The 57,496-nt window shown below is 40.6% G+C and overlaps 4 protein-coding genes and 1 non-coding gene across 6 annotated transcripts; 3 read left to right on the top strand and 2 right to left on the bottom strand.

The window, feature by feature from the left end:
- Positions 1 to 1,707: 1,707 nt before the first annotated feature.
- On the bottom strand, positions 1,708 to 14,038 carry mxra8a (matrix-remodelling associated 8a). Its single transcript, XM_033626154.2, has 12 exons — positions 13,787 to 14,038; positions 13,137 to 13,163; positions 12,730 to 13,035; positions 10,749 to 10,850; positions 10,527 to 10,660; positions 10,213 to 10,392; positions 7,496 to 7,637; positions 2,899 to 3,057; positions 2,785 to 2,809; positions 2,602 to 2,687; positions 2,447 to 2,518; positions 1,708 to 2,351 (listed from the first exon to the last, which is right to left on the bottom strand). The coding sequence occupies exons 1-12, from the start codon at positions 13,836 to 13,838 to the stop codon at positions 2,329 to 2,331; spliced, it is 1,308 nt and encodes a 435-aa protein (XP_033482045.1). The 5' UTR covers positions 13,839 to 14,038; the 3' UTR covers positions 1,708 to 2,328.
- Positions 14,039 to 16,625: 2,587 nt separating this feature from the next.
- Positions 16,626 to 16,697, bottom strand: trnae-uuc (transfer RNA glutamic acid (anticodon UUC)). The gene has a single exon. It is a non-coding gene; the product is annotated as a tRNA-Glu (tRNA).
- A 576-nt stretch (positions 16,698 to 17,273) lies between these two features.
- psma5 (proteasome 20S subunit alpha 5) lies at positions 17,274 to 22,129 on the top strand. The gene is made up of 10 exons (XM_033625898.2): positions 17,274 to 17,379; positions 17,688 to 17,738; positions 18,250 to 18,316; positions 18,439 to 18,565; positions 20,556 to 20,623; positions 20,706 to 20,813; positions 20,968 to 21,026; positions 21,139 to 21,241; positions 21,426 to 21,512; positions 21,737 to 22,129. The coding sequence occupies exons 2-10, from the start codon at positions 17,710 to 17,712 to the stop codon at positions 21,812 to 21,814; spliced, it is 726 nt and encodes a 241-aa protein (XP_033481789.1). The 5' UTR covers positions 17,274 to 17,379; positions 17,688 to 17,709; the 3' UTR covers positions 21,815 to 22,129.
- A 2,065-nt stretch (positions 22,130 to 24,194) lies between these two features.
- Positions 24,195 to 47,104, top strand: LOC117256413 (sortilin-like). The gene is made up of 20 exons (XM_033625821.2): positions 24,195 to 24,525; positions 33,158 to 33,220; positions 33,321 to 33,394; positions 33,510 to 33,612; positions 33,775 to 33,936; positions 34,143 to 34,216; positions 36,499 to 36,548; positions 36,623 to 36,750; positions 38,351 to 38,495; positions 38,769 to 38,924; positions 39,550 to 39,662; positions 39,892 to 39,994; positions 40,083 to 40,251; positions 40,398 to 40,582; positions 40,669 to 40,858; positions 40,975 to 41,091; positions 42,052 to 42,160; positions 43,429 to 43,541; positions 43,642 to 43,768; positions 43,849 to 47,104. The coding sequence occupies exons 1-20, from the start codon at positions 24,220 to 24,222 to the stop codon at positions 43,861 to 43,863; spliced, it is 2,502 nt and encodes an 833-aa protein (XP_033481712.1). The 5' UTR covers positions 24,195 to 24,219; the 3' UTR covers positions 43,864 to 47,104.
- Positions 47,105 to 48,846: 1,742 nt separating this feature from the next.
- On the top strand, positions 48,847 to 56,791 carry mdm4 (MDM4 regulator of p53). Of its 2 annotated transcripts, none has more exons than XM_033626576.2 (11): positions 48,847 to 48,986; positions 49,612 to 49,699; positions 50,418 to 50,492; positions 50,677 to 50,810; positions 50,918 to 50,967; positions 51,445 to 51,509; positions 52,753 to 52,849; positions 52,939 to 53,099; positions 53,257 to 53,439; positions 53,588 to 53,656; positions 54,254 to 56,791. In XM_033626576.2, the coding sequence occupies exons 2-11, from the start codon at positions 49,628 to 49,630 to the stop codon at positions 54,821 to 54,823; spliced, it is 1,476 nt and encodes a 491-aa protein (XP_033482467.1). In that variant the 5' UTR covers positions 48,847 to 48,986; positions 49,612 to 49,627; the 3' UTR covers positions 54,824 to 56,791. The 2 variants fall into 2 exon arrangements, with proteins under 2 accessions (XP_033482467.1, XP_033482466.1); XM_033626575.2 differs by having other exon boundaries at positions 53,242 to 53,439.
- Positions 56,792 to 57,496: the final 705 nt, after the last annotated feature.

Raw genomic sequence — 57,496 nt, 5'->3', positions numbered from 1 at the left:
GGCCCCCCCACCCTTGGTTTGAACCAGAAACCCTCTTGCTGTGAGGCGACAGTGCTTACCACTGCACCACCGTGCAACACAAGGTGAATAACTTAAATAAAAATGGTCAAATTGTAGGTAAAGTATCCCTGTAAGCACAATACACAAACATAAGTAATAGCCATGCTGATACCTACTATTATGGAGAAAATCATACACTCATCAGTGCTACCGGTAGATGCAGGCTCAACACAAGACATTCAAAAAAGCTCTAAGCTGACACACTTAAGGTGATAAAGCCGACAGCCTATCTGTCAAACACAGGTGCAGCCAACATTATAGACCGCTGTGTTAAATTGGCTTAATTGCTGTAACACAGCCTTTGGTAATCTTATTTGGGCCACCTGTGGTTTTCCTGTGAATTGAAAATATTCATTGTGGAAAAAGTTTGTGTCATGCTCATTTGGCAATGATTAAGGCCCTGTTTAGACAACACAGGGCCTAAGAGACATGTCAGTCAAATCCAAAACATGAAGCTTATCTCTCTTATCTCTATCCTCTCAATGTACAAATAACTGATTTTTTTTTTTTTTTTAAGTTTGGGCACTACTAAGGGCCTATGTTTGGCCTGTCACAGTAGGAAAAACACATGGTAACAGTAAAATTAATGCTGGCCGAATTCCATCTAGCTGCTTTGTTTTCAAGGTCCTAGGCCCATATTCACAAAGCTTCCTAGTATTAAGAGTTGCTCATAGTGATGAAATTCTAACAAAATTTTTAGAGTTGTGATGTTTTCTTAGAATTTCCCCTTAAAGTTAAGACTAGGTCCTTGTTAAGATAAAAGTTATTTACAGAGCACCTTAGCCCTTAGAAAAGCTCCTAAGGTTAAAAACCTTAGGAATGTAAGGAGCAGAGAGGAGGACTTTTAAGAGGCTTAAGAGTTTCTTAATCAGAGGAGAAAATGGTGGAAACACAAAGAGGTTGGAGAAATATTCTCCAAATGCTGGATGACAGTGAGTAAATGACATTTCACAGATTAGATAATACAGGGATAATATGTGTGGCTGATGTCATTAGGGATATGTACATATTTCCCACGTAATGCTGTAACACCAGAAATAAAATGCTCACCACACTAAGATATTTGGAAAACTGGGAAAATGCAGCAGTGCAGCTGTGATGACTTGAGTCTGTCTCAACCTTGCGTCAGCAGAGTGATCACACTAACAATGACAACACTTTCACAGTCAGCAGTTCATTTCATTTCCACTGGGTGTCCACACCTTGCAGGCTCACATAAGGGCGTGTCTGTGACAACCCATCACATATGTGAAAACAATGCTTCATACTTAGCAACAGAGTCAACCACACCTCCTCACTAAGGTCAAAGTTTCTTTCCTTTCCTTGCTCTGAGTTGCTCTGAGAACTTTCCTAAATCACTCCCAAACTAGGACTCCTTACTAAAAAAGTTTAGGCTAAGTTAGGAGCTCTCTGAGAGTATTCTTAAAATGTTTGCGGTACTGTTCATGCTGACTCACTGTCACACTGCTATGGCTTACTGGGACACTTGAACAGAGTAGAGCCATCATAGATGTTATTAGTAACGTGCTTTTCCTGACCTACGACAAAACATTTCTTTTGTCCACATTTAGTTTACAGTTAATACTATTTAAATTGATTGAATACAAAAAGACGTTATCTCCTTTAACCAGTCACAAATAACTTCAGTTCAGCGTCAACATTGAATTTTAATACAGTCCACAAAAAAATACAGTCTGAGCATCAAATAAATCATTTGTACATATACAGCGTGATGGGTCAGTTAGCATACAGTTAATCATAGCCTTGAGGAAGCAGTACACACTGACAGTAGCACTTCAGTCCAGTCAGTTAAGCCAAGATGGATATGTGAGTAAAACAGAGAAGAACAAAGTGAAAGTATTCTTTAAACTTGAGGAATAATGATCAAAGCTGTAATAACTGATAATTCAAATTCACTCAATCACAACTTTATTCTATTTGTGCACACATTACTCCGTCATTTAACAGTCAAGGCACGGTTTAGACTCCCCTCTGGGTGGCACTGTGGTGCCGTGCACAGTAGTCCAAGTCCAGTCTGTTTAGTTTGATCAAGTACAATTACAGAAAACAAAACCAGTTTTTCTTTGTCTCTAATACTGACAATTTGAAAACACAAGGCCTCAATGTGAGCTGTTTGTACTGGTGTTCTGCATTTCACAACAGTTTGTCTGTCGCCGTCTCTCCCACCGGGACAGAAGGCAGTGTGGAGGTGTTTAGTTTGGAGCGCAGCCTCTGGACCAGCCAGTGACTCCAGAATTTGTCTTTTCCTCACTTAGAAAATTTCTCCATCTCTGCAAGAAGAAAAGAAAAGTTGAGGTGAGAGAGGATGGAAACGAGGCAGTTCTTGATCTCTGACATTGCACGTGTGTGTGTGTGTGTGTGTTACCTTTGTCAAGATCAATGACTTTAGGCTGAGTGCTCATGTGGACCTTCTCTTTCAGCAGGTTGTTCTTGTAGTCTAAAATCACAGAGGGGGAAGTCAAAACACATAAACACACAGTCGAGACCAAAGCTACTTTATTTGTCTTTTCTCTGACTCACCGAATCTCCTCTCCTCCTGAGTGCACTCATTCACTTCAGTAACGTCCATCTCAAACTCTTCGGAGCTGCTCTGACTCCTGCTGGACCTATCATGAAAAGACAGTAATGCCTGAGCGTGTGTTTAAGGGTAGGACAGGGATTGTGTGTGTGTGTGTGTGTGTGTGTGTGTGTGTGTGTTCTCACCTCATGGATGCCTGTGGATAATACTCTGAAAACACAAGAAAATTAGATGAGTTTCACTCAGAAATGTAAATTCAATGTAAATGTAGAGTCAGACTGAGGCACTGCAGGTCAGACCTTTGCTCTTCCGTCTGCGTGTGATGAGGATGATGATGAGGATAATGAATGCCAGCAGCAGGAAGGAGGTGAGGACGTAGCCCAGTGGCAGGAGAAAGTGATGTCTCTGGTCTGGCAGGATAACATTGATGACTCGCGGTGATTCAGCCTTAGTGGTGTCTGAGTAACACAGAAATCACAACAGTCAGCACCTAGTGTTCCTCTGTTCTTCATCCTTTCTCTCAAAAACAAACCAATGTGTCATCCTGAGGTTTACAAATGTAATAATCAAGACCAGATTTACATTGAACACATTACGCACCTCATGAGTAACATAGACAAAAACATTTTAGCTGCACTAGCAGTGCTGGTTGGTACATCTCAACAATAAGACACCAGTTAGATGAATTGCAATGAAATGTGGTGCCTGTGAATCTGTCTGACTTTGGTGATATTCTGACTTTTACTTTAGCGCCACCAGCAGGCCAAACTTTAAGATCCTGTTAAATATTGCAACATCTAATCTCTATAAACAGATATCTGCATATGAAAGCAGAATCTGTAGGAAATTGTACAAAATTTTAGTAATGGAAGTGTGTGTAATAGTCTGAGGAGTGTTAACCAATCATGTTTGAGTGGGCTTTGGTTGCCTACAGGTGAACAGTTCCTGTGGAGAGCAAAAGAGGAGGAGCACATCGGCCAAACTGCAATTTCAGAACCCATCGGCTAGCATCTGACGACAATTTAGCTTTTTATTAGCTCATTTTTTAAAATCTGTAATTCAATGCAGATATTTGTAGAGATTAGCCAAAAGTCTATTCTCATATGTAGGCTACTTGTTAACTGGACACTAACCAATTACTGGCACACGAAAGAAGAAGTCTTGGCTGAGATATCTGTGATGGTAAATGTTAAATGGACTTGCATGTAACCAGTGTTTTTCTAGTCTTCCAACCACTCAAAGTGATTTTACACTACTTTCCACTTTCACCTATTCACACACACATCTGTATAATCGTGGCCATACAAGGTCATCAATTCAATATTCACACACAATCACAAGTTGGGCAATTTGGGTTCAGTATCTTGCCTAAACATGCGGACTGGAGAAGCCAGGAATCAAACCACCAATGTTTCAATTAGTGGACGACACACTCTATCTCCTGAGCTACAGCTGCCCGGGATGTCTGCAGACTACACCCATAGACTGTACAAATAATGGACGTAGCTACTGCGCTGTTACCCATTGTTTGTGGACTGTTATTTTTGAAGCCTCAAGAGTGAAGCCTCATCTTGGCTTTTTGGAGCCAGAAGTGACCATATTTGGGCGAGAGGCTGGCACTTTGGAGGAGCGAGGGGTGGATCGGCAGACAGTATGTCACTCAAAGCATCCCGCCCTTAATTATGCATAACTTTAAGCCTTATAAAATGTTAACAGGTGAGTTATATAAAAAATTCACCTCTTGTACAGTTGTTATGAAAGGGGAAATTAGCCTTGAGAACAAAATCTTTTTTTGGACCAGGCTGTAAACATGTTTATTTCAGCTGTATAGTTGGGCATTTTAACATAGGGGTCTATGAGAACTGACTGGCTTCTGGAGCCAGCCTCAAGTGGCCATTAAAAGAACTTCAATTTTCTGCGCTTCCATGTTGGCTTCCTTTTTCAGTCCTGGAGGTTGCTGCTTGGCTACACCAGCACCCCCGAAATATTGGCTGTTGTCCCCAGAGGCTAAATTGTCATGCGATAGCTGTTGGGTCCAGGCATTCATGTTCCCTGATGATAAATCTGAGCGAAATGTCTCAACAACTCTGCGAGGGATTGCCGTAAAACATGGTATATATCCCCCTTTGGATTAATCGTAATAACATTAGTCATCCCTTTATCTAACACATTTTTTAAGTTGTCAAATAGTTCAATATATGACCCTCAACATTTTCATTAACCTCAGCTTACCTTTATATTTAGTGCTAATAAGCAAATGTTAGCATGCAAACATGGTGAAGATAAAAAACAGTGTAAACATCACTGTCCAACCATCAGCATGTGCTTGCTTAGCTTAAGTGCTGAATACAGCCATACACGGAAGCTAGCATGGTTGCTAATACTGGTTTGTAAGTTTCTATGATATAGTGACTAGGTTACTACTTTACTACATGATTGTTTCTGCAGTAAACAATGAAATCATTTCATGAAGGAAAATATTCTCCCTTTTAAAGTATGATTAATGTATCTGTTATGTAATCATCAAAGGCCTTTACTTTGTATTTCATAATCTTATTTTTGTTACCAATTTGTTTTGGACACTGAAACACTAAAGGGACTGAACTATCAAACTTAATTCCTGTTCAAATCAATCTTGTCCCTGTTCCCAGAGCATTCTGTGGTCTGTGTGTTTGCAGTGGCACCCCACACTCATTTTCAGTCTGTACATGTGGCTGCATATGCGTATTTGTTGTTACATGTGTGGGTGATGCCACGTAAGCTCTAACACCTTGCAAATTGTTTTTTTTTCTACATCCAATGACATTTCCTAGCTGTAAAAAAAATGCTGAACACATTTCCAGGGCGGAGAGCAATAATTAAGCATTAGGTGATAAGTGCAGTTCTGTGTGAGTGTTGAAAAGCAGACGGGGGGAAAGCCTGGTTTCATTTTGCCTCGTTAAAAAAGTGCAAGGCAAGAAGCAGCTGTGGACCTCAGACTCAACGTATTTGAGCCAAAATGAGATCCAGACAGAAAGTCATGCTGTGATTTACTTTTCCTGGCAGCAAAACACAGAAAAGCAAGGAGAGGAAGAGGAGTGGAGGAAGGACGGAGCGGGGTGGAACAGAGGAGGAGAGCCAAAACGGTGAGATGTTTCTCCAGAGGTTCACCTCGCAAAATGAAGCTAGAAAAGACCTTGATCCCAAACACAAACTCATGCCACATACACAGCTGCTTGTCTGTGCAGTACAGGAAAACAACATGCTGATTAACATGACAAATCCTCTGATCCTTTCATTTTGTTTAAAGCCACTTTCTGCTGACTTGTGCCCAGATGGGAACAGATGTGTTTGTGTTTAGACTGGTTGCCCCGTCCTTTCCCTGCTCAAACTGCACTGAGAAATAACTCTGATGGGAGGAGGGATGGAGGGAGGGAGAGAGGGAAGGGTGACCTACATCTCCTCTCCCCTATTTCATCAACAGACTCCTCGCCCCCGTCCCTCCATCTCTCTTTGTGTATCCCCCTCTCAAAAACCCCATCCCTCTCTGTCTCTCTGTGTTGCCAGCTGCCGCGCAGATGAAGCAAACCCATTGAAAACAGTTCTCTTTCTTCAAAAGAAAAGGCAAAAAGAAAATGACGGAAAAGAGCAAGTAAAAGGAGCGTGATGAAAATAAACAAACCTGAGCATGTGGGATCCTCAAAGGGGGAAAATAACAGAAAGAAGTCTGGACAGAGGGAAGAGTGAAACTTTTCCAGAATGTGAGGAGAGAGCCAAAGTCAACAGGGCAGCAGACAGTCACAGAGGGCAAAACAGGAGCAGATAAGACGATAAAATACAGTGGACTTCTAATGTCTGAGAGGAGGAAACTGTACAAACTCACACACGCTGGAGAAAAATCATTTATGCATCTTGTTTTCTAACCCCTAAAATTCCCATGGTGCAATCCTACTGTATTATTACAGCTCCGGGAGTGAAGGATTAATTGTGTGGGCAGAGCTGGAATTGAGTCCAAAGACTGTATCCGAGAGATTCCACCGAAATGAGATCGTAGTTGGCACGCTCTTAGACACACACACACACACACACACACACACACAGAGGGAGAGAGAGGGAGAGAGAGATGGGCTTGACCACAGGCATTTCTCATTTCTAAACCTCTGTGAATGATTTTCCTACATTGATACATCTGCCATTATCGGCTTTGCTTCAGTTACCTACTGGAAACACAGACACAGGCACCAAAAACACTCTCATTCTGCAAGAATGTGAGGTAGGCACATGCCAGTCCTCTTTCTTCTTTCCGTCCTTCTAATATTTAGCACACAGGGAAAGAATTTCTCTGGCAGGTCAAAGCACTGAGAAATGGGAACAAAGCAATAACGACAAAAGTGTGTTGAGCAGTGGCATTATGATGAAACAGTGAAACGCGATGGATGAGAGGAAGGTGAGAAGTGATGAGGGTGAGGTTTAGAGGACCGGGGCGTAAGGGAGCGTGTGTGTGTGGTTTCCAGGGTCTGGCGTCAGACAAGCTGACGGTGCAAGAAAGAAATCTCTCATGAAACAAACAGAAAAAGTTGAGAAATAAGAGCTTTTCTCCCGCTCCCCTCCTCCTCTCATCCCTTCTTCCTCTGCTCGGAGAGTCTGAGGCAGGGATGAAACATGGCGAGGATGAATGAGGACAAAACGAGAAGGCACAGAGGGGAGAGTGAGGGAAATAACAGATGTGTGTTTTTTATATTAATTGTACACATGATAGTTTAAATCCACTAATCCATAAAACATCCTCTCTGCTAAGGCACTTATGCTCACCATAACTAGAGCCCAGAAGAGAGATTGTGTGTGTTTGTGTGTGTGGGTTGGGGGTATGTATTTGTGTATTTGTGTATTTGTGTGAGCATGGTAAGTGTGTGTTACCTTTGTCCTCACTGGGCAGTGCTTTGGCTGGCAGGGTGGTCTGAATCACTGGTGCTTCTACTGTGACCTGAAACTCTCTTCTCTCATGTAGGCCACAGTAATGGTGGTGGAGGTGGCAGGAATACATCCCCTGGTCTGTGGGCTGTGTGTACACAAACACACATTCATTATACCGTATCTGTATTCAGATGAAAGAATCTGTGACAAATGTAAACAGCAACACTGAAGAAAAAACTGAACACCAGGGCTGATTGATTTAAATGTGCACAGTAACACAAGAAAGTAATTAAATCTACGTTGGTAAATGTTTCTGAAACACCCAACACCTTTCAGGGTTCCCATACAAATTGAATGGAAAAAATTTCAAAACTTTTCCATGACTTTTCAAGGACCCATAACTTTTTTTTTCTTGCCCCACTTGCTCGGCATTTTTCCAACGTATCATCAGAGATATTGGATAAAGGAGATACCCCACTGTAGGCTTATCCAATGTTAAGAAAACAGTTACTCTTCCTGTCTCCTAAGAGGGCGTGGTTAGCTCTCCCTCCAATCAGAGCCTGTTCTCCCTCAAACCTCAAAATGTGATGAATTCACGCATATTACGTTACATCAACAGCTACAAATTTGCCATTATGTTGCATTACATGTAAGATTATCCATGGAAGATTACTGTACCAAAATCACTACACACAACAAAATTCCATGATTTTACCCGAACTTTCAATGATTTTTACTGATTCCAAGACTTTTCCAGGGTTGGAAACCATGATTATGAGTTCCATGACTTTCCCAGGTTTTCCATGACCGTGGGAACGCTGCCTTTTTCCATGACTGTGGGAAGGCTGCCTTAGTCTGCCTAAATTAAATCATTTTTGACAGTTTGATGGTTACAGTTGGGATTAATGTTGCCATAAACATTTCCATGCCTGACAAAGACTGCAAAACAGCTTTGAAAGTAGGAAAATAGCTTACTTTTAGGGTTTTGGACTATAATGTTATATTTTTTAAAAGTGGGTATTCTCTAGTAAGACCACACCAGCAGCTTTGTGACCTTGAAACGTTACTGTACTTAGGTACCTGTTAGGTACAGAGCTACTTAAAGCTAAATGCTAACACCAACATGCTACCATGCTCACAGTCACAATTACAGCTGACATACAGCTATTTTTCGCAGCTAACTGTCTACTATGTTCACTATCTGTGTTTAGCATGAAAACAGTAACGTTAGCACCTGGTCACTATCACAAAGGCTTAACTTACATATTTGCATCCATAGCTTCTCTTTGTGACTATTTAGCACTTGAGCTATCCATGACATCACAATGACTGTTGTACGTTAGCATACTAATTTTTAGAAGGTAATGTTTCCACTGTTTATGTAAGCACGTTAGCATGCTTACATTTGCTAGCACACCGAAAGCATAGCTGGGGCGAATGGGAATCAAAGTGTTGGAGCGACAGTTTAATGTATTGATATTACACGCTTATATTTTTATTTAACATTTTATCTACCAGCAGCCTGAAATGTTCTACATGGTGCCAGAGTCCCACAGGTAACTGAGTAAGACAAGCTTGTATTGTTCACTTAAGAAACGTGAAATTTGCTAATTCTCATCATTGAGTTAAAACAGCTACAGAGAACTTTCATTTCTATTGATTTTAGCGAACTCTGGGGACACAAACGGTAGTGTTTCCATGAGCACCATTGCCTTGTGTTGCAAAGATCTTGATGTGACCGCATTTGTTTTGTTAGCAAGTGACTAACCATGGTTGACTAGTGTTTTCTCCTGTGCTCTATCACTGTGTCTCTTAGTTTTTTTCTGTGGTCAGTTCCTTTTCTCTTTGCCAAAACTTTGCCTGAGAAAATGTAAACAGAAGCTCTTCCAGTCTGCCTGCTGGAGGCCGTTTCATCTGATTTAGGAGGAAATCTGACCCGCTGACAGGCATAAACAATAACTTTTCAGAGATAACCAATCTTCTTGCTCATGGCCTTGTTTGCTCATGTAGGTCATATAAAGGTATGAGTATTAAATTGAGACTTTATAACAAGTTAAAACCCCCTTGTAGCTGCTTTAAGTAATCACTATTTCAGTTTGAGAAATCACCTACTTCACTGTCTTGCCTGGATGATAGATTTAGTGTTATGTTAGAGCTAATTAATTCTACTTCTATATTCTCAAACATAAAACAAGAACAGAACTGGTGTGACAGTCAGCTGAGTGTTGCCTGTAGCTGACTGGAAAATTGGCCCCGTTCCACAGTGTGGTCGTTAAGCCCCGGGGCCCGCTGAGCCTGTATGTAACCTAAATGTTCTGATTTATGAGCTCTATCTATAAACACAAGGACTGTCGAGATTCCTAAAACATGACCGTAAACTTCTCTCCGTTTGCTATCACTACAAATTCCCATGAGGGGGCTGGTAGGAAGTGCTTTTGGACAGATCTTGTATTGTTTGTTATGCTACTGTGACTGCCAACTGTATTTTCTCAACAGGATGATAGAGAGCTGCGTTACTAATGAAGGTTCCATGTGTTCTGGAAGCACTGTATACATGTACACACACACACACACACACACACACACACACACACACACACACACAGCTCTGACTTCAGTCAGAGGGAAGTAACCTCTTGCCATATATATTTACTATGTGTACTGAAACATCAAGCTCCTGTGGTGTTTTCTGTTAAGTTACTCTCATTTTACACACACACCTGCAGATCAGATATGGAAAGTGAAAAGTCTCCCTCTGAGAAGGCCTGGTTGCTGATGTTCATCTTCCTCTGGAGGAACAGCGGTCCATAGCTACGCTGCTCCCCAGAAGCATACAGGTCCACCAGCCGGTCAGCACGATCGTGGCGGACTCCAGGGGACTGACGGTCCCAGTGGACCACCTGGAAGCAACCAACACAGGAAAGAGTTACATTTTTCAGTAAGTACCACATAATTCCTTTAAATGAAAAGTAGATCTAGCCTGAGACTAGCTCTCTGAAGAAAACCCACAAAAAATCTTAGGCACTCCACACACCTGCTGGTCCTCCTCCTCGTTGCTCCAGTCTGTCCACACATTACGGCGGTTGACGCACGGTAGCACCACAGTACTACCAAGCAGCACCACGTACACCGCCTTTTGCCCATCCCAGAAGCGCTGCTCTTTACGACCTTTTTGTGCAAAAAAATCCCAAACTGAGTCATCTTTAAACCTGCTATGTGTTTAAGATGCTGATAGTTGGTGCAGTGTTATACATACGTGATTTTGTGACGTTGAGCTGCACTCTGATTGTCTCGTACAGGTGGCAGTAGAGATGGTGGAGGTTACAAGAGTACAGACCTCTGTCATTCATCGTCACATCTGTCATCATATGCAGAAACACAAAAAAATCAATCAGACTCAGGTCAATTTTTGAACCACATTGTTGCTGCTTTAGTCAACGCTCAGTGGTTTTGTTGTTTGAATGTTGCAAGTTTACCACAAGCACTTGAACAAACCCTCACTGAACCGTTTATTTTTTAAATACTAGGTTTTCCTGCACATTTTTTCCTAATAGTTTTTCACCTACAGTCCCACTCTGCTGTGCTGTGATTGACTTACACTACTGCGCCGTGAGTGGTTAGTACTTGCCATGTGTGCACGTTAGACGCAATTAGGGTTAGGGCAAAGAGGTCATGGTTATGGTTGGAACCAAGCATTGATGTATAACAGTAACTAAATACCAGACGAGAGATGGTGCCTATTTAGTCCAATGAGAACAACTTGTCTGGCGCATACGCCGAAAAAAGTTTTTAGTCTCTGGGTAACTTTTGAGGTAGGCGTTCAACTGACTAGGCACATAAGTGTTTCTCCTGCTGGCTCCGCCTGTGAGTTACCGCTTGGCTCATAGACTTAACATTGATGATGTCACAGATTTCTAAATCACTTTTCTCGGCTTGGGTAAAGTTTAACAAATACTAAACCTCCATGCATCAAAAATTGATAATAGAAAGAGTTATAATTGACCTCGTTTGCAGTGCAAGGTGTGGGATCAACAGTTTTACAGATGTGTTCTTATAATGGTGGACTAAGGGCAAAATGCTTTGGGTTGCAGGGGATTTTTTTCACAGCAATACTGTGAGTGGCCACTGGGAAATTTTAGAAGCAAGGCTGAGCAATGTTTCTGGCAGCCTAGTACCAACCCCCCAGACAGAACCTAGGCTTTGAAGCCAATTTGACAAAATGGCCTAATCGTTTATGCCATTGGGCCCATAAGACTTAATTTTACAGACTTACATTGTGACAGTTATGTCTGTAAGTCAGTGGACGATTATATTTTTTGAGGTACACCACCTTCCTAGTATGAATACTTAAGGAGCCCTTATAAAAAATCATTATATCCTTAAAGTTGTAAAATTCACTAATAGCAGAATTCTGAATAATTTTCCTACTTACATTCATGTTAACCAACCTCGAGACCAAGCAGTTAGGAGGTGGGGTTAAACAAAATGCTAGTGTGCTTTCTCTATGGGCTCATGGATGCTGAAGATCCAGGTAATTCTATACCTGGAAGTCGAACTTTTTTTTGTCTTTTTGTACCATTGAGAAACTTTCACAGAATTGAACGGGGCCACACTTTCAACACTGTATGCAGTTCTCTTTATCATACATGTTTAGCACTAGCCAATCACAGCATGGTAGGGGAACAAGGCAAAACACTCTTTGGGACAAGGGCTCATGCGCAATGCGAAATATAAATATTGATGGCATCCTTCTTGGCTGAGCTGTGACATTTACTAGCTCGGTGGTGCTAGGTGAGCTAGCAGTAGATGCACGCTTCCTTCTGTATGGTGATATGGTTGGCGGATGTAGTTTGGCAGAGAGAAAATAGTTCCTACATGAAACTGCTCACAGCAAGGTCTGTGGATTATCTTGAGTGACTGGGTCATGATTTCTGGAAAGAGATGTTGCTGTTGAGTTTTTCAAAGCACGAGCACCACAAGCCGAATGCCATCTAGTTCCATTATACTGGAGAGAAGGCAGACATCTCTACAGCCTATATCTCCAACAATTGGCAACTCACACCAAAACAATCTAGACTGATAAACAGCACTACGGGTATGAGGAAAACTATATGTACATTTGATTTTCGAATGAACTGGCACTTTAATATGTACAAGTATAAGCAGTTTGGACCTGTTAAAACGATTGGTTGTGAAAATGACATAAAGGCATAACGGTCAAAGACAATGGGCGTAACCTTTGATGATCAGAGAGAAGTTCCCATCCTTGAAGGCTCTTGGGCTGAGGCTGACCCTGCCCAGGTTGTAGGAGTTGTAGATCCTCTGATCCCCTGCAGAGTACATGTCCAACACCCTCTCCATGGCGTAGTCAGGACGGGCCCGGTACATGTCCCAGTGGACCACCCTCTGCCTGTCCCTCACCCTGTCCCTGGTCCACACCATGCGTCCGCTCACACACTGCAGCAGCACCCTCGACCCAGCGGGGGCGCTCACATTGTAACCTGCCACCACCACACTGCTGCTGCTGTCAGACTGAGCTGACACTGAGGGACAGGGAGGGTGTAGAGTTTACACAATGAGACAATCAGCATTTACCAAATCCCTGAATAGAAGTGAATTATAACTAAACCCAAATATAACATACCTGCAGCAAAGAGGCAGGCCACAGGGACTGAAAGAGAAACATTAGGGAAAGTGAACAGGATAATCACTTAAACACACTCTGTCAGACTGCCAGTGTATGCTGTCTGCATGTTGGAAAGCTCTCTAGATTCAGATTAAACTACAGCTGAAGTTGTTCCAATCAACATATGTAATGCAGCTGTTTAGAAATAGAAACATGCCTAATTGAAAACAATAGTGGAAAGTCTACTCTTTGACTAATGTTCATAATGTGCAGTTATGTGAATGACTGTCCTACATTTTTGATGCGTTGGACACTGAGTCAGTAAAACTCATCTGACAGGAATGTGTGTGTGAGTGTGAAGCATGAGGTGAACAGCAGGACAGCATCCAATCTGGCTTTAATGTTAGTCTGAAAATACTCAGATTAATCATTTCTTTCTTTACATATTGGCAAAGTAATAAACACATTCATTTCAGCATTTTACATATTAAGCTGAATCTATTCAAGAGGGGGAAATTAGGAAAAAGACTGTACACTGTAATCTAATTTATGCCAGGGCAAATTTTTAGCACTAATATGCAGTTGTTTTAAAACAAAACTAATAAGGTATGCACACTCTGCACACACCTCAATGTAAAACAATACTGCACTGACTGCAGCCTACTCACTGTGGATCAAGAGGAGAGCCTGAAGAATGCTGTCCTCCCTCTTGGTCTTCATGTTGAAAATTGTAATGGCACTGATACTTGTTAAGGCTGTGCACCTGGCAGAGGGTCTTGATGGTAAGAAAACACGTATTGTTTATCCATCCGCAGCAGCAGCAGGACTTGATTGGGTCAGATTCCACAGGTTGGAGGAGCAACAGGCAGCGCCACGTTAGGGCTTCAACATACTGTAGAACCAAAACAGGACCGGGCTGAGCTGATCCCACCCGGGAAATGAAACCTGACTCCACCGGTCTGCATGCACACCCCTCCTCTTCAAAACTTTAACTATAACAGTACTATGCCTCAAGAGACATCTGCGAACACAGGCTGTGAATATTGCCAGAATATACCATATGTTCTCTTACGCTTCTACTTCACTGCATTTTAGAGGGCAAATACTTTACTCCACTAAACTTGTACCACAGCTACATTTAATCTACTTTTCACTTTTTATATTGCAAGTTGAATCAAAAGCGTATTTAAATGTCAAAGTACAGGCCTATGCATTCTTACAGATAACTCTGCCAAACAGAATATAAAGTACTGTAAAACTTCAATGAATAGCCTGGGCTATTATTTGCTTAAACCACCAAAATCAACAGGCCTATATTTTGGACAGGCCTTTAATTCCTTTCACACCAAACTGCTGCTCAGCAAAGATCAGGAAATATAATCAAATTGTTTATTTAAACCTGTATGAATATTACTTACTTAAAAATTAGGCTTCACATACACTGATCAGCCAAAACATTAAAACCACTGACTGGTGAAGTAGCGTTGATCATTTTGTTACAATGCAATTTTCTTTTGAGGAACCTTGGGTCCTGGCATTCATGTAGATACCACTTGACATGCTACACCCATCCAAACGACATGACAGACCAAGTACACCCCCCTATTGGCAACTGCACTCCCTGATGGCAGTGTGCCCCCCAGGCGGGACAATGCACCATGCCACACCACAAAAACAGCTCAGGAATGACCCAAGGGATGTGACGAAGAGCTCAAGGCGTCAACCTGGCCTCCAAATTCCCCGAATCCCAATCCGATCAAACATCAATCGGGCATGACACAACCCACAGGACTCAAAGGATCTCTCGACAGCGCCCTGATCCCAGACAACACAGGACACCCCCAGAGGTCCTGTCTCCAGGACTCGACAGGTCAGAGGATCCACTGTAAATCGGACTTGGCTCTGACCTGTCGGGGGTCGTACAAAGGACCTCTGGGGTATCGGTTTGTCCCACAGATGCTTGATCAGATTGGGATCTGGGGAAATTAAAAGCTAGATCAATGCATTGAGCTCTTTGTCATGTTCCTTGGGTCATTCCTAAGCAGTTTTTGTGGTGTGGCATGGTGCACTGCCTTGCTGGGGGGCTACTGCCATCGGGGGTACTGTTGCAAACAGTGAGGGTACTTGGTCTATAACAATGTTTAGGTGGGTGGAGTGCGTAAAGGGGCATCCACATGAATGCGAGGACCAAAGGTTCCCCTGCAGAACATTGCATTATAATGAAATGATCAATGTTATTCAATTCACCTGCCAGCTGGTTTTAATGTTTTGGCTGATCGGTGTATATATCAGTTAAGAATCATTCACTTGATCTACAGAGAGAGAGTTATGGCACTTGAGGATTACAGCACCTGGCACAGAGAAACAACACCACTTTGTCCAGCTAAAACAATACTGACAACTTCAATTAATTTTAATGAAAAACCCTTCTGATTCTTTTGATCTGAGGCTCCTTACTCACTCAAGGAATTTGAATAACTTAAAGGTTAATTGAGGAATGGACACATAATTTGAGGTAGCCAACAACTCACTTATATACATCTGAAGAACTTCTATTAAAAAGATAAATAAAATGAAGTGCTTGGCCACCAGACCAGGCCTCTAATAGAGACAGGTCTTTATTTGTCTAAACGGGTACCCACACCAAGCTAGTAAAGGGACTAGGCTTTTAATTGAAGTTTTTTATGGTAACAAAATTGGCTCCCCCTTGAGCAGCCAGAGGACTAAGATGCTGCTTGTACAGAGCATCAGTAACAATGATAAGAATGATAATAATAATAATGATAATAATAATTAGTAGTAGTAGTAGTGGTATTGTTGTTGTTGTCGTCATTATTATACGTTACTGAAACTTTACCAAAGGGAATAAAATAAAATGTATAATATGAACATGTGTACAAACATGATATAATAATATAACACAGAATGAAGACTGAATCTGAATGCATATATGCAAAACAAGGAATGTTTTGTAAATTAGGGTATTAAAGTATTTGCATACTTTTTTTCTCCACCACTTGATCTCTACATGTAATATTATTAATAAAGCAGGGGAAAGGGATCATATCAGACTGTTGGTCTGGAGACTCACACAAGGCTACAATTTGTCCTTAATCATCGTCTGTTTTAAAGTTTAACTTCATAAATGAATCCACACATTTAAGCAATTTTGTAAAAGTGCATATTACATTGAACTGCAATTTAAGTAGCTTAGTAGTCACAGCTTTCCACTGCTCCTGCTGCTACCACTACTTTTTTAGCTCAAAGACGACACCAAGTGGTTGTTTCCTGCTATGACATGCACAATCATGATCTTGTCATCAGTGATGTGTGATATCAGTATTGTAAGATCTATCTCTTCCTCTGTACACTGTCACAGTGTTTTCGTTATGAGTACCGTGCAACAGCAGAGATAGCGTCGATGTCTTTCAATCGGGATTTTTCTTCCTCCGTTTTGTAGGTTGGTCATGATTCTCAACTCCACAGTTCTCTTACCTTAAAAGCTAGTTCCCATACCGGGAGTCGAACCCGGGCCGCCTGGGTGAAAACCAGGAATCCTAACCGCTAGACCATATGGGACTGGTGTCTCATAAGGGCCACCTACCGGTAGAAATGTACCCTATCACCGCATTGATGGCATTATATCATCCTAGTTATAATTGGATCTTGGTACTATCCATGCTTTTTCAAATAAGATAAATCATGCTCCCTCAGACTGCGAGTGCATAATGATTTATCTGTACTGATGTCGTGATGTGTTTGGTAGCATTCAGACAAGTGTAAATCCTGTAAAAGTGAATGGCATGTTCCCTTGTAATTGAGTCTTCTCTAATCTTATTTGCATGATTGGGTCTATTCTTGATATAGAATAATTCATGTGAAAAAAATAGTTCAATAGCATAAGTTTATATTATATTAAACCCCACCTAATGTTTCTAACCTGCCCTACTACCTAAAATGTTGATCACATTTTATTTCATATTTGTGAAGTCATTTGATACACCAGACAGCATACCTTGTCCTGGTTGCTAACAAACTGCTATCTTTGTTTTTTTTTGTGGTGATCCCACTGACTGTATATAAATATATATTTCTTATGTATGTTAATATCTTTATTATACGGTCTTTGAGTGATACCAGGAACTGCTCGGCACACGGGGAACCTTCGTTTCCGATTTGTTGTCAACCGGCCCGTTTAGATGTTACACCTCAGACTCTTCCCCTGAAACAAGCGAACTCATTCAAGGGTTTGTGACTGGAGGTAATTGAGTCTAAGAAGTACAATTATTTTGGATAATGTCGCGGAATTATCGATATATATTCTTTTGAACATGAGTATAATGTTCGAGTTTTGAAGTTTGACTTCTGTGAACATTTTCCATCCGGTTTCAGTGATTGGCTGCGTCAGTTAGCTAGCATGCTTGCTCGGTACCGCAGCTAACTTTAGCTAGCTAATCACCTGGTGTCACGGCTAACTCGAAGCAAAGAATCGCCCTCACTTTGTATAATTGGTTTAACTAATGCTTGTAGTGCATGAGTCTAACATGAGACAATCTTCTCTCTTTGCAGGTCCTGTGTTAAACGTTAAAAGATGTTTTTGACCAGATCGGAATATGACAGGTAGGTGCAACACAAACTGCTTTGTCATTTTTTGAGCGCTTCTCACGGTAAACGAGCAAAGTTAACAGAGTTCAATTACATTAAGTCGTTTGAAGAGATAATTTTTTACTTTTGGCAGCTCAAGGAAATCTTGAAGTACTTTTGTGTTCGACTGTTGTTGTAACTTTGCAGCTGTTTGTTGCAGGTGATCAGCTAGCAGCTAGCTAGTCACACCGCAACAAGTTCGTTTGCTTTCACTTTCGGTATCGCTATTATATTTCTAAATCTTTTTTATTTAACCAGTAAAACCTTAGTTAGATTAAAATGCTGGGTTTAAGAGTGTTCTACTCAAGATGGGTAGATAAACACTGCTTTCAAATTGTATTTTAAAGTGGTGACTCATAAACAAATCAACGCAACTCCAACATATTTCACATATATGTATTTGTTGGCAGCACACATTGCTTTCCACCAGTGTTGCACTGATAAACATTATTTATAACACTTATTATTATTCACATTTATCTTGTAGAGGTGTGAACACATTCTCTCCTGAAGGAAGATTGTTCCAGGTTGAATATGCCATAGAGGCCATCAAAGTGAGTATTACTTACTAAAATAGGCTCTACTTCTCCCATGTGACATTGTATAATGAACTTGGAAGAAAAGTGTACACCTTAAAGTTAATAAGTTTTTCCTTGTGGATGCTTTGCTCTCCTAGTTGGGCTCCACAGCCATCGGCATCCAGACATCAGAGGGCGTGTGTCTGGCTGTGGAGAAGAGGATCACCTCTCCGCTGATGGAGCCCAACAGCATTGAAAAGATCGTGGAGATTGACAGTCACATCGGTAAGTGGCAAGACAGTCAGACACAGATTTACTGAACCTCACACTTGGACGTGGACAGAAGACAAGTACCTGAGTATTTCACTTGAGAATGTCATTTGCTGGCCTCTGGAATCATGAAGTAGATACCCAGTCAGATTGGGTAAACAGTCCCTTTTTCAATTAAACTGTACTTGTATTGGGTGTTTCACACATTTGAAATGCAATGCATGTTACACTTGCTGAAGAACAGGTGAAAGTAAGGTAAAATTAAAATGGTCCACAATAGAGCAACACATAGGGATATTTTAAAAGAAAAATGCAACGAAGTGCAAAGTAATAAAAGATTGAAAAAATGGTAGGAATACAATGGAAAGAAAGTATTAACAGTATTCAAGGATGATACCATTGAGTAACTGCCTAAATATTTTGTGAACCATTGGATTCCCCCCCCCCCCCAGAAAAACACCCAACCTTGTCATGTTGTTTAGTTGATGGGATGCTGTTTCAGTCCCTCACATGTGACTTCAGAGTTTGATCAGGGGCAACTATTACACCCCTTTATGTTACATACTAATGTTCCCTCAGTTAACATGGAATGACATCACATTTCTCCCAGTTTGACCGTGCTGATTGCTTTAGACTATTCACCTTATTCCTAGCCCCCATGATACCTTGCATGAATTATGGGTGCATCTTCTGGCACTGAACTGAAACCGCCATTTTCCAGTGGCATCTGTACCTAACTTTATGCTAATCCTCTTTCCCAAAGCAACTGTGAAATAAAACATGTGGAACTTACTACCTATTACAACTCAGACGGGATACTGTGATCAAACATACTGCCATGTCTGAGCCATCTCAAAGCATTGTTTGCTCTTTATCCAAGCACATTAGCAATTAGCTTGCCTTGCTGTGTTAAGATATTGTCGAATTTAATGGAGCCTGAAGTAGCTTATGGTAAACATCTACTCCTTTTTAAAAGGTTATGTATCATTCCTTACGACTCATTAACAGACACTTATCTGCCCTAATAACATAGTTTACACATTTTTATAGCTACTGATTTAATAAATCTTGAGCTGTACTGAGTGAAGCATAATGCCAATTTCAGCAGCACACTTCAGTAATACCAGTTATAAAATGCAGTAGTAATCATCCAATCATTCATTTTATATGACTATAAAAGAAGTATGGCAAATCAACAACACATTCTCAGCCCAGATGACTAATCACATAATTCAAAGTATTGTTATGCTGCTGACTTTATTTTCAAATCTTGGTTGAGTGAGAATGTAGTAAGACAGGGAAAGACTGGGATATCATGTACTGATGTGGAGTGACAGACCTGTCAATCTAGGTGTCATTCTTTTCTTCAAATTCTGGTTTAATAGTTCTCCGCTCTCTAAACTCTTGTTTGTTTTTTTTTATTTCTGATGTCACCCCAAGCATGAGAAAACACAGTATATGCATTAGAGTGTGCAAGAAAATATGGAACAAATTATTCAGTAAGGGAGAGAGCATTTTATTTTTCAGTACAGGACAATCCGGTATTAACACTGTGCCGTATGGGTGGTGAGCGATGGAAACTGCACTGTTGGTCACAAGAACAATCCGTTTTTGTTCTAGGTGCATAGTCAACACTGTTGTGGAAGCCACAAGTTTTAGCTTGGTCTGGTTGTTAGTAATGTTGCAGACACGGACAGCACAACAGGCACCAGAGCTCTGCAAGGACATTTTAGAAAATACAAATATAATCTTGGTTAAATATCGTGTCAAAAACAAAACAGTATTTGCTAAATTGAAGGCGAATTACTGTCAAAAAGAACTGCTGTCAGCAGTTAGCCACTGGGATTAACCATACACTGTCTATGGGACTAACTAGCTAACTGTGACCTCTGCTATCTCACTGGAAGTTGCACCCATAATCATATTACAGTACTGCCCTCAGGAATAAGGTGGATGGCATTGCACGACCTGCAGTTTCCTAATGTCCTTTCCTTCTACCTCAAAGGTTGTGCCATGAGTGGCTTGATAGCTGATGCCAAGACTCTAATTGACAAAGCGAGAGTGGAAACACAGGTATGAATGAACACAGTGTAACACAAGCTGGTGACTGACCTTGTATTTTACCCGTGATTAACCTGTGTGTATTCCTCCCCAGAACCACTGGTTCACTTACAACGAGACGATGACAGTGGAGAGTGTGACTCAGGCTGTGTCCAACCTGGCGCTTCAGTTTGGAGAGGAGGACGCTGATCCCGGTGCCATGGTTAGTCACGTAGCTCATTTCCATACTGAAATTCTTATCTGTTCAACCCTCAAGTCAGTGATTTTTTTTTAGAGTCATTTGATGGTGCTTGAGTAAACAAGTATAATCTGTATTCTACTCACTCTTCTGTTCCTCTGTGCCGTCATCCATACAGAGTCGACCATTCGGCGTAGCACTTCTGTTCGGGGGAGTTGATGAAAAAGGACCTCAGCTGTACGTAAAGATTATTATTTGTGCTCTATATATTTGACATTTTAAGAAGAAGCATGTTCATCTTTACTTTCTACTTCACAGAAACTTTACTGTTATTTGTTTGTGGATGCAGGTACCACATGGACCCATCAGGAACCTTTGTGCAGTGTGATGCTCGGGCCATCGGCTCAGCGTCTGAGGGCGCACAGAGCTCTCTGCAAGAAGTGTACCACAAGGTACTAAACTGCTCCATATTTGTATTTAACAGGAACATTAGCTAAGCACACTGTAATGTCAGCAAGCTGCTATCTTGCGTGTGACTTTGTAAACAGTTTTTTAATGAAATAATAAAATGCAAATCACCAGGATTAAATAGTTGTTTATTTCCTGTTTGTCCCTCTCCCTCGGGGTAACTTGCAGTCCATGACATTAAAAGACGCCATCAAGTCGTCTCTCACCATCCTGAAGCAGGTGATGGAGGAGAAGCTCAACGCCACCAACATTGAGGTTTGTTCTTCATTCCTCTCCCAGATTCTGAATATTTAATTTCATCACATCAAGATCCTTGTAGCCATTTGAAGGTTTGATTTGTCTGTGAAAATGTGTAGTTGAAACCACATCAGTTCAAATGCCCAGTGCAAACCACATCAGATGTGTTTTTTGCTTTACTTTTGTGTGGTAAAAAACACTTAACCGCAGCAGATTTAACTTTGCACGGGTCTTTTCTGCAGCTGGCAACGGTAGAGCCCGGAAAGACCTTCCACATGTATTCCAAAGAGGAACTGGAGGATGTAATCAAGGATATCTAGAGCGGAGAAGACTCAGAAGTCTTGTTTTGAGCAGGAGAGGAGAGGACATGGAAGTTCACCTGGGCTCAATGTCACAACACAACCACAACTTTCCATCAGCACATTCTCCTCGCTGCACTCCGAATCTGCTGGATTGCATAAGAGGTTTTCTCCTTGCAATGTGCTAATTTACTTCTTGTCTCTCAGTGTCTGTGCAACTCTGTACAGCAGTTTGACCAGCGCTTACAGCTGAGCGGCAGGAAAACATTAGGGGTGGGGGAGGGTGGGCTTTTTTGTTACGAATCATTACTACAATTAAACTGTTGTATTCAGAAAGTGGTCTGACTCTGTCATTTTTCTGTATCTCTCATGTTCTCGCTTCAAGTCTGATGGGAACTTACAGTAGACTAAGTATTGTACTTTATAACACTTACACATCACGTCAAAGTGGTAACAGCAAATTCCAGTGTGATACTGCTGGTGAAAATAAATGTTTGGTTGTAACAGTGGGCTCTGAAAGTTGGTCCACTACCAGAAATTAGTTTTGTTAAATAGTTAATTACAACACAGATTCCAAAAAAGTCAGGATGCTGTGGGGGAAAAAAACAGGATGCAATGATTTATGAATCCTTTTTGACCTATATTCAATTGAATACAGTACAGAGACAAGATATTTAAAGTTCAAACTCATAAACTTTATTGTTTTTTGTAAATACGCACTCATTCTGAATTTAAGGCCTTCAACACATTCCAAAAAAGTTGGGCATAGTAACCACTGTGTTACATCACCTTTCCCCTTAACAACACTCAAAGTGTTACAGTTCAGGGTCTCCATTGTCGCATTTTGCATTTCACAATGAACCTCACATGTTCAATAGGAAACTATGAAGCCACAGAATGTGTCTCATTGTCTTGCAGGAGGAAGCAGCGATGTCCCTGAAAAATACATCTAGATGGCAGCATGTGTTGCTCTAAAACCCATATATACCTTTCAGCATTCATTTTGCCTTCTTACGTAGATGTGAGAGTTACCCATGATGCCATGGACACTAACACACCCCGATACCATCACAGATGCTGGTTTTTAACTTGGTAACAATCCAGATGGTCTATTTCCTCTTTAGCCCGGAGGACATAATGTCAGTGATTTTCTAAAACAATCTGAAATATGGACTCATCAGACCACACTTTTCCACTCTGTGTCAGTCCATCTCAGATGAGCCCGGGCCCACACACAGCAGTGTTTCTGGATGTTGTCGATACATGACTTTCACTTTGCACGGTCTTAACTTGCATTTGTAGATGCAGCAATGAACTGTGTTTACCAAAAGTGGTTTTCCAAAATGTTCTTGAGCCCATGTAGTTATATCTAAAAATTTTAATTCAGGTGTCACCTTAGGGGTCAAAGGTTACAGGCATTCAATGTTAGTTTTCAGCCTTGCCCCTGACACGCAGAGATTTCTCTGGATTCCCTGAATCTTTTGATGATATCATGGATTTTAGATGGCGTTATTCTAAATTCCTTGCAATTGTGTGTTGAGAAACATTGTTCTTAAACTGTTATCTGCCCACATACTGTTTCATAAAGTCGTCATCCTTGCTTGTAACAACTGAGCCTTTCTAAGATGCCCCTTAAATACCAAATAACGATGTTTTAATGGGTTACTAATCAACCTTTTTTCCTGTGGAATGTTCCAATCAGGTGTTTTTCCTAGCAAATAATATCAAAATAAGTTAATACAATAAATTAAACCTTCATTAATTTCACTCTTCTATTAATCTTTCATTACTCATTCTAATTTTCAACTCCATTTTCCTTTTTGGGGTCTTTGCACAGATTAATGATTTCTTTATTTCCCTACTTTTAACATCCTGTTTCCCACACATTATCCAATTAATTAGAAATGACAGTGTAAAAGAAAACTGATTGGTGGTAAAAGAAAAAAAAATAAGCTAGCTGGTTAGAGGTTAAAATTACAATGCTATTTTTAATGTTATATTCAATTTTGATTATTTAATATGATTTATGATCTTTGAGGTGTTATATTTTTGTCTTTTGTCATTTCAGGGCTCCAAAATCAGGAACTTCTAAAATAATGTCTAAGATTTCGTAAGATATTTTAGAGTTTGTTTTTTTTAAAGTAAACTATTATAGGAACAAAACAGACTTTTTGTTTTGCCTTACTTCTGTTTGCCTGGAATTCAAATTCAAAGAATAAATTCTCCACTAAAAGCAAAAAAAAACCTTGTCCCGGTCTGTGCGCGGTGTTTCCACCAGGGGGCAGTGTAACACCAGGAAACACTTGACATCTCAGCTGAGGAAGATTCCTGTTGTCCAATGAGCGCGCAGGTTATTCTGGTCCCGACCAATCTTCTGCCACGGTGGATGGGCCGTTATTGAAGATGCATTTGGGGATAAGGGGGGCATGTGGAGCCAACTGTTGGGACAGAAAAGCTTCTCGTTGAGTCCGAAGTTGGGCAGGCTGCTTATAAACATGAACTCCGTGTCTTTCACTTTGGCGCTCGGGTTGTTCTGGTGTGCGCTGGCCACAGACTTTCACCAGGGAGTAAACTTGTCAGACTTGAGGAGGCTGCAGAGGGAGTTTGGCAGTGATGAGGAGCGACATAGTTTAGAGAAGTCGGAGATTTCGAAACGCAGCGCAGGACTGAATGAACAGACATGTACAGCTCTGCCTGCAGCAGAGTCAGCTCTGCGAAACAACACCCATTCTGTAAGTGACCTATACAGGTTTGTTTTAACTCACACTTTAACAACACTGAACTGAAGGAGTGTTTTAACTGTAGTTGGTGTTAACTCACAGGCTACTGCAGAGTGTGTGTGTGTGTGTGTGTGTGGTCACTCAGCACATGAAGCTGCTCATAATGTACTCACTGTAAACAACTTAACAAACATTTCACTCAAACACATTAACTTTACACATCATTTACCATGGCAACAACATGAATGGGTCATGGTCTGAGAGCTCCATGCAATTTGGATGGAGTAAGTGAGTCCTGCTGTGAAGAATCTGTATTTAATGGTAGTTATTTGTATTATTTAATAATCGATTAATCGTAATAGTCGATTTTCAAACAGAAATCCTTCCAACTGTGAGGACTTTCTGCTTTTCCTTGCCTTAACAACACTCAGTCAAATAACTATATTTGGGTTGTAGACAGCTGGTCAGACACAAAAAAGTGTCACAATAATCTGACCCAAGACCAAAATCTATTAGATAAATAATCAACAGAATAATTGATAAATAATCAGCTGCAGCCCTGATCGAATTTAATGCACACTTTTAAGTAATGATTCATTATTGATTATTTTCTCAAGAAACTGTTTTGTCTTTAAAATGTAGGTAAAAAGTTTCCCAGAGCCCAAATAGCCTGTATTGTCCAACTGACAGTAAAAAATGAAAGATATCCAATTTAGGGCTGCAACTAGTGATTATGTTCATTATTGATCAACCTGCAGATTAGTTTTTGATGAGTCATTTAGGCTATAAAATGTAGGAAGAAGAGAAAAATATATATCTTCAACTTCTCCAAACCCACTGTGATGTCTTCAGTTTCACAAAACTTAAAGATATTCAATTTACTGTAATATATGAGAAGGATAAGCATCGAATTCTCACACGTGAGAGGCTGAAACCAGGAAATGTTTGGCATTTTTGCTTGAAAAATGACTAAAGCACTTAATCGATTATCAAGTAGTTGAGAATAAATCCATTGAATAGCTCTAATGATACATGGCAGAGAAAATTAGCATATATTGAGGAAGGTGAAACTGGCAAATGTTTGGCTTGAAGAAGTGCTTGAATAATCTAATGTCAAAATAGTTTCCCATTTATTTTTTGACTTTCTATCTGTTACTCTTTTAATTGATTAGCCAAAATGTAGGTCGGCAGTCTGGGTCAAATCCATTAGTCCTGTTGACTTATAATGGAGGTTGAATGAATGATGTGACTACAGAAATTCATGAACATTTAATCGTGCTGTTTCAGTCTAGTAAGAGAAGGATTGTGGAAGTAGGGCTGGGTGAGATGGAGAAAAAATATCACTATGTTTTTTAACAAGTACCTCTATATCGATATTGCAGCACTATTGTAGGGTTGGTGCCTTTACAAAATATTTACTCAGTGATATTGTTACAAATAACAGAACAGCTAGAACAGTCTGGTAAGTTCAGAAAATGACATCACTTTACTGTAATGCAGCCTTTAAAACCAGGAAAAGACAACACATACAATATTACGATATCCAAAATCTAAGACAATATCTCGTCTCATATTACTGTATGGATATATTATCAATACATCCCTCAGCTCTACTTAGAAGAGTCAGCTGATATCTGTATGTTTAGAATTGGTTTTAGCATCCGAATCTGATGTGATAGCTTGAACAATATCTTTTTTTTTTTGTTGTTGTCTCTTTCTTCTTCCAGTCTTGAACTCTAGCCCTGATCCCACATTATAATAGACCAAAGGACACCTTCCGTTATTTTAGTACTGAACATGTTGTAATAGGAAGCACATCAAGAACAACCCAGATGTCCAGAGGAATGTTCAAGAATAACAGCTTGGTCCAAAGCTTCAGAGGGCAGTCTTCCTGTGTGTGTGTGTGTGTGTGTGTGTGTGTGTGTGTGTGAGAGAGAGTGTATGTGAGTGATGGGTGAAGTGGACGTTACATCATTTCTGTGGTTTAGACACCTGGGCTAGCTTTTTGAGCATGAAAGCGATTCGGTGTGCTCAGAGAGAGAGCAGACCCCTCCCGTCTCCTCTGGGCCTTTATCCCTCACAAACATTCCCCACGTTTTTTCTGCTGGACTTGGTCTGAGCGTCAGTGGGGACTTAAGTTTTCTGTTATCCGAGCTGCAGGGTTAGGTCAGACAAGGTAGTTTGAGCATTTAGATCACTTAGTGTGCACCCCCTATTTTTTAATTTGCTGTGGAAACTGCCACATCAGACCAGCCTAACTTACTCCTACGCTTATTTGTATGCTATTTTAGGCCTTGATAGACTACACAGGATGTGTTCTGTCAGCCAGCCCAAACTTTGCCTCATTTTCCCTTTTTTCCCTGTATGTTTGTGTAAGGTTCATTTAGCTGACTCTGTCTGGTTTACAAACTGGCTTGCTGTTTCTTTTTTTTCTTTTTTCTACTCCTCGCTCCATCCCTCCGTCCTCTATCCCCTCCGGCCAGAAGAACGTAGAGAAAAAACATGTTCTGTTTTCAGGGTGAAATGTAACTGGGTCGTAGCCAGCTGTTGGAGCACCAAGAAAAGCAGCAGAGTTGATGTTCCACATGGAGGGCGAGGGGGAGAGTTATGGAAAGTATGGGTTTGTTGATACACAGGGAGAGTCGTCCATTCAGATCAACAAACTAGTGAAAATAGAGAGGCGCTTGTAGAGTCGGATGTAGACTTGTATTTGAAAGTTGTCATCGTCAGTCATAGAAAGTGGAGAAATGATCAAGTATGTGTACAATCTGTGTTGTGTGTACCACAATCCACCAGTGCTAACAGTTGATGAGCATACAGAAAACTAATCAACCACAATCATTGTTAACTCAAATGTTTCAGTCATCCATCAAACAAAAAAGCCAAAACATTGCTGGTTCCAGCTTCTCAAATGTGAGGATTTGGTCTTTTTCCTCTGTTCTCTATCAATAAATATTGAATAAGGGCTGAAACCAATAAACAGCTAATTATTTTCTTGATTGATAACTTAATATTTTGGTCTAAAACATCAGGAGACAGTGAACAAGATGTATGGTGCGTTCCATTTGTACTAGGATGTTAGAATTTCCAAGTTCCCAGTTGGAAATTTCAACTGGAATGTCCTCTGAAGTTGGACTTGGAAAGTTGGAGGAACCTGACCAACCCCGACCTCATAATCAAAGATGGCTTTTCGCTCATCTACAGTAGGGAAAGCTGTAGTAATGTACTGTTTATTAGCACTTCTGTCTTAATTCAATGTCTTAATCTCATTAAAACAGTCGTACAAACAGTACTGTCCAACTTCTATCAGTGGACATGTTGCTATGGTTTTCGGATGCACAAAATACAGTGGGATGTGTTGATATCAGCTCGTATTGCTAACAGTGGCTATCCTGGCTTGAACTGGTATTGCAACAACAGCTTGGTTTTCCAACTTTTTGTGTTGGAACACAATCAACTTAGGTGTGATGCAAGCCCCTACAAAGTGTGCCAGGCTTTGAAGCCAATTTTCTTAATGGAATTATAGTGGAATTACAACTTCTGAGTTTGTCACATGATGCCATTGATTCCAAAAAGACTTTTTTCACATTGACTTACATTGGGAAAAATATGTCTGTATGTCATATTTTGTGAGCGTGACAACCCCAATGACTCATTTCACTATCAGGATCTGATTCATTCGGTTCAATAACATTTGTAAAGTCTAGAAGAGCCACATGATTAAAGCCCTTTATCGCCATTCAAGTTAGGGTATCGCTAAACCAGAGGTAGCTGGCTCTGCTGGTGGAAGTCTTTAGTGTGCTTGCTCTGGGGGCCCAATGATAAGGAAGCAGCACCAATCATCTAGGTAATTTTCATACCCCAGAAACACAGCTTTTTTGGCTTCACGTGCCGCTGAGCAACTTCCCAAAGAATGAATGGGGGCCCACCCCCAGCGTTGTATCCAAGTCTGTTAATACATCTATTAACAGACCTGTGACGTCATTCCTAGCTGCAGCTTCCGAGCTAAACGGAAAGCAGAGTCAGAGTGTACATATTACTTGGCCATGTCAGTGGCTCCAATGCTAACATACTAATGTTTAGCAGGAAATGTTTATCATGTTCACCATATTAGTTTAACATGTTAGCATGCTAACATATGTTAATTAGCACAAGAGTTGCAACTAGTAATTCAATTTGATTAATTGATTAGTTGTCAGCTTTTAAATTGATAGCCAGCTAATCTGCAGATTAACGATGAATTGGTTTTAGTAATTTTTTAAGGAAAGAAAAGTCAAAGTTCTCTGATTCCAGCTTCTAAAATGTAAATATTCTCTTGTCTCTTAACTCCTCTGACAGTAAACTGAATATCTTTGGGTTGTGAACAAAGCAAAACACTTGTGGACGCCATCTTGGACTTTGGGAAACACTGATCAACCTTTTTCATCATTTTCTGACCTTTAATAGACTGAACAACTCATCATTTAATAGAGAAAGTAATCAACAGATAAATCAGCCCTAATTAGCAACTAACCCACAGAACAGAACAGCATTGCCTTCCCCAAAGCCCTAATGCTGCTAGCACTGCTAAAACAAGCTGAGCAGTTAATCAGTCATCAAAATAACCTTTTGCCAATTGAATAACCGATAAAGCAACAAATCATTTTAGCAGTAGATTGATTTCTGGTGGACATAATTTCACTTTTTTCTAATATTTTATAGACTGACCATTCTATCAACAAATTAAAAAAAAAAAAACATTGTTCGTCCTGGTTTTCTTTAATAATAATAAGCGAATGAAGGACTTTAATGCAACCCAGCTTGTATCTCTGCCCACAAAACTTAGCCAAGCATCAGAGGATTAGAGAACACAGCATCATGTGTTAGATCAGAGCCCAGAGTGTTTGACCTCCTCTTCTGAAGTTTTATGTGTGTAAACATGGCAGAAGCAGAAAGGTTAAAACCCAGAGCAGAGGGAATAAGGAGCTCATTGTGTTGGTGTCTGACCTCTGAGAGAGGACTTCACTGTGCTCTCACCCACCAACACTGTGTATTACTGAGTCTGCATGGATGTATGTGTCTGTTCACCCACAGCAGCATATGTGATACTCACTTGCATGTCATTATTGTACACCTTTTAAAGTTGAGTTGGCCGACACACCTTGAATGCATCATGAGTTACTGTGCAGACGAAGCTTAGAGGAGCCTTTTAGGAGCAGAACCCTAAATTCAACATGTGATACAGCATGAGGTCATGTCTGGTTTGTGAGGCCGAGCTCAGCCGGGTCAGACATTTATCTCTTGAATTTTTCGCTGACTAACATGTATCTTTTTTTTCTCTTCACCATCTCCTTCGATGCTTCTGTTTTCCCCATCTCATAACAGAACAGAGTGATTATTAAGCTTTACATTGACTCCCTTTTCCAATCCTGCCTTACCCTTTCCCAGTCATATAAATCAGCAGATTTCACTCAGACACAACTTCCGCACCCTTTGCTTCAGCTGGCCTGCTTTAAAGTGCATTTGTTGATTGTTTGGGTTTCAGTCTCAGTGAACTGTAGCCGGTCAAGTCAGCATTTTTCCAGTCAGGAGTTTCAGAGGAACAGATGCGGAAAACACCCCGTTGGTTAGATTTAACACAGGTGTACAAGCAACTGGCAGAAACATTTGCTAAGGCCAGAGATAATACACCACATGAAACCTGCAGTGACCTTGCTGGTGTAAACTGGTGTCGCCTTGGACCCCTCATCAAAAAGCTTATGGGATTTTTCATTTGATTTTATTTTTTTTAAACATTGATGATCCTTACACATTTGGTTAGCAAGATAATCTTCACAAATGAACACTACTTTAAAAACTTTGAAGCCTAAATGTAATCGAAGCTAACATTAGGCTATAAAACTACACCACAGTCGCATGACTTAACGTTGCCCCCATAGCACAGCTGTAAAGCTGCGTTTAGTGTGAATTTCGTTCTGTAGTCTCATTTAGCCACTTCTTAGCAACCGCCTTTTTTAAGATACATAAAAGCTTCAGAATTCGTGAGTGTGGTATTTACTGATGTATTTTATGTCCTAGAACAAAACATGAAAGTCTCTTAAGCTCTTAACCACGGACCTTATTCCAGGCATCTAACCAAAAACCCATTCAAAATACCCACTGACTTCGAGATGATGGAACTGGGAGTGCAAAAATGCTAACTCATTTTCAGGTTTTAGGATGGATTCTTGGGGTCAGGCCAGATGTCAGGCTGTGTTTTTAGTTTCTTGTATACCCTAAAAGTGGCCAGTGTGAAACTTGTGTAGTTTGACTTTTTTTTGTCTAGATAACTTTTTTCTTGCCATTCCTTTCAGCCTATTAACATTGTTTGCATTCTGATTATGACCAAATTAAATGGGTTTCCCCTTTAGGGTTAACACAAGAGAGGATAGCAGGTTTTTGATATCAATGTTTGAGTTTTAAAAAATCTGAACATAAACATAAATACATTTCCACCAGCCTCAGCTGTACTTTGTGTTTGCTAATTAGCAAATGTTAACATGCTTACATGTTAAAATACATGGTGAACACAGTAAACATTATACCTTTCAAAAAATACTGCATGTTGACATTAAGTATGAGATTTTGAGCATTAAAAGTAGCCTGCAGCATCCCCACCTGCCCCAAATATTATCATTCGATTAAATGGCTGTCATCAGTTGTCATTGGGAGCATAGATTTGATGTAGTATGGCCCCACTCTACCTCCTATATTTATGTTTATTGTTAAGTGGCAGCATCTAATGGCTGTAGTAATTATGACAAAGGAGGAAGTAAGGTGACGTAAGAACGACAAAGTCTACATAGGCTGTAAGTCGGGGTTGATTGGTTAGATAAACACAGGACTTTCACCCTGGAGACTGCTGTTAGTGTCCTGACTTTTCTTAAAGGCACAATTAAATCTCCAGTATTCATATATTTTATCTAGTTAAGGGATAGGCTTATCTGTCCTCCAAAGCGAAAGCTGACATATATTAAGATTGATTGATAGATTGGTTAGTTTAATTGAAATCCTAACTTTCAGTGTACTTATTACCGACAAATGAGCGTCATCATTTATTGACAAAATAAATACATTTTAAAAACATCAGATATAACCTTAGATACATGCTATTTTTGTCATAATAGAGCACAGTTAATCAGGCTAAGACCAGGAAATGGCTGTTTTTAATCATATAAAACTAGTGTTTTGATTGTCAGCTGCTATACTTTTTGAGTATAAGTACTGGAAGTCAATGCATGTATGTGTAGATGGGAGGGCAGAGGAATATTCATAGTTTACCCTCGTCTTTTGTTAACACTTTACTAGAGCGACATTGACCACTGATGTCAGTATGAGTTAAACCTTAAATCTCAAGTGTGACCATAACACTGACATTTAACCCACATTCACAAGCTATAAAAACACTTAACTATTTAATATTTTTTTGTTTTTACAATTATGCCTATTTCTACATAGATGGAAAGAAAGAAGAGCAGGAAAGATGGAGAGAGGGAAAACCAACATGTAACAGTACTCCTTCACAGATTTGAAGCCAAAACACTGGTTTAATGGTATGAGACTGTTGGGAGGATCGGACACGTCATGCTTTACATTTTTGAACTGATCAACAGACAGACCAGCAAAGGAGGGGAGGTTGTCATGCAATCAACTGATGAAGAGATGAAGGAACAGTTGGATGCAGGGAGGGTGTGATGAAATGATTTATGTAGAGGAGTGATGGAAAGTTGTGTTCACACACTTGGACAGCTGGGGACAGGCCAGTTTCCACTGGACCTATTTACAAGGAGTTTCCAGCAGCCAGACCTGGCCGTCTCCTGTGGCTTTATAGAGCTGTATGCCGACTCTCTGGGGCTGGGCTCACCTTGTAAACATCTCTGCCCCTGCCAGTAACAGAGAGGAGGGGAGAGAACTTCAGTCGCTAAATATGTTGATGAAATGACCAAACACTTGAACGTCAACCTGGATGAATAGCTTGGAATGTTGTTTGCGGTCAGTGCACTTGTTGTGAAATAAGAATTCAGGTCCAAACTCTTTCTGTTCATTACCTCTAATATTATGCAACACTGAGGTTTTGTGTTTGGATTTTATTTTTAACTTTAAGTTTTTCATAACCTCTGAAATGTATGAACAAATGGCTAAACAGTGAGGATTTTACATTTCACTTCTTGTCAGAATAGAATACTTTTGGTCTACTTTACTGTATGTATGTGAGTCTGTGTGAATGTGTGTGTGTGTGTGTTCTTGCTGTGCTCGGGGCATCGGTAATTGTCTTGTTCTCTGGCCTCGGCTTTGTCATTTAGGCGGGAATGTAGGTCACACACGCAGAGTGCATCCAAATGGCCGAGTTACTTTGGACAGTAAGAACAATTCATTCTGTGTGACGTAAACGCACACACACACTCACACACACACACACACACATGCAAACACTCTTATGTTTTGTATATTTCAAACTAGACTCTGGATTTATGTGTGTGTTCCTTAGTTGATGTCCTGAAACAGTATTAAACAAACAATATCACGGGGCTAAGAAGTACTTCAAATAGTCCTACATGGGGCTAGTCAAGAAGCCTTTAGCCAGGATAACTCATTGATTGTCTCCTAAAAACTTCTTCTCTTCCAGTTCACCTTCAAAGTGAGGACCATGGGTTCACTGTCACTGGCCTGGGTGGGAGATGGATCGGGGGTGAGTTTGTTTATATGAGTGAAAATACACAACTAAAAACGAAACCAAGAGTCTAAGATGGTATGGCGATTGTTACATAACCCCTGTTCTCTTCTCCCAGGTGCTCCTGGTATTGACGACATTTCAGGTGCCGCTGTTCATGATGCGTTTTGGCCAGTCGAACCTCTACAGGAGGTGAGAAGTGGTTGATGGCAACACTAAGTAGAAACAGTAAATTGTTTGTCATAGCTGTGGTCTGACGGTCTAACTGCGGTCTGACGGTCTAACTGCAACTTTGTCACTGTGTCAGTGAAGACTATGGGAAGACGTTCAAAGATGTGACGCACCTGATCAACCACACCTTCATTCAGAGCGAGTTTGGCATCGCAATCAGTCCCGATCACTCGGGCAAGGTGAGCTGAAGTATGTTATTTTTAGTTTCTGAAGTGCTGAAGATGCAGGACCTTGCACATATAGACCTTTGTGTTTTGTTGTGGTCGATCTATATAGAAGTGCATTCCTTTGCCTCACAGTGACAGAAAATCATAAAGCTCCACTTAACTTGTGTGTTTTAGGTGATGCTCACTGGTGACGTGTCAGAAATCGGAGGGTTTAAACTGTTCCGCTCGCAGGACTTTGGCATGACCTTTGTTCCAACCGACCTGCCGTTTGAGCCCCTCATTCAGATGCTGTACAACCCTGGAGACTGCAACACACTGCTGACGCTCAGTATCACGGTAGTAGCCTTTCCTCTTTAGATCAATCCAAACCTCCTCAAATTTTTGTCGGCAGGTCTGAATTTTAGTAAAGTAAATTACACCGGACTTTCCTACCTCCCTTAATTGGATACCTATTTCAAGTTACTTAATTCCTAATTAGGTATAACTGAATACTCCAAAGTCTATGGACACTTTTTTTACTGACTAAGCCTTTTTCCCTCCAGTTGGACCTGTGGCTGTCTGAGGACTTTGGTGCCACCTGGAGGAAAATCCATGACAGTGTTTGTTTGGTCAGATGGTGAGAAATGTCCTCTACATCTGTCAGTTTTGTAATAGCTTATAAATACACGAGACCTGTGGTTTGTGGTTGGTACTAAACATGTAGTGGATTGCATAATGAAGAACCAAGACAAACATAAGGGATTCTAAGAAAATGATTGGAGGGAGGAGGGGGCCTGAAACTTATGGCTAAAAAAGGTAATGTTGTTTTTAATATTTGGCTTGGTCCTTCCTCTTGACAACCCTGATATTATACATTAAAGGGACAGTCCATCCCAAAATCAAAAATACATATTTTTCTTCTTACCTGTGGTGCTGTTTATCAGTCTGGATAGTTTTGGTTTGAGTTGCATAGTGTTATTAGTGTTATAGTAATGTTGACGGTAGAGTGAAGATGCCCTCTGTCATTTAATGGCACTCGGCTTGTGGTGCTCATTTGAAAAACTCAACCGCAATGTCAGATTCCAGAAATCATGACCCACTTATTCAAGATAATCCACAGACCTTGTTGTGAGCAGTTTCATGTAGGAACTATTTTCTTTGTACCAAACTACACCCGCCAACCATTTCACTGGACAGGAGGGAGTGTGCATCTACTGCAACAATGAGACAGCCACGCAGAGCAGTTCACCAAACATTCTTATACTCCTCCTTAGATAAGACATCATACCTAACTTTCTGTGTGTGTGTGTGTGTGTGAGAGAGAGAGAGAGAGAGAGAGAGGCACATTCTGCTCTCATCATCCTGCCCCATTGAAGGTTGTTCAATCTAAGTAAACATACTTTGCTTCTAACCTGGCCTTAACTGTCTGACATTTCTAGGCCTTTTCGTTACCCAACTAGCTCACCTAGCACCACTGAGCTAGCTAATGTTACAGCTGAGCTGAAGAGGACACCAACAATATTCACATCTCATGCTGTCAGGAGCACGAGCCTCTCATCCATGAGCAGATGTACTCTTCCTTCTGTGCAGTGATTTTTGGTGCTTTGAGTGCACCAAAAATCAGAGGCAGATGTCTGTGCAGCCAATATCTCCAACACTCAGCAACTCAAACCAAACCAGTCTAGATTGATACATAGCACTGCAGGTAAGAGGAAAAATGTATTGTTGATTTTGGGTTGAACTGTCCCTTTAACTCTTCATCGAGCATTTAACTTAACTGTAGTTCTGCTATAATGCAGACCAAAGCTAAGGCAACTGTTGGCCACTGTAAAAATGGCACAATCTTCAAACTAAAAATACACGCATCTACTGTTTCACTAAACTGATTTTTGGTACTATAGCTGGGACATGATTGATGTTCTCTGCTTATGGCAAAAAGTGCCTTTATGATCCATGGCGCACACACTGTAGTAAATCAGTAAACACTAAATCTCGGTGGAAAAGGATGAAACGAAATATATATATTTGCGTCATGGAAAATTTATATACCCTTTCCTCTAAAGATTCTTTTCTTCAGAAATAAAATTGGACCACCCTCCCTTCAGTAAAGAACTAAAACCCCTCTCCTTCTCTGACCCCAAGTTCACCAATAATAGTTTTCATACAGTCCCTTAATACATGTCACTACTTCTATGTATAATATAATTTACTTAATTGGCTTAGAGTGAAAAAAAAATTGTCAAAGCAGGACATAACACACTGACAGGGTGTGAAACAGCTCTGTCCATATTTGTGTCCAAACAGCCACCATGTGCATCTTTGTTTTTGCTACAACAGGAGTGTGTTTGTGTGTTTTTTGTCCAATTTTTGTTTTTCCAGCTGTTTTTTCTCCCCACAGTTTGGATCGTTTTCCTGTCTCTGGTTTCTTTTGGGCACCAGAGTTCACATGAGGTTGTAGTGTCAGCCTGCGGTTGTTAGCGCTGCATTGTGGGAACATTGTGATAGCTCTGCGTGACCACAGCTGTTATTTAGGCCCCAACCTAAATTGACTGGAGGGAGAGAGAGAGAGAGAGAGAAAGAGAGAGAGGCTGCTGTCAGAGTGAATCATGAGTCAGCAACAGCATTCTTATTCAGCCCACAGTCCTTGAACCGGCAGAATCTTTGCAGTGTGAAAACCTCCGTCCCCTTTGGCAGCGAACAAAGCCAGAGAGGGCCTGGACCGCCGCCCGGGGGTCGATATGTGCCTCGCTCACACAGCACTTAGAAGAAACCACAACCATAATCTGTGATCGCTACAAATTCCAAAAGTGGATTTACATTTGAACTCAGACAACTTTCAGATGTTCAAAAACATGCGAGCACTCTAAGATCGTTCCTTCCTCGAGATTCTTTTGTTCACCGTTTCTTTTTCACACACAGGGGTCCAAAAAACAGCATCTACTTCACAACAAACTACAATGGATCGTGCAGTAAGTGAAGATAGTATAGTCACACATATATTTAAGATTCTGAACTACATCTTAGTAACTCTACTTTCTTTCAGGTGACAAAGGAATGTTGGAGTTGAAGAAGACAGCAGACTATGGTCGAAGTTTCAAGACCATTGCAACAAGAATTTACTCCTTTGTACTGGGAGGGCGCTTTGTTTTTGCCTCCATCATGACTGGCATGGTATGTGTGTGTGTGTGTGTGTGTGTGTGTGTGTGCGCAAGTGTTCAATCTAAGAGCAGAATGTGTGTGTTCCAATCTGCCTTGCATCGTTTTCTGATGCATACAGTTTGTCTAAATATGCACTTGTGTGTGTTTATTCACGCAACCCTGGCTGTGTATAATGTTTCTTTAAATACCTACATGGTCTGGTCATTCACAATAGACCAGACCAGCATTGCGTCATAGCCAGGGCCACGCCCCCTTTCGGGGGAAAGAAACATGCTGTCACATAAGAAGAGAAATAAGAAAATGCTGAAAAACTGTTGGGTAGCACGTTAACCAAAGCCAGTGTGGTAAATGGCTGATCGATGCTGGTGACAGTTACTACTGATGGATAGCTAGCTTGAATGCCAGGCTGCTGCAGTACAGACATAGCAGCATCAGACTATTATCTCCAACTAAACCTCAGCCTACGGGTCAAACAGTTGGTTATTTACAGACAATAATTAGCCTACAATACCTGGTGATTCAATCAAATATATAAAGAAGTTGGGATGTTCTGTCATTGATGCACTTGAATTAGGGAAGACTGAATGGAGATGACAGTGATCGACTTTAATTTATTAAGATATCCTGAATACTCAGGTTCAGGCAAGGTCACAAAATTATTAAAAGGCATGTCTATAAAACAAATGTTTGTTTAAAAAGAAATAAATTTGCACACACTTGTCGAAACTGTTATCCAAACACACATCAAATTGCATTGACATCTATAGGTTTTGGTTTTCTATCCCCCATAAAGGTGTGTGGCCTTTATATTTTGCGTAATACCTGTTTGTGCCCTCCTGGTCTGTATATATTTAGACACTCAGTAACATTTTTGTACAGATTTAACCTTCCTCTGTGCATTTTAGAAGGTAAAGACTCAAAGGGCCAGTTTATTCATATTCCCAAAAACACCAAAGTGGTATCTAGCCATCCTTGACCCCATTTTCACCTGGCGTCGACATGCGATGTGTAGTGAGATTAAGGAAAAACATATGTTAATGCATGGTGTAAATGCACGCAGTATGCATTGTGATCAGATCAGCCAGGCCACATCTGGAGGTATTTTTTACTCACGTATTGTGATCAGATCTCAGCCAGGTCGATTGATGCAGTCCGTACAGCGTGACCACATTCTGAAGATAAAAATCACCTAACTCCGTCTCTTCCTGCTGGCTGAGGATGACGGGCTAAAGCTCCATTTGGTAGCTGTAGAGATAGTTTTCCCCAGCACAAAGTGACCCCTGTCCATGGCATTGCTTTCCATGACTTGGGATGAGCCATGTTTGCTGACTGCCAGACCCACCTAACTAATTTACATATTTAGACTGTGGCAGGTTGATTTGAGACAATGAAAACACTACTGATAGCAGGTGTAAATGCAAAGGCAAGTAGATTGGATGTCACCGCCCAGATATTTTTATATACCTTAACAGGAGGTTTAAATGGGAAATTGTTATTATATGTTCAGGATTAATGTGTAACAAACTCCCACGATCAAGCAGGTGTAAGATAATTTGTGGCCCTTTAACGTGGCTTAACATTTAATATTTCTGTCATTTGTGTTTGTGTGTAGGGTACAGAGCGTATGATCCACGTGTCAGTGGACGGTGGTGAGGTGTGGAACATGGCTCAGCTTCCTACTGTCAACCACGAGCAGTTCTACTCCATCCTGGCAGCCAATCAGGACATGATATTCATGCACGTGGACGACCCTGGAGGTCAGAACCAGTGAGGATGTGGACAGGGATGATTGATGTGGATGATGATGATTTTGACAACGTTGATAATTACAGATGATGCTAATGATTAACAATAATGTTTATAAGGCACAATGACCTTCATGCAGACAGTCTGATTAGATGTCCTTGAGAAAGATCCTGAAGCTGCAGGAAGTTTCTCCGTGGGGATCATTGGGCAGAAGCCTCTGGGCTGTCATATAGTGTTTCCTCCAAACTCATGTGCTGTGTCTGTGTGTGTACTGTGTCGTCCAGACTCTGGTGTTGGAACCATCTATGTGTCAGATGACAGAGGAGCCGTGTTCTCCAAGTCTCTGGAGCGCCACCTTTACACGACCACAGGAAGTGACACTGACTTCACTGCCATTACTTCACTCAGGGGCGTCTACATGACCAGCGTACTCACAGAGGGTGGGTCAGCAGCACGTTACATAATACTTCAGCATTTAAGACGACTCATGTAGTTAATTTTTGTCAACATTTTAAAATATGATATTCTTATCTTTCCATTTAATTACAAAAAGTTATGTTAAGTTGCATATAATACATACATCAAGACATACTTAATGTGGGGCAAAACAGTGTGCTGCTTTTGGACTGATGGATTGATTTCCTAATTTGTGAAAAGTGTATTCAAATGAAAAATAATTTGCTGTCACATGACGCTAGGGACAGGTAATTAACCACACTGAACATCTCATCACATGTACGTACTGTATGTTTTTTAATGCCTACCATACATTAGCAATAGCTTTCCATGTAGGCGCATGGAAGGGCAGGGAAATTTGCTCCCTCTGCCTCAGGCTTTCCTTGTGTGCACATGGAAGGGCAGAGAGGTGTGCTCTCACTGGTTTTCTTCCTATAGTGATATGAACTAGTAGGCAGTACATCAGTCCAGAAACTGAGGAAATGTTTTAATAAATTGTTAAGGGTCAGGTAAAGTTTGTATTTTATAGTCTGCAGGCTATGGGCTAAACATGTAAAGAATATCTATATGGATCCTGATGGTAATTGAGGTGAATCTTACTGACTGCAGATGGTGTTGTGGAGACGGTGATCACCTTTGACCAAGGAGCAAAATGGCAGACGTTGCGCAGACCGCAGAACAGCCAGTGTGACACTGAGACCTCCACCAACAGGCCTAACAGAGTAAGACACCCACAGATTTATATACATCATATTTGAATATGCATTATACATGTTTGTGTGCATGTACTTTTCATTATGTCTTGGGTGTTTTATTTATGTTACAAGCTGTTTCAGTGCTTGACATGTCATTAAATCTGTCCTGTTTTTGTTTCTGTGGAATTAGTATGAGTGTCTGCAGTGAGCTTGTTGACTTTAAACCAACATTACCCTAATTATCATGTCTTTACAGTGCAGACTTCACATCCACGCCTCCTACAGCACCACCATGAAGATGAACGTCCCCATGCTGCCTCTGTCACAGCCCAGTGCTGTGGGCCTCATTCTGGCCCACGGTAAGAAAAGCACACAGATTTCTTCACCCTTAATCCTTTCACTGCATGTTTAAATGTCCCAAAACACCATTGTCCTCTATTTCTGTAGGGAGCGTTGGAGACGCAGAGTCAGCTCTCTCCCCTGATGTGTACGTGTCTGATGACGGGGGCTACTCGTGGATGTTGGCTCTCAGGGGCCCGCACCATTACGCTATACTGGACTCTGGAGGGCTGCTGGTGGCTGTGGAGCACACCAACTCACCTGTCAACCAGATCAAGTAAATATAACTAGTAGTTATCTAGTATAACTAGTATACTTGTTTATTGAAGTCTTAGTTTTTTTTTATCAGTTGTCAGTTTAACAGTTTATTTTTTGCTTCATGGGCTCTTTTTGTTCTCTCATTCTTTGCCCCTACACCTCCAGGTTTTCAACAGATGAGGGGCAGTGCTGGCATTCATATAACTTCACCAACGACCCACTTCACTTCAGCGGTATGGACAGTGAGCCGGGCTCTCGCTCCATGAACGTCAGCCTATGGGGCTACAGGAACGATTTCAGTAAATGGGTGGTGATTACCATTGACTTCAAGAAGCTCCTCACCAGAGACTGTGAGTATGTGAGGGAATACAGTACGAGTGATGACTGGCTGGTGTTTCACCTGAGGACTTACTTAGTGTCTATATATTCTGTGCAGGTAGTGAAGGGGACTATGTGCAGTGGCTGGCTCACTCTGCAGACCCCAGTGGAGCTAGTGATGGCTGTGTTCTGGGCTATAAAGAGACCTTCTTACGCCTGAGGAAAGACTCTGTCTGCTGGAACGGAAGGGACTATGCAATTACTAAGAGGCTGTCCCCCTGTCCGTGCACAGTGGACGACTATCACTGGTATGTTGTTGTGAAATGCCAAAAAGTATATTTTCAAACTGCATTTAGTGTAACCATGAGACTAAAGAGAACAGACTCAGACACAGTTTGTCTCAGTAACTTGTTTTGTCTTACAGTGACTTTGGATATTATCGTCCAGAGAACAGCTCAGAGTGTGTGGAGCAGGAGGAGTTGAAGGGTCGTCCTCTGGAGTTCTGTTTAAATGGCACCACCGAACAGCTACAGACCAGCGGGTGAGGACACATGACTTTATCTTTGCTCTCTCTTTCCTCGCCTGTAGTTTAGGAGACAAGAAACAGACATTGTATGCATAATTCTGATAATGTAAGGTACATGACAACAGACAAGCCAACAGTAATTCAGATACAAGTGTGACCTCACCACCTCACTTCCAGAAACCCATTACAGATGATTAAATTAAAGTCTAACTGGGAATCCCCTTTGGAAGTCAGACGTAAGCAAGATGTGAGTGCCACATAAGCCTCCTGTCATCCAGTCCACACTGACTCAGTGTTCTGTTAAAGTCTAAGCCGTCTGTCAGCAGCAGCTCTGGGGAGCTGAGTGGACGCTGATAGCAGAAATTTCATGTCGGCTCAATGGGAAGAAGTCAACACTGTCTTTATTTATTGATTCATTGATTATATTCCCCCGCCCACCATAACGAGTGAGGGGAATCTGCCTGTAGTGAAACTGGCAAGCTCACAGACCGACTGGGAGCCTTGATCAATCAATGTAGGTATTGGTAATAAGTAGGAAACACATATACAGTGGGGTATTTGTGTGATTATAACAGATGTCTATGCAGATAATGCTTTACCAAATGCAACATGAATAGACTTGGAAGTGTAAAAAAACGGGGGGTTCTCTGTGAGCAGCATGTTAGTGTGGCTCAATATATTTAATGTAATTAAATTGTATCTGTTTGTGAGATGCAGGAGGGATGCTTCTAAAAAGGCTTTCACTATGAACTGGCCTTAAGTGTCGAATGTCATCTAGGACCCCTACATAAAGCCTTTGTTCTGTGAGGATGTAGTTCAAATATGTTTCCATTTCTGCAGCTCTTCTGCCTTAACATCTCCCTCCGTTACTGGTATGAATCTTATCTGTAGTTTACCAGCTGCCTTGCCTGCCCTGTGTCCCTTTCATTGAAATTTGTCATGCATTACAAGTTTCTTCGTCTCCCCTTCTGTAAGCTACCGGAAGATTCCAGGAGACCAGTGTGAAGGAGGATTCCAGCCAGACAGGAAGGAGACAGACCTGAGGAGGATGTGCACCAGCAATGCTCTTTATCCAAATTCTCTGGTAAGTCCAAGCAAATTAGGTCAATTTTATTTATACAGCACCAAAACATTAAAAAAAAGTTATTTCAGGACACTTTTCACAAAGAGCAGGTCTAGAACATACTTGATTTTTAGAGACCCAACAGAGACTAGTTAACTGTATATTGGGACACAGTGAGAATCAATAGGGGACTCTCTGATGTTTGGCATGAAGGTGTGAGTTGGTTATGTAGAAACAGTGTGAAATGGGTTTCCAACCACTTGTAGTGCAAATTTTAACTAAATTTCTAAAACAAATCTGTAAAAATAAAAAAAATGCAAATTAATGTTTCCATCCATTATGCAAGTATTAGTTGGGTGCATTGAGATAAACAGTTGGTGGCGCTAACACTCCAGCCTGTTACCTTTATACCATTGTTTTTCTCACGTATTAATTTGAATAAGGTCGCAGTCCTCTCATTGCTCCATTCATTTTTATCTCCCGCAATTTTTTGTCTCTTCAGTAGATGTTTAATTCACATGCTTCATGTTTAATTCTTATTTAATTTATTAGTCAAATTCAGTGTTTTCACTCCGTTGCCATATACATATACACACAGGTCCGAAATACACACACATGCACAAACAGGACCTTTACATGCATTACATGGAGATATGCCAGAGTGAGGGGGCTGCACATGGACAGGCACCAGCCACCAGTCCACACTCCATATTTGGTCCAGGCGGGGACTTGAACCGACAAGTGTTTTGCTTTTAGCAATACACTCAGCCAATCGTGAAACTACTTTTGCAAGATTTTTTTCTGATTTTTCTGCATTTCCACTCTTTGTTTTAAATGCTCAAATAAAAAAATGCGCATAAAACCAAGCAGATGGAAACACTGAATTAAATCCTGAACACAGTAAGATATGCAGTAGCTCAGATGACCTGGGCTGTATCAGGATTGTCAAGTTTTTTTTTATATTCTTTCTTACAACCTGACTTCCCCCAGCTCCTGAACAAATCCTGTTGTTAATAGCTGGCAAAGCAGAATTCATAGTGACATCAGGCAGAGTGAGCAGACAGTCCAGCTTCCATTAGTGCCCAGGGGACTGTGTGAACACCTGCAGTGCTACGGGTCCTTATGACAGTGATACAGTGTGTCAGGGTTCAGCAGGACGATCTCAGTTCATCCAATGTGAGCACATTTACAGCTGAGAGACACTAAACCTGATAAATCACGATTGGCTGCATTTTCAAAGGTTGTTTTCTTCACATTTTCAGCCCTTTCTGTTTCTGTAACTCCAACAGACTGAAAACAGTTCACCCAACACTGCTGTCATAGTGATGGTTGTCATAGCGATGCTTCTGACGAGTGCTGTTGCAGGCGTTTGGCTGGTTAAGAAATATGTATGCGGAGGACGGTCAGTTGACTATGTTTCATCTTTCCACACACACAAACAACACTTTGAATACTGTATTTCATCTCTGTCTGCTTCTAACATGCAACTGTGTCCTCATCAGGTTCCTCGTGCACCGATACTCTGTAATGAGGGAACATGTTGAGGCTGATAAAATAGAAGGAGTCGATGATGTTGATGCTCACTACATGGAGACAGGAAAAGCACAGTACAATGAAGACTCAGATCAGGTATCTGATTCTGTTTAAAGGCCCTGTTTTTAGTCATGATCATCTATTAACTTATTTGTGTTGTTTGTGTCTCCTCACAGGACCTCTTAGAATAACGTGGACATTTCTCCCACTCCAGGACTAAATTTAACGCAGTCTTTCATGACGCCTGGGCACTCCTGTTGCTCCCACATGCTGATTAACATCTGCTTCTCACTTCTTGCTATCCCCTGGTGGCTGGAGGACTCAGCAGCACCTCACATTGCTTCCTCGCACCAGTTGAGTCTCCCTACAAAAAAAGGCCAACCATTGGTTTTGGGGAGGGGGACAAACCCAGCGCAGAACAGAAGAGAGCCTCTGGGGTCCCTGGAGAGCTTTTGTTGTTTCTGTCACAAAGAGTTCTGTAAAGACCATCGAGTCTGAATACGCACTCTGTTTGTGCTCTGTATGTTTCCTTTCATGCTGACCTGAGAAAAGATGGCTTTTCATATCGGGATGCACTGCAGGAGCACAATACAGAATAGATAGAGAAGCTTACAGAATTTTTGATAAAGAGTTAGGGAACAGCCAAGCAACAGAACATTATAATAAACAGTATTTCAGCTCAGAGACTACGTCTGCTGTCCTTTAAGTATTTTTATACAAGATCCTGTTGTGCACGGCGGCCATTTTAACATTCATTTTGTCAGCTTCACCAGCCACTAAAATTAAGCACTAATATGTTTTTAGGTAGTTGTTTGAGTTACCTGCTAGTCACACGTTTTTAGAAATCAGAATGTTTCATTTTAATAGCAGCTACTGAGAGCAGTAGTGCCTCCTTTAATATTACAAGTCACTGTTTCTGACTAGTGTTTTTCGTATATAATAATAATACACAGTATTTAGTTTTTATTGGTAGAAATGGGCCAGAATTCTAATCAAGTGATGCACTTTAGATAGTAACCTTTCAGTACACTATGATGGCTTTTTTAATACAGTATAACAGCAATAACTTTTTAATAGGCTGTTCTTTTGTATTTAAAGCAACTTTCACTGTTAAAAGTAGGTAATATTTAATAGTCAAATATTATTATTATTCATGCATAGCCTCCTGAGACCCAAACATTTGTTTAGTATGCATTTTTAATTTCTCCTAGCTATTTGGAATCAGTAGGACCCGATAAGTATAAAAAACTAAACATTGTCAACAATAATTAAGCCCCAATGTCCTCAAATGAAACGATGATGAAGTCCCAATGTCCTTGAACAAGTACTTCCTAATTAACAGCGTCAGTGTTACTGTTGCTAAAATTGGTTAAATTTGTTGCCATATCAAACTGCAAACATTATTTATCATAAATAAACAAGTTTCAACCATAAAAGGTGATCAGGTTTTGGACCTTGTCCAGTTTTGTGTCGGGATCGGCTGCAGATTGACTTGGCAGAGATGGCTGCCATCTCGTTTTTACATTGATTAGTGTACTGTGCTCTTACTACCACCTAAGTTAAGTAGAATGAAGTCTAAGGCCAAGTAAACCCAAAATGTGATGTCCTCATATGAGGACACAGGGTCTCAGGACAATAGGTCAACATTTTAGCTTATATCATTTCAGCTACAATTCAATAGTTTAAATTGATGCATGAGTCAGACTAAAATGGAGTAGTAACCAAAACATCAAAATAAGTACAAATACTTTTTAGATTAGTAAGTAGTATCTAGTGCTTAAAGAAATACTATGAAGGATTTTCCTAAAATACAACGTATAGACTCACAGTCGTAACCTTTCTCAATCATCACTTAAGACTTACTTCCTCATTTCCTTATTTTCTGTGCTTGGGACGTTAATGGGCGTGTACCCCCACAGCGCTAAGGTGAGGTCGGGGCTTTACAAAAAAAGGTAGCGACCAAGTGCCAGACCATAAGCAGCAGGAAAAATGCATATAGCACCAAATGCGAGTGAATCTGAGGTTGGCTTTTACTTTCACTGGCAAGCATGTTCACTAGCAGTAACTGACAACCCTGCATAGTATACCTTTAAGAAAGACAATAAAATAAGTCACTAAGAAATAAATGCTAGTCTTTCATTTGTAGTGCCTTGTGAGACTTCTGGAATAAATGTTAAAAGAGCCTGCCATTGTTGTGAAGATAAGAAAATGCAAACTAGTTTTTTATACAGTGCAGCTTCATGCAAGCGATATCTTCTGCTCCCCTGTATGTGTGGTGAAAATGAAAGACTTGAATTATTGCCAAAGCACTTTTATTGTGTAGTTTTCTAATTGTAGAGGTGAGGTTGTCGAGGTCAAACCTAACCTTAGCCCAGCATTATAGGAGTATACGATAGAGGTAATGCTAACCCAAACCCTTTACTTGAACTTTCAGATTTTTTTTTTTTTTTTTTTTACTTAGCAGGGTGCACCAGTATGTTGCTGTTGTTGTGTTTTAATGTTTTTGTTTGTTTGTTTTTTAATATGGCTGATGTTTTTGCCTCATCAGCCAATACCAATATGCATTTTTGTAATGATCTTAATGCAGGTGCAGGCATAATCACCAAGATAATCAAGTGTTTTTAGAGACTACGCTGGCTTGTTTCTGTTACTAGCAAGACAGCAGAATAACAGTCACGACATGCTGTTTGTACAGCTTACAAACATTTACAGAATTATATTGATACTGCTTTGTAAAGCTACTGTTAGCCAGCCTTCTGATCTATTGGTGCATCCCAATTTAATGATCTCACAGGTAATGCAAAATATACACAATAACAGATAATTCATCAGATTCATGTGTCTGGTGGCTGTAACAAGCATAAACTATATTCAGTTACATTACAATGATTTTCCCAGTTGACACTTCACTGTGTAATATGACTTGTAAGGATGAGATGTTTGCTGGCTGCCAGTTCTGTTATGTAACTTTTGACATGTGCAGGGCGTACGGCCAACGCTTGTGTTTTCCAGCAGAGTCAATAATATCCCAGCGAATAAGCTATTTTAATAAGCTGGCCTAATACAGAGGCATATTCTCAAGGACTGTTGGGTGGACTTTGTCAGATATGAGAGCAAATTTGTATGTTTGATGCTTCTTTATTTACACAACTTTCAGTAAGGACAAACCCAGCTATTTACTGGATTCAATGATTTATTTTTGCACTGTATTTACAGATCTGTGAAAGAAAAATAAGTTGCATTCGTGCCTCCTTGTACATCTAATTTTTGTAAAGTATTCAGGCCATGAGTTGTGATCTTCATTCCATCTTGTTTTCTTGACTATTTGCTAGAATATCAGAAATTAGTATCTCTGAATTAAACTATTCTGTAGCACAAATGTTTTTTCAGCATTGTTTTCATTTATTGAATTAAATAACACGATCTCTCTTACATCTCTTGAGCTGTGTTTTTGTTAACGGACACTTTTTACAAACCAAATAATACTTGATTCAAAGTCAAGTCAATTTCAAAAACATGCAAAGTATGTTCATAGCAAAGTACGGCCTATTAGAATGTAGAAAGTTCAAGTAGCCACTGGAAGATGTGGTTACATTTAACTTGTATTTCTATTGCATTAATGGGCGAGAAGTATTTCAATTGGCCTCAATGTTCACTGTATGTATGTATACTGCTGGTGTTGTTGTAGAAAATGTGCAAGGACACAGTGCCCTCCTTCCCACAGTCACAACACAACTATGGGGCAACACTGAGGTAACAAAATATGATGGAGCAACCACTATGAATAAGAACAGGCAGGTTGAAAATATCTGCATTAGCTGCTCACTGAAGGTTGAGTTATATTATTAACTCAGTGTTTACTTAATAGCGTTGGGAAATATTTAAGGAAAACAAAGTTATGGTAGGCTGCCATTTAAAATAAGCCACCTTTTATAAAGAGTTGAAGCTTTATTAATAGCTCATAATCATCACAAGCATTCACTAATGTTTTATAAATCTTGAATTATTGGAGGATATGACCACCAAAATCTATTATTAAGCATTTATAAATTGCTAACTGTGTAACTGCATTACTCCCACTTATAAATGATGAACACCAGTGAGGGATTTTTCACAACCTGGCAACCAAAATGTTTTCTTATGTATAGCTTATAATTAAACTACCGTAAAACTTCAATTAAAAGCCTAGTCTCAAATAAACGCCCAGTCCCTCTACTAGCCAGGTGTGGCTACACATTTTGACAAATGAACACCTGTTTAAATTAGACCTTCCTTGATTTCCCTGTAAGTTATTAATATTGCTTTAGTCTGTAAGAGTCCTCAGATCAAAAGAAAAATCAGAAGAAAAGAGGGTTTTTAAAATTAATCCAAGTTGTGAGTGTTGTTTTAGCAGGATTAAGTTGTGTTGTGTCAGTATGCCTGGTGCCTTAATCCTTGAGTGCCGTAATTCACCCTCTCTCTGATGCTGTCTGTCTGAGCCAGATCAAATTAATGATTCATAATTGATATATTATCTGAAGCCTAATTTTTAAATAAGTAATAGTACACATACTGGTTTAAATAAACAATTTCCTTGTATTTCCTGATCTTTGCTGAGCAAATTTTGCATGAAATGAATTAAAGGCCTATCCCTTAAAGATGCCTGTCCCAAATAAAGGCCTGTTGATTTCAGTGATTAAAGCAAATAATAGCCTGAGCTACTAATTGAAGTTTTACGGTATACTGATTTATTAACCAATAACAATGCCCTTAGTCACTATTGAAAAAACCCTTTAAATGGGTGCCTTGTTAGGAAGTGGCATTGCTAATGCCACTTCCTAACAAGGAAGTGGCATTAGCATTCGTAACAGTCATGTTTACATTCTAGCAGAGCATCATATTTGATAAAACATAACATGTTTTTCAGATATATTAAATAACCTTAGCCAGACTTACATCTTAAATGTGAGTAAAAAGTAGCTTCTCACCTTTGTTTAAGCAACAGGAACTATTTGATAACTTTGCACTGATGTAAGTTATATCTCTAGGAGCCTGCTGGAAGACCATGATGTCATGCTAAGTGCTTTGTATGTAACAGTAGGGGGAGCCATACTCTGCCTACGTAGACGTGCAGCCGGAAGTAGTGTGGCCATATTCATCGTTTTGAATCTGTAGTTCAGTTATGCTAACTCTCCGCTGTTAGTTAGAGTACGCTACACTTGGAAATCTCAATATTTATCAACCTCATGTATATTTACAAGATGTCGACTGGTTGTTAAGGCAGCGGTGCGCGTGGAACAATGTAGCAGCTGCGAAGTAATGTCAACTCATCACGGTGAGACCATTTTCAACGGTCCTATTGTTGAGGAACTAGCTAGCCAGCTAACTTTGCTAACGTTAGCCCCTTTCGTTACGTTAGCTAGCTAACACGTTTGCTAGTAACGATAGCAGATTTGTCACCTGCCAGTGTCACCCAGATGTTCCAGTTAGCACATGCCAGTAGCTAGCTAGTTTGCAGTTGTGCTGTATTGTCTCATCCGTGTATTAAACGGTACTGTAGCTCGGTTTGACAGGAACTTCGGCCTTGTTATTTTAGGACAGTAACGTTAAATGCTGTGGTAAAAGCAAAAGTAATGGTGGAGTGGTGTAACGAACCCGTCCAGGCAGCTGTTTGGTAAGCTAGCTCATTTTGGTGCAGTGTGTTGAGCTTCAAACAGATTAGACCAACGATAACGGACACAGCTAAATTGGTTTGGCCTCGTAGGCATTGCTATTAAATGTAACGTTATTAAATATATGTAAGTTCACAATAATTTGATAATAATAAGTTGATTTGGCCTCGTGGGCGTTGGTATTACATGTAACCTCTGAGTCAGGACGCCAGCGTTATGTGATGATGATGATGTTGATCGGGAAATGCAACGCTGGTTTATCTTACATGTTATATTCTTGTATTTCAGACTTTGCTGGTTTATTATGAGCTCCCTATCAGCCCAGCCTCCGGCATCAGGCTCATCATGCAGGACACTACCTGGAGATGGAAATCAGGTAATATTTAACAGTAACTATGGCAACTGCTTTGCTCCTTACTCATTCTTGAGCATTGGGACAAATCATTTCCCATCAAAAAACCCTAAAAAGTATAAGCTATCAACACACTAATATCATTTCTGGGGTAAAATTTCATTTTTATAGGATTACTATGCATGAAGATAATATGATTTATAAAATGTTTTTGATCTGCTTTAATGTTTTTAACTTCTAATCTTTCCCTTTCCCATAAAACACCCTTGTCCCAGACAAGAATTCATACCTATAAACAAACAGTACATACTGATAACATTAAGGTAAAAAAATGCACTATGATAATCTTTGTTGTCTTGTTTTATTTATTTAGTTATTTTGTGAAAATGTTGGCTCTTTAAAGATGTGTCCCAGATTTGTGTAAACTCTGTCAGATTTCTACAAAAACATAATTTAATAGGGCATAAAAGGGGTTAGTTATAGCCTTAGGACTCATTTCTCCCTTCCTGGTTTCTAAAAAGGTAGGAATACGTAAGATCTGGTAAGCGCTCTATTTTTGATAAATTAATAAAATAATCTAGCTATCAGGTGTGTCTTTTCCAGCCTAATTGAAGATTAAAAATCAAAAACCCAGAAAATAAGGTTTTGTCCCAATACTCAAGAATGAGTGCTGTCCAATTATCCAACAATATGTGTAGCTCATATTTAATGCTAAGTGGTTGTACTGTTTTTCCCCTCGCAGGTACAACCAAAAGCCCCTCTCCTGCAGATTCTGCGTGTTGCCGGAGCCCAAGAAGAAGTCTTCACACTCAAAGAGGTGAGCCGTCAGGTGAAATGTCAAGTATGTTTGTTAGTATGCAGCCTGTTTCACTGGCTCTTAACAAGGCATTATCTGAGAAGTGGTTATTTCAGTGCTCAGTACTCCTTTCTTCTGAGTTCCTATAGGTAACAGTGTATGCTGTAGGGGCCTTATGATATCTAATATCTAGTGTTTTGTGTAGGTGATGCACTACTTGGGTCAATACATCATGGGGAAGCAACTGTATGACAAACAGAGGCAGCACATCGTCCACTGCCAGGATGACCCTTTGGGAGAGCTGCTGGAGGTGGAGAGCTTCTCCGTCAAAAACCCGAGGTATTCACCAGCATCAAAAATGTAGCTTCTGCTCAACACTCAGTAATGCTCGATTATACATCTAAAATAAGGTGGTCCATTCTAAAGTCTTTTTTTTTTTTTTACAGCCCAGTGTATGAAATGCTCAAGAAATACTTAGTCGTGCTTGGTTGTTCTGGTAAGTATTTATCTGCAGGAATTTATTATATGCTTTATACATTTCTTATGTGAAATAATGTTTCTGTCAGGGGCACCATCAAAGAGCATGTCGTATATGAATATGTTTTGTATAGTTAGTACATGACTTAAAGTTCAATTGTGTCTTTGTCCTCTTCCCTTTGTGTTTGATGTATTCAATAATTCATTTGCATCTTTAACATGATACTTTTTGAAGTGCAGATCCCTGGGTAAATGGTGATTATCTTACTGTTACATTCCAAAATATACATATATTCTGAATTCAGCTTTCTTTTTGCATACATGTGTGAGTGCTTGTGATAGTTAGTGCATCTCTTGGGGATTAGGGGACCAGAACACCATTTTCCAGGTTGTCCTACAAAGCTACAGAAGAGGGCCTTAGTGAGAGAGTGTATTATGCCATAATTAAAGGGTGGGGGTGTCCTTTTTCTGTTACTGTGTCTTATCTGAAATGCAGACGCTGCAGAGAATCTTTCTGTGGGCCGTGAATGTGTAGAGGGCGGAGTGGAGGATCGTGGTCAGGTAAAACTGAAGCATGGTGCTAAGGAGAAACAGAGACCCCCAGCCTGTCCCACCTCACTGCACACAACACTTGTGAATACAAGTAGACAGGACTGGCAGTGTAAAGCTGCTGATGAATATTATCTTGTTGTCATAAGACGTTAATGTGTACTGCTCACAATGCTGGACTAGACCAGTAGGTTTTGGTGTATCACTGATCCACCAAGCCTTTAAAGTGAGCTGCTGTCTGCTTGTGTGCGATGAGGAGGGGAGGTAAAGGCTGCTGTCTTCGCTGGTGTGCATTTGTACAGAGTGGCACCGTCTCTGTACAACCCCATCCTTGGTTTGGTCTGGTGGTATTTTCAGCACTCTTTTGCGATCCACCAGCACCACCCAGTGCATGGGGTGGGCAGAGTCACTCTCTCTGTCTGTCTCAGAGTTCTCTTCTCTGCTTCGAACTGGAGGATCGCAGCTCCCGATCCAGCCACAGGCCTAACAATAACCCTAAACCTCTTTACCCAAACCCGTGTTCCTACACCTGTCTTTCCAACTACCTACAAAATCCACTTGTTAAGACTTTGTCTAACCATTGTTGAGCCACAGTCATTAATCGAGGGAGTTACTATAATTCCAATTACTGCATGCGTTAAATCCACTTTAAGGTTGTTACCAAATTTAACATCTGATCATACTTGCAGTGTGTTTTTCAAAAGTCCATATTTAATTTATCAGCTGTGATTAATAGTTATCAGTGACAAACACTACATGCCCTCTTAATTTATTTTTGCTTCTGTTTCCTTTCTTATTTGAAAACATCCTATTTTCCGATTGTGAATTCTTTCCCATAAATATATTCTGTACAAGAACATTTAACTTGTACAGTTTGTATCTATGGATTATATCTTAGAATAAGTCATTACTTCAGTCCTTAATTTAGTAAACACATACTACATATTTGAACTGGAGTTTTTTAAATTTGACCCTCTAGTTTCATCACTGTTAATTAGTATGCTGGCTTTCATTGCCTCACCTTTCTCTGTCCGCCTGTGTTTTTTTAATCCTCCACATGATTTAGGTGGCCTTATTATCTTCTAAATTTGTTTTGACCTCCCTCCCCACTGGCCCGTTCCCTAATTGCCCAGCCCCTTGTTCCTTGTACCACCACCCCATACTGAGAGGCCATCTTGAAAAGGAGCTGCGAGTCCTCCATTTACCCAGTTATGGCTCTGTGTTCTAATTTTTGTCCTTGACGTTTTCTCTCTAGATGTGTGGAGCTGTGGTCAAAGCAGGGCTGGAGGCTGGAAGCGAAGGGCCTCTCCTGCAGACCACCTCCCAGCGACGACCTCGGGAGCCAGACGATGGTAAGGAAATAGTCTGTTGTATGTTTTGCAACATGCCCGAGATAGGACCTGCTCAAAATGCCGAATTTAACGGTTCAAAACCTCTCCAGACTCCCTTGAAGGCCTGCCACGGTCAGCCTGCAAACGGCCCAAACTGGATGTTACTCTGGACGAGTGGGACCTCTCTGGCCTGCCCTGGTGGTTTCTGGGTAATCTCCGTAGTAACTACAGCCGCAGGAGCAATGGCTCTACTGACATCCATACAAACCAAGTAAGAAACCTCATGTGACGTTATTAACAGCTGGTTTGGGGTAAATTTGGGAAATTTCAAGCTTAAAAACACTTAACAGACATAACTGTTGGCAAATGGCAAAAACTGGAGTTTAACAGTGGTGGTCTGACTGATGTGTCAGCTGTCTCCTGCACAGGAGGAGGACACGGCCATCGTGTCGGACACCACTGACGACCTCTGGTTCCTGACTGAGGGCGGGAGTGAGCAAGTGAGCGTGGAGATGAAAGAGGCTGCACTGGAGGAAGGCAGCGCGGGAGAAGGGGAGGCTCCACCTGAGGATGATGATGGAGGCGGGAAGGAGGAGAAAGCAGATCGAGAGGTAAAAACTTTTTAGGAGCGTGTCGCCGTTGTTCAAGCTCATACCAACTGATTAAGTTATTTTGTTTGTTTTTTAAGAGAAATAAATGTATGGAGATAGAGGATAATGTTATGAGATAGTTGATAAATTGTCTTGTATATTAATTCAGATGCAGGAGGATCCTGATGAGGACTCGCAGTGTCTAAGCGATGACACTGATACAGAGATCTCAACACAGGTTTGTATCTGGGTTTTTTTCTCCTTTAGAGTCACAGTTTGTAAAACTTGGGATCCACAACCATCTAAAATTTCTCCCGATTAGAATTTATTTGTTCATTGTTTTGGAAGTTTTTACAGTTAGATTATCCGCAAAAGTCTCTTCCTCTCCATAACAAGTGGACCGGGCGATTACAAGCTGTAAAAACACAGAATAAAGCAGTTTGATGTTACAAAGACCGACAGCTAGCTCAGCTACTGCTAATGTGTGCTTACAATTTTTCCCTGATAAGTTAAAATCCAGATGCTCAGGAGGTTTTTATCTGCAGAGGTCTGTGCCTGTTCAAAACAAAAGGACCTGGTGATTTAAACCGGTGAAAACACTGAATAAAGCAATTTAAAAAACCCTGTTTCTCTGACACTCTCGTCGTCAAGGGGCTGCTAATTTTGGTGGCCGATGCAAAAACGTAGATGGCCCTATCTAGAGCCAGTGTTTCGTTTGTCACTTCTGAGCCACTGTAGAAGCATGGTGGTCCATTTCTGCCGATAAATCCCCCTAAATCCTACACACTGGACCTTTAAACAAAGCAGATGTGTGACTTTGCATCTCTTCCCTCAGGATGCGTGGCAGTGCACAGAGTGCAGGAAGTATAACACCCCTCTCCAAAGGTACTGTGTTCGCTGCTGGGCTCTACGTAAGAACTGGTACAAAGATGTCCCCCGACTCGCCCATTCCCTTTCTGTCCCTGACATCCCAGCATGCAGCTCTCTCAGCACGCACGACGAGGAAGATGACAGCGACGCAGGCATTGACGTCCCAGACTGCAGCAGGACAGTCTCTGACCCCGTCATCCTGCCCTCTCACTCCACTGCTGACCGACCACTGCCCACCATGATAACAGGGAAAGGCAAGGGGCCTTGGCCCTCCAGCTTCCACAAGGATGAGCAGCTCTCAGGAGGGGAGAGTCAGGAAAATCTGGGAATGGAGATTGAAGAAGTTAGGCCTGAGGCACTGTTGGAGCCTTGCAAGCTCTGTCGAGTGAGACCACGCAATGGAAACATAATACACGGGCGCACAGCTCACCTGCTAACCTGCTTCCCATGTGCAAGGAGGCTACACAAGTTCCAGGCTCCTTGTCCAGGATGTGGGAAGATCATTCAAAAAGTTATTAAGATATTCATTCTCTAAAAAGCGCACACACACACATCATTCAGGCTCGGGACCTCAACAACATAAAATACAACACACATGTTCAAACACATTTGACCATAAAGATGCATGCACTCTGCTCGTAGACACTCACACACAAAACATGCACCTTACCCCTCAAACCTACAGAGGTATACTCAGCACTTGGTGAAGCTTGCTCTTGGTTGCATGGTTTATTCTGCATCACACTGCCTCTGAAGTATTGTTAGATGAAACCTTGGACACGAGAGTTTGTCATACCAAATGTTTGTTTTGGTGCCACACTTTAAATAAGGGACACACAAAGGCATAAGTATTTATTTATTTATAAGAAGAACACATAGGAGTGCACCGTTGGTGTGAGCTTTTATTTGATTTCATGAAGGCTTGTTTTTGCAGGCTGTGTGAATTTTCTCATTTGTGTTTGCGTTGCATTGAAAGGTGCTATTTAAAATGAGTATTGCTTGCCTCAGTTCTGTTAGTTTTGTTTGACTTTCTCTCCCTATAGTTTCACTTCAGTCATCATCTGGACCAACTAGAAAAGATCAGTGCAGGTATATAACTGCAAGAACATTTCTTTGAGCATCGGCTAGGCTATTTTGTTTGGTTGTTTAACCCTTGTTATATCCTCTTAGGTATTGTGGCTCATTTGAGGTATGAAGACAAGATTGAAGGAAGAACAGGAAAGAAATATTTAAAACTATGATTTTCTAGTCAGCAGCTGCAGCTCCATGAAAGTGTCCTCTTAAGCTTTTCTTAAAAAAATGTGCTTCAGCATAATTGAATGTAATGTAAAATACAAATGTGGTGGCTTAAGTCCTGTTTCTCAACATAGTATTTTAAAAATGTAGAATTGAATTTAACCTGCTTAGGAATGCACAGCTGAAGTATTTACTGTAATTTCCTCTCGGGGTAGTAATTTGATGTTAATATGTATTCAATACCGTATTTACAATTGCCAAGCCTCTGATGACAGTAATGCCTGCAGTAAGTTATGTCATATAATTGTCGGTTAATGTTTAAATGTTATCAGTCAGAGAGGGCACATCTCTTCCTCAACATATGGTAAATGAACAATTTCTGTATATTTTGTATTTAATTTATTTATGATTCTGTTTTAATTGTTTAGATGACCACCACCTCTAATGACGCAGAAGAAGGCTTCACATGTTACAGAGCTCTAATGTGTAATTTTACAGCATGAATATTTTATGAACGATAAAGGAAAAGTCTCTAATGAAACGGGTTACCCTTGGTCAAAGCGACGATGTAGTACTTATTGGGAGTTGGAGGTTTGATTTCAGCGTTACACTGCCATGTAATGACTCTGAATTTTAATTTGTATATTATAGATTTTATTTGGATGGCTCTGCATTATTTGAAGATTGTACCGCTGGACCACATAACTTTCAGTGAGTGTGTGAGCTCTCTACAAATACAGTATGCTCACAAGTAAGATGTTCAGTGACAGTAAGCATTTAACTCTTGGCTCTGCTTAGCGTAGAGGGAATATTCTAGTTCTTTGATCTGCTCTTCACTTGCGCTTAATCTTTTTGCCAGCAGGTGGGGAGAAGTCTCAATATTGTATCTGGTGCCCACAAAAGTTGTACAGTACCAGTGATAACATGTAAAGCATATATAGAGCATGCCTCCCGTCGTGACTAGAGCCGGCACTGAGCTGGTGTGCGAGCTATTTTAGCGATATAAAAGCTATAAATGATTAATGTAGCCTGTTGTATTTATCGCCAATATTGTGCATTGAGATGATAAAACCTTCCTCTAGATACAGACCTCATAAAAATGGCCCAGTACATATTGTACCAGTGATACTGGCTCAGAATGACAGACTATTAATGACATAAAGACTATAATGTGCTCAAACATGGTACAGCTAATATAGTTGTTTTTTTCTACCTGTCATGGAATAAAATATGTTGTTTTGTAAAGGAATAAAGAGTTAACAGTGAACTGTTTCATTTTCACTTTCTAACCATGTACAGTACGCACTGCTAAAGCGAGCTGTGTGTGTGTGGTGTGGTGTGTGTGTGTGTTTTGACTGAAGAATAAGTCATTGTATGACAGGCCAGCTGTCATGTGTCCTCTTCGTCTTGACTTGGCTCCAGCACCTGCAGCTCGCCTCTGCTTACTCACTGTCCTGCTTCCTCGTGTCCGCCTTATTTTTGGGACAGACACCCTATCCTCTACAGTATGTGGTGCTGTAACACTTCTGCTTTCTAACTTGTGCATAGATACTGCAGCTATATTACCCCAGGGTGTTATATAGATAATAATTACCCGTTAGGGAATATTGCCTGAGTGTGGAAAGTCCCCTGTGAAGCTCTCCACCATCTGAAACCACACTGCGTTTTCTAAAGCCCACAGAAATAGCTTGTACAGACATTTCCATTAGAGTGCTGTTATACAAGTGAAGGCAAAATGATTATTAAAGCTGTAGCTTTACTCAGTGTGCTGTACAGGGGGCATGTTTCAAGGCAAAAACTACCCAACAGTGGTGGAATTGCTATAAAAAACACTCAAGTGTAAGTAAAAGTTAAGCAGTGAAAATGTTCCCCATGTAAAAGTACTTTTCTTGATAATAATTATCAAGAAAATATAAAAGTATCAAAATTAAATGTACCAATTGCAGAAAAATGACTCTAAACTGTAATTATA

The sequence above is a fragment of the Epinephelus lanceolatus genome, chromosome 1 (assembly GCF_041903045.1).
Source record: "Epinephelus lanceolatus isolate andai-2023 chromosome 1, ASM4190304v1, whole genome shotgun sequence".
NCBI lineage: Eukaryota > Metazoa > Chordata > Actinopteri > Perciformes > Serranidae > Epinephelus > Epinephelus lanceolatus.
The sequence above is the reverse complement of the archived record's forward strand: the minus strand, read 5'-3'. Positions and strand labels throughout refer to the sequence as shown.

Coding starts and splice junctions, on each gene's coding strand:
- mxra8a (XM_033626154.2), bottom strand. CDS start 13,838: ATGAAGACCAAGAGGGAGGACAGCATTCTTCAGGCTCTCCTCTTGATC. Junction 10,661..10,748: donor GCTCAACGTCACAAAATCAC/GTATGTATAACA, acceptor TTGCACAAAAAG/GTCGTAAAGAGCAGCGCTTC. Junction 10,393..10,526: donor ACGAGGAGGAGGACCAGCAG/GTGTGTGGAGTG, acceptor GGTTGCTTCCAG/GTGGTCCACTGGGACCGTCA.
- psma5 (XM_033625898.2), top strand. CDS start 17,710: ATGTTTTTGACCAGATCGGAATATGACAG. Junction 18,317..18,438: donor ATGCCATAGAGGCCATCAAA/GTGAGTATTACT, acceptor TTGCTCTCCTAG/TTGGGCTCCACAGCCATCGG. Junction 18,566..20,555: donor GGAGATTGACAGTCACATCG/GTAAGTGGCAAG, acceptor TCTACCTCAAAG/GTTGTGCCATGAGTGGCTTG.
- LOC117256413 (XM_033625821.2), top strand. CDS start 24,220: ATGTGGAGCCAACTGTTGGGACAGAAAAGCTTCTCGTTGAGTCCGAAG. Junction 33,937..34,142: donor TGCTGACGCTCAGTATCACG/GTAGTAGCCTTT, acceptor TTTTCCCTCCAG/TTGGACCTGTGGCTGTCTGA. Junction 43,542..43,641: donor AAATATGTATGCGGAGGACG/GTCAGTTGACTA, acceptor TGTCCTCATCAG/GTTCCTCGTGCACCGATACT.
- mdm4 (XM_033626575.2), top strand. CDS start 49,628: ATGAGCTCCCTATCAGCCCAGCCTCCGGCATCAGGCTCATCATGCAGG. Junction 50,811..50,917: donor TTCTCCGTCAAAAACCCGAG/GTATTCACCAGC, acceptor TTTTTTTTACAG/CCCAGTGTATGAAATGCTCA. Junction 53,100..53,241: donor CTGACATCCATACAAACCAA/GTAAGAAACCTC, acceptor CTGATGTGTCAG/CTGTCTCCTGCACAGGAGGA.